Below are 71,904 nucleotides of genomic sequence, written 5' to 3'. Positions count from 1 at the left end.
ATTTTTCCCATACATATTTTGATAATCTCATTGCATAAACAAATGAACAAGGAAAAAAAAATTAACTAGATTGCATTTAGGTGCTTCTCGCATGACATGAATAGGATTAGATTAATTTTTGTTGCATTTAGAGTTTATTTCTCATAGCTTATATTAAGAGATTTTCTTTTATTAGATTAGTGCACCTTTGTTTGTTAACGTTGCTCACGGGGTTCCCCCATCCTAGGGTATTATAACAAGGTCTTGTTAAGATTTTGACCAATACGGCTGGGGTTGCTTTCATTTCATTTCTTTATCTTTATAATTGATTGTTTAATTTTAGGGTTAATATCACGAAAAACCCTAAACTGGTACTGTGACATTCCGAATTTCGGCCCATTTTTGGGATTTATAAAACGAGTATTTCGTCAGTGCGCTTATAATAAAATCTCGCCCGGAACCGATCACTCTTGGGTTATTATTTTTAAATTAGATATTTCGCTAGAATCGCACTCGATCGAATTTTACCGTCATTTAGAGCCCGAACTTTGGTGTCGAATTTCTCGGAGTTTCAGGAAGAATTTAATTGGATGGTGTCGATATTATTGTGGCCAACCTCGATATTGCCCGGGATATGTGAAAAGTGAAATTTTGATCGGATGCAGATTTGGACTAGTAGACCTCTCTTGTAGTGTGTTTTTATTAATATCTTCTAGCCCTTTTTCCTATTAATTAATTAGGGTTTTTTGTAGACCGTTAGATCGTTTTTGGATTCGAATCGTGGCCGTTAAATCGCACTCGAGGACAAAGATTGACTTTTCTCTCCCTCTCTCCCTCTCTCTCTCTCGCGTCCACTCCCCCTTCCCCCCGTGCAACGTCCCTTCCCCCTTCTCTCTCTTCCTTTTTCCTCTCCCCCTTTCTTCTTCTTCTTCCTCTCTTCTTCTTCTTCTTTGCTAGTTTTCCTTCCACCCCGATTGCTTCTGTTCCTGCTTCCTGCTTGCTGCTCGTCGCGCCCGATCGCCACCGCGCCGTCCGTCGCTATCGCCGCCACGAGCCCAGCTCGCTGCTCGAGCTCGTCGTGCCTCCTCCGGCCACCACGCGCCCATCTCCTCCCCCGATTTTTCTTCTTCCCCGGCCTCTCCTTTGTTCTGGCCGAACTAGCTCGCCGCCACGTCGCCGAAACCAACTCGCCGCCGCCGTCGTCCCTACTGCACGACGACGATGCTGCTGCCCCCCCTGTTTTGGCCGAGCCAGCTCGCCGTCGCGTCGCCGTCGCCGAGCTCGTCGCTGTCGCCGCCATCGCCATCGCAGCTCGCCGGCCGAGCGGCCTAAGCCGCTGCCCAGCCATGGCCAGACAGCTTGGCCGTGCCCGAGCATGCCCTTGCCCGTGCCCGAGCGCCGCGACGAGTCGCCGGGCCGTGTGCCGAGCCGTGGCCGAGCCCTGCGCCCTCACTCGCACCGAGCCTGTTACTGTTCACCCGAGCCATTTTGAACCCGTATGGATTTTTCCCGGGCCAAACTTAAGTAAGTGACTTCCTAAACCCTACTTAGTATAATGGGTATTTTTAGACTTGTTTAAGGTGTGATTAGTACCAGCTTAGTGGTTAAACTTGGGTTAGAACCAATTTATGAATGTGGTTAATTGGTAGATTAAATTGTGGTGATTATGTGGCATGTTTAGTGACTAATTTATATGGGTGCGATGATCGGATTGTCATGGCGTTTGGGGTTGAAATTGATGTTTGATTGGGCCGACTTGAGTGTAGAATTGGTGGGCTAGTGTGATGAGATTGTGATTGGAATTGAATTTGTACGACGTGTGGGAATGACGAATTGTGATGTGATGTATGTGCATGCGAAATATCCAGTGAGGACGGAGCCCGGATTGATCGGAGAGCTAACTTGAGGCATGTTGACGCGGGTCGTGTGAAAGTGTGAAATGTCCAGTGAAGGACGGAGCCCGGATTGATCGGAGGGTTGACCTGAGGCGTGTTTACGCGGGTCGTGTGAAAGTGTGAAATGTCTAGTGAGGGACGGAGCCGGGATTGATCGGAGGGCTGACCTAAGGCGTGTTGACGCGGGTCGTGTGAAAGTATGAAATGTCTAGTGAGGGACGGAGCCCAGATTGATCGGAGGGCTGCCCTGAGGCGTGTTTACGCAGGTCGTGAGAAAGTGTGAAAGGTCCAATGAGGGACGGAGCCCGGCTTGATTGGAGGGCTGACCTGTGGGGTGTTGACCCGGGTCGTGGAAAGTTGCTCGGCCACGAATGCGAAATGAGTGTGATTAAATTGAGTGAATGTACTTGTGTATGGCGCCCGACTGATGGCAATGTGTTCATGAGATATTATGATATTCATGTTATTTGACTAATATGTAGAGCTGGAATGTGAATCGGAGTGAGGTAAGTGTGTATTGGTGAGTTTGTTATATTGGTGGTTAGATCGCATGTTAGACTCGTCTGGGTACGCATTGGTCTAGGTGGAGTATAGGTTGTCTGCTTATTGAGATTTATTCTCATTGATGTAGTGCAAACAATTTCAGATCCGCAACCATGATTGATTTGGAGACACCGCCAAAGTACCTCAGGGATCGAGGATGGGTCAAGTTACCTCGTCTTTTAAGCGCCCCGTTTTGTAGAGGAGATAAGTTTGACAAACGCCGCCCCTTTTGATGAACATGGTTTGAAGTTAGTGGCCTGGATGGTTGTGGTGTAAATGAAGGTTGTAAGCTTGTGCCAAGTATATGATATGCGTTTATTGACTTTCTTCAAGTACTATCTTGTTGTCATTGTTTATTGTCTGGGTCGTTTCTATTTCGCTTCCGCTTGTCTTTATCGTTAGGTGTTTTGTTTGAGTCGGCGACGCGTCCTGGGACGTCGCATTCAATACGGCCATCGAAGGGGTGTCGCGAGCTCGTTGGGGTTCGGGGCGTGACAAGTACACTCGTGATAAATTTACTCCGAACTAATTTTTTTAGCACTAAAAATCTCAAACTGATATACCTTTGACACGTAGTAGTTGATGGAAGAACTAGTTTGAGGTTTTACCACTCCGTTTGTCACATGTTTATCAATTTGTGGTTTTTTTATGGTAATCCAATTTAACTGAGGGTAAATTTATCACAAGTGTACAAGTTTGGGATTTTTTATGATCAAAAAATTAGTTCGGGGTAAATTTGTCACAAGTGTATCAGTTTAGAGTTTTTTGTGGTATTAACCATTAATTTTATTGTTGGAACACTTATGCATGGTAATATAGATTTGGGTTAATACCACCAAAAATCACAAACTGATGTATATATGACAATTTTACCCCGAACTAAGGTACATTTATGATAATTTTACCCCAAACTGGTACACATGTGACAATTTTACCCCGCACTAATTTTTTAACCAAGAAAAATCCCAAACTGGTACACATGTGACAATTTTACCCCGAACTAATTTTTTGACCATCAAAAACCCCAAACTGGTACACTTGTAACAAATTTACCCTCTGTTAAGTTAGATTAATATCACGAAAAATCACAAATTCGTAAACTTATGACAAACTGAGGGGTAACACGCCAAACTGGTACACCCGTCAACTACCACGTGTCATCAAACTTAGCAATTTGACAACAAAATTTAACGGAAACTAACAAATGGTAAATTTGTCACAGGTGTACCAATTCGGGATTTTTTGTGATAAAAAAATTAGTTTTGGGTAAAATTATCACAGGTGTACCAGTTTAGGGTTTTTTGTGGTTAAAAAATTAGTTCGGGGTAAAATTGTCATAGGTGTACCAGTTTGGGGTTTTTCGTAATCAAAAAATTAGTTTGGGGTAAATTTGTCACAGATTTTATCAGTTTGGGGTTTCTGGTGGTATTAACCCTATAGATTTACATGTTCTAAAAATTGGAAAAGCTGGAAGAGATTGCACGAAACAATGTTTTATTAAAAGAGAATAGGTATCGATAACGGGCGTTAGGCAAAACTAGCATAATCAAGTTCCGGAATCTGAAATCTTTCATTCGCAAAAGTAATGTGGGCTCTCACGCCTTACCTGGCTCCTGACCACCCATGATAGATCCGTGGCGGCTCTAATTAAAATTCAACTGTATAATAGATGAGAAACCAAGATACAAACGGTAGTGCTTGAGAGAGCCTGTGCGAAGCGTGAGCGCCACCTCACATGAAGGTTATACGTGCCCCACCGAGCAATCTATTCACCTCAGCACGGTAACAATGTGTGTTAGTTTAATTGTTGAAAAATGTTAACAGAGAACCTCAATGCACTTCAAAAATTGAAAAGGTGTTTTGTACTTAACTTGATTTTCTTATGGCTTAAGAGATCATTAGGCAGCTTAATCGCAACTAACGTCTTGAGGCACCTGCACACTTGTGTATATGCATTTTAGAGACGGAAAATGTTTGGCCTTTTCGGCCAAACATTTGGAGTTCCTTGTGCACAAATTGAAAGTCACGCTCACGAAGCCACTCCAATTGTGTCCTAGACAGTACCAAAACCACGACTGTGCCCAAACAAAACCAACTCTCATTCCTCACATCAGCCACTCTTTTGGTCATCATAGTTTCTATTTCGGAAACGCTTTGTCGCCCTCTTGAAGAGGAACACTTGTTAAAGCAACACGATGAATGGATGGCGATCCACGGGCGCATCTACAAGGACGCGGCCGAAAAGGCCAAACGGTATGAGATATTTAAAGAGAACGTTAAGCGCATCAATGCATTTAACAATGGTAAGGACGTGGTAAGCGAAGTGTGATGAGCTGCCTCAAGACGTTAGTTGTGAGATCATTAGGCGAAGCTTAGGCGCGTTTGGTAACGTTTCTACTTCTCTATTTTTCTGTTCTTACGTTCCCTCGGAACAAAAAGAACAGAAATCTGTTTGGTAATGTATTTTATTTTTCTATTTCCTAAAATAAAAAAAATAGCCAAGAAATAGATTTGGAACAGAAATAATAAGTAGATTTTTTCTACTTTTTTGTTCCCAGAAACAAAAAAAGAAATAGAAAGGTCCGGTCCTCAAGCCACAGCCTCGGCTCCTCCTCCATCCTCCGTCATCTGTAGACCGTCTCAAAGTACCGGTCCGGTCCATTCCCGATGGGAATAATAAAAAAAATTTAAAAAAATTTAAAAAATCCCAAAATTCCAAAAATTCATAAAAATCAGAAAAATTCTCAGAAAATCCATAAAAATCAGGAAAACTCAGAAAAACCATAAAAAATTCGCAAAATTCTGAAATTTAAAAAATTTAAAAAAATTCATAAAAAAGTTTCTGGAAAGTAAAACGAGACAGATTTTGGGAAAGTAAAAAATTTAATAAATTTTTTCCCAAAAAAATCCAAAATAAAAAATTCACAAAATGGCTTGGAATAAATTAAAAAATTCAGAAAATTCATAAAAATTAGAAAAATTTCAGAAAAATCCCTAAAAAATTAAAAATTAAAAAATTCCAAAAATTCATAAAAATCAGAAAAATTCTCAGAAAATCCATAAAAATCAGAAAAACTCAGAAAACCCATAAAAATTTGCAAAATTCCGAAATTGAAAAAAATAAAAAAAATTCATAAAAAAGTTTCTGGAAAATTCCGAAATTGAAACAGATTTAGGGAAAGTAAAAAATTTTAATAAATTTTACCCCAAAAAAAATAAAAAAAATTTCACAAAATGGCGTAGAATACCTGTGGCCACCCACTTTGAGTGAAATTTAAATTTTTTGAGGTGCCTAAGTGGTATTTTTTAAAATTCTTTAGTTTAGGGATTAAAAGGGGTTTGAAACCCCTAAAAAGGATTAGACAAACCAATAAACCATGCTTATTGGTTTTTTTCACTTATAACTTGTAGTTATAGTTAAATAAAAGATATATATTTGAATGTAAAAAATTGGGAATAGAAATTTTTTTGGTTGTACCAAACGCATTTCTATTCTTTTTCTATTCTAGGAATAGAAATTTTGTGCAGTTACCAAACGCATTCTTTTGCTCAAAAACTCATCTAGAAAATAGAAATAGAAAAAACTATTTCCGAAAAGAAATTGTTCCCAGAAATAAAAACGTTACCAAACACGCCCTTAATCGCAACTAACATTCTGCCATAGCCTATTTTTGAGTCTCAAACTCTGAGCATGGTAAGCGAAGTTTGTTAAGTGTAGCGTAAACGTCTTTTATTTAATTGTGTATATGCATTTTAGAAAAGGAAAATGTTTAGATGAATTACTTATTTGACATGCGAAAGGCACACACATGTACGACCCGCACCCTCTTTCTCGAGAAATTATCATTCATTGTTATTTTTGGAATTCCAAAAATAACCATAATTACATAGGGCTAATTCCATAAAAAAAAAATACCAACTTTACCTTGAGTGACGATTCTGGGCCGAACCGTTTTTTTTGTCTCAATAAAAAGCATTAACTTTTACTCGAGTCCCAAATCTGGTTCCCGTGATGTAAAATTTTCAAATTATTTGGGCCAGATTTGGGATTTAAGTGAAAGTTGATGATTTTTTATGAAACAAAAAAAAAATTCGGGCCAGAATTGTCACTCAAGATAGAGTTAGTACTCTTTTTGGAATCAGGCCTAATTTTATAACTATCAAATTACATAACAAGCTCATTGGAATTCAGACAAATGACAAATTTCATTCACATTGCTACGAAAAGATTGATACGTGGATCTAGTTTAATGCATTTCGCTCTATGTGAATTGCTGAATTTGGTGAATTTACCTTGAACTCACAAGGTTCAATGCTCTAGCTTAATTAGGATGCGCAAATTGGAGCAAATAGTGAGATGACGATTCCCTTCCTTCTTGTTATTTCTAAAGCTTTTGACCGCCGCTATATAGTGCAAATGCGAAATGGCCCTGAACTCAAATGCTCTAGCTTTTGACGTGGCAGAATTTCGTCAGCAATTTCCGATGAAAATCGACTGGATGGGCTACATTAGAATTTCGCGTAGAGATTTAGGAATCAATCGGTAAAGTTAGAAAGTTTGCGACTGAATTGACATCCATACAAAATGTTTAAGACTAATTGGGTAATTTTCCCTTTGAACTCTTATCATATGTACCATTAAGGTCCTTACCATCTTTCAAATGTTTTTGGCCAATAAATGTGGCACTCCGTATAATCAGTTTTTGCCACATCGGTCGCGCCCTTCAATAAAAATAGGCAGAATCGATATGATAGATGAAGGAAGGACCTGATTGTATAAACAAATTAAGTTTAAGACCGATTAAAAAAATCAAGTAAATTGACGGATTTAATTGCATAAAGTTATTGAACTCAACCGCACATTTGATATTAGTTTGGGGACTAAAATGGACATGGCCCCCAAGATGAGCTTCTTGGACCCAGAACTGTAATGACCCTTTGAAATGGCCTGAGACATCGTAAATATTTTAATATAAATAGTTGCTGAAATGGCACATGTAATAAACTACTGCCATTTTCAGTCGTTGAATGTTGCTAAATATTTTAGAATAGTGACGTGGAAAGCCAAAAAATTACAGTTAATATGAGGAACAATTAAAAGAAATCTGATAAAAAGAATTTACATTATCATAAAATGATAGATGCAATGAAACTTAGGATTAATACCACAAAAAATTCTAAACTGGTACACCTGTGAAAGATTTACCTTAAACTAATTTTTTTTTATCATAAAAAACCCCAAACCAGTACACCTGTGATAAATTTATCCTAAACTAATTTTTTGACCATAAAAAACCCCAAACTAGTATATTTGTGATAAATTTACCCTCCGTTATATTGTATTAATATCACGAAAAAATCACAAAGTGGTATACCTGTGACAAACGGAGGGTAAAATCCCAAACTGATATACTTGTCAACTATCACGTGTCATTCAACTCAGAAATTTGACAGTAAAATTTAATGAAAACTAACGTAGGGTAAAATTATCACAGGTGTACCAGTTTGAGATTTTTCGTTATCAAAAAATTAGTTTGGAGTAAATTTGTCACAAGAGTATAAGTTTGGGATTTTTCATGGTATTAACTCTAAAACCTATTGAGAAAAGAAAGACCCGAAAATTAATCCACACTCACACAACTGGATGACTGTAATGGACCTCTTTTCCAGAGGGATTTTTTTTTTTTGGTCAGATTCCAAGGGACTTTAGAAGTCCAAAGGCTTTTGGGAAAACTGAACCAAGCGCTCCCTAATTCCATTGTAAACCAATATGTGAAACCCACTAAATGGATTATGGTGGTGGACCTGGCGCAATGGGCTCACATCTAGACTCTTGCAGTTTTGAATTTGGACTTGTATGCCCAATTCTTCGGGTGTCCAAGCCACCTTTAGCCGGACACCCAGAAGTCTCAAGGGTCGAACTTCTAGCCGTTGGAAGTGTCAGTAACGACTAGTTTAGTTCATTTATTAATAGGATAACTCATTGTCCTGGGTAAAAATGTACACTGCCAATACTTGTACAATCCCTCTTGTATACACTTTGCAATCAAATTCTTGAGAGATCAGTCTCGTCAGAGCATTTCTTTGTAAAAGAGTGCGTCCTATTTGTGAAGGAATGTTGGCTCCATTGTAAACCAACCTTTGTACGAGGCTTCAAGTGTAGCTGATTGGGCAAAACTGTCGAACAATCTTGGGAAATGGATAGGCACCAATTAGGGCCGAATCACTCTAAATCGGGCGAGCACTTCCCTATCCATACTTCTTTTATTTATATGCATATCTTGTTTAATAAATCGCTGAACTTATGCTATACTTTATATTGCAGTGCATATTCTATATTTAGGAAAAAAATTTGATCAATTCTCCCTTAATATTGCTTGGGTTTATTTGAATTTTTTGAGTCAAATATCATGGCATCACATGTTGTTAGGAGTTGCCTAGCCGAACGTCAATCTATTGTTAGGACACCTTTATTTTCCAGAACAAATTATAATTGTTGGGAGGCTCGAATGAGAATTTTCATTCAATCTTAAGATTATGAATTGTGGCAGGGCATGTTAATAGCCCTCATGTGCCTAGTAAGACTGAAGGTGGAATGATCATATATCCAAAAATGAAAATGATTTGGAGTTCTCATGATATTAAAGTAGTTCAATCGAATGCTAAGGCGATGACCATGTCATATTGTGCTTTGTATGCTAATGAATTTACTTGTGTCTCGAGATGTTCCATTGCTAAGCAGATATGGGAAAAACGTGAAGTGACTTTTGAAGGAATGAATAAAGTTAAAAAGTCTAAAATTAGTATGCTTACTCGGTTGTATGAACTTTTTAGGGATAAGTGCATTGGAAATTCTAAAACTTATCATAAAAGTGCAATCGAGTCCTAAAACTTTTTAAACGTGCAATCAAGTCTTAAAACTTGTTAAGAAAGTGTCATCGAGTCCTAAAACTTTCAAAAAGTGCAATGAAGTCCTAAAACTTGTCACCAAAGTGCAATCGAGTCCTAAAATTTTCAAAAAGTGCAACTAACAAAATGACTTGATTGTACCAATTTGACAAGTTTTAGGACTTGTATGCACTTTTTGTAAGTTTTAGGACGCAATTGTACTTTCATGACAAGTTTTAGGCTTCAATTGTATTTTTTGAAAGTTTTAGGATTAAATTGCACTTTCGTGACAAATTTTAGGACTTTCAATTGACTTATCCCAACTTTTTACTACGAAGGAGGGAGAATCGATTGTTGATATGTTTACTAGATTTACTGACATTATCAACATCTCGAAATTGCTTGGCAAGGTTTATCCTCAAGAAGAGCTAAACCAAAAGATTTGAAAAGCTTTGCCGGGAGTTTGGAAGCCTAAAGTGTCAGCCATTGATGAAGTTTAGAATCTTTCCACGATGTCTCTTGATGAGCTTCTCCGAAAAGCTTGTTAGTTATTACACATAGAATCAAGTCAAAGGCTCGATTGGAGGAGGATTCAAAGAAGAAAAGGTCAACTGCTCTTGGAGCCACCGCATCAAATGAAGCGGAGCCGAAAGAATATAGTGACGAGCATATGACTCTGATCACCCGGAAGTTGAGGAAATTTCTCAAGAACAAGAACTTAAAAAATGATGAGGAAAGGCGCCCTTAAGGAAATCTAAATTGGAGAAACAATGTCAAATTTCACGAGTGCAACAAGTAAGGCGGGAAAATTGTCAAAAAAATCTTAAACTTATTGTATTTGTGCCGATTCAATTCTAAATCTTTCAATTTGGCCAATTTAGTTCTAAACCTTTTGACAATTTACCAATAGTGTCTATCCGGCCAATTTTAGCCAAAAACTGATGATGTGAATGCCGGCCGTCCTATGTAGCACGGCCGACACTGACGTGAAATTTTTTTAAAATTTTTAATTATTTTTTGATTTTTTATTAATTATTTTCAAATCATTTTATTAATTTTCTTTTTTTAATTATTAAGGGCCTGTAGGGGCCGCCAGCCGCTGGCCACTAGGCGAGGGATGCGACCCTCGCCAGCCATTCGCGAGTGCAACAAGTAAGGCCATCTAGGGTAACAATGTCCGGGACTTGTCTCCAAGGACAAAGAAGGAGCTATTTGACAAGACGGATAGCAGCAACAAGTAGGGGTGTCAGAACCAAACCGAAAAATCGAACCGAACCGAACCGAAATTTCATGCATTTTCGGTTCGGATAATTGAAAAAATAACTTTTTTTTGCCGGTTTGGGTTTTATTGGTTTGGTTCGGTTCGGTTCAGTTTATAAGCCGAGCCGAACCGAAAATGCACAACATTTAGATTCGATCATAGGGGTATTTCTCTCTCTCTCTGCAGATCTTCCTGTCTCCCTCGGTGGGTAATACTTGACGTTGTTCGTTGAGACGCTGCCGCCGCGGCAGCTGATCACCGACTTGTAGGGAGGATCTGGTTCGTGCCGTACCACCGCCGTCGGAGAGCTCCGGTGGTCGAGCTCGACCCAGTTGCAGCAGCCGGCGAGGTTGTAGGGCGTGAAGCGGCAAGTTTTGGGGAAGCCATCGAGGTCGCCACTTGTCTGGAGGAGGGATCCGTCTGGGAGGAACTAACTAACCGGAGGAGCACCAGGTGTCGGTGAGGATGGTGAAGGGGGGGGGGGGGGGAGATTGGGTTGGTGGCGAGGTCGAGCATTGCAGAGCGGGCGTAGTAGTCTCGCTTGAGGGCGGCATTGTGGGGGACGAGCCGGCAGTGGCCATGGGGAGGCGGAGGTGGGTGGGGCCGATGTTGGTGCGGTTGAGGAGGACAACGTTGTTGAAGCGGGTGACGACGGTGTGCATGGAGCCGATGCTGGCGTCCGCCACCGGCAGATCCCATGTGCCCGGGGGGGGTGGCACGCGCGAAGGTGGCGAAATCGTTGAGGGTAGTGGTCGTGAAGAGGAGGAGAAACCGCCATTGTTGTGAAGGTGAAGCGAAAGGCCCCATGAGAGAGAGAGAGAGAGCAACAAAGAACAGAAGGAGGAGGTGGGAGGAGAGAGAGAGAGAGAGAAAAGGCATCCGTCCAAAAAAGTGAAAAAACCAATAAAATCAAATCAAATCAAATCAGATCAAATAAAATGAGTAAATAAATGGAAACCGAAAATCTGAACCGAACTGGACCAATCCGAACCAGATTTCAAGGCGCTACTCGGTTCGAATCATATCGGTTTGAGGCGCTGTTCAGTTCGGTTTGAATGCTTACCCCAATAGTTCGGTTCGGTTCGGATTTCAAGGAAATCCAAATTGAACCGAACCAAACCAAACCATTGACACCCCTGGCTACAAGAGTGTGAAATGAAAGTAGAAGGCATTGGCATCTACAAGAGTAAGAGCGAAAGCGAAAACGAGGTCAAGGATACCTCCAGTTGATAAAGAGGTTGCCATTCTATGTCTTATGGCTCTTGGCGATTGTGAAAATGTGATGAACGATCCTACTTTCACTTATACTTTTTAAGAGCTTCAAAGTGCATTTGATGACCTTGTGATAGATTTTGGAAAATTTCGTAAGAAAAATACTTTGTTAAAGAAATCAAACGATTCTCACGTCAATGAAAACAACATAGTGAAGGATGAATTGTAATTTTTGGAGAAAAAGAGTGATGGTCTTCAAAAGGTAAACATGGCGTTGAAGAATGGCATGCCTCTTTGCAAAAGTCTATTAAGGGTACCAAGACCTTGAACACAATACTTGAAGAATAAATACCAAAAAAGTCCTAAATTTATTGCACTTGTGTTAATTCAATCCTAAACTTTTCAATTGTGCCAATTAAGTCATAAACATTTTGACAATGTGCCAATTTGGTCCTTCTGGCCAATTTTGATCGAAAATTGCTATGTGGATGCCGGCTGTCCTACATGGCACAATCAATGCTGACGTGTACAATTTTTTGTTCTTTTTCCTTCTTCCTCCACCAGTCGCCGAGCCTTGGCGATGGCCGGCGACCGGCCTCAAGTGAGGGCCAACCTCACCGGCTTCGGGTGAGGCTCAACCTTGTCGGCCCTCTCTTGTGGCTAGTCGCCAACTGGTGGCGGTGGCGGCTGGCGAGGAAGAAAGAACAAAAAGAAAGAAAAGAAAAAAATAACAAAAGAAAAAATAATTCAAAATTTTCAATTTAAAAAAAATTTGTAAAAATTGTAAACATCAGTGTTGGTCGTGTCACGTATGACGGCTGTTGTCCATGTCAGCAATTTCTAGCTGAAATTGATCAGAATGACTAAATTGGCACAATCGAGGTTTAGGATTGAATTTGCACAAGTGCGATAAATTTAAGAATTTTTTGGTAATTTCCCCCAAAGATTTCCTCGTAATAGAGATGTTCTTGGATACCAACCCTTTCAAAATAGGAAAAGTGTTCATGAGTTTCTCATGTATCACTCTCTCGTAACTTCAGTGGTATATATGGACATTGCACAGTTATTACTTGAGAAACGGTGTGGTTAGAAGAATAAATGAGGTATGTGTGCTTAAAGGTACGTAAGTCTACTAACTCTCAAGGACCCAGTGTGGTTTGTGTACCAAGCAAAAATGATTAAATTTGCTCTCTGTAGGTATGTCTTGGGACCCAGTCTCTAATGCACAAATAGTTTTGACTATTGACTGATTTGAAGAGATTTGGTTAAGCCTTTCCATGCTTGGTTCAGCCATAAGAATATACCAACCGATGGAGTTCCTAACCCTATCAAGCCACCCATCCTCTTACTCACGGCGGCTTCGACGGACACATTGGTGGTCATTTTCATGACATCTTCTAAATCTTTTTTAGAACCGAATTATGTGAATCAAAAATACTTTGACTGAACTCTTCTGTCATCATCGTTTAAGTCAATACTCTTGGCTAGAAACAGGATTGTTTTTAATCTCATTTTGGCCATGGCTATCAGGTAGACCTGTCAAAATGGGTCTTAAACATAAATGGGTCATATATGGATCATTAAAATTTTGAAGAGCCTACCTTAAATGGGTTTTAAAATTTAAAACCTAAAATAAATTGTTCTAAATGGGTTGCATTTAGAGCCCATTTCCAACCTACTAGGCTCACATACACTCTCTCTCCCTCTTTAGCCTTATAATTTTTTTTTTAAATATTGAAATTATAAATTTTCTTTTTTATTTTCTTTTTTTCTTTTTCTTTTCTCTTTTTCTTTTCTCTTTTTCTTTTCATTCTTTTTATTCCCTTCTTCTTTGGCTGGTCGCTATAGGCGAGGGACGAGCTCAAGCTTCACCGACCTCTGGTGAGCTCATCCCTCACCAGTGGCCGGTTGCCAGTGACCGGATTAAGAAGAAGGGAATAAAAAGAAAGAAAAGAAAAGAAAAAAAAATTATATTTTGATTTTTTTAAAAAAATAAAAAAAATAAAAGAAAAAAGAAAAAATGTTAAAAAGAGTGCATTGAGGAAAATCAAATCAGATTTTCCATACCAAACAACAAAAAATATTTTTTAATTCATTTTCAGGTTTCAGCCAAACAACTGAAAATATTGTCATTTTCTTGGAAAATAACTTCTAGAAAACATTTTTTAGAAATGTCACATTTTCAACAAAATAAATGAAACGTCAATTTTTTAAAAAAATTTTAAAAAAATTATCGATTAGATTTGTATTGCATGAAAGTGTTTTAGCAATATAATTTTTTAAAAAAAATCATAAGAAATAAGTTTTCCTAAATTTGATTAAATATGAAAGTGTTTTAGCAATATGGGTTGGGTCGGGTATGGGTCAAGAAATTTACATTACGAATAAATGGATAAATTGGTCAATTTGGATCAGACCATTTATAACTCGACCCAAACCCGACCCGACCCGACCCAAACCCAACCATTTAACAGGTCTATTATCAGGATCGTCTCCCAATAGATTTCAAGTATGTGCAAAATTTTCTTGGATCATGGTCGTTGCGGATAAATCGTGCCCCTTAATGCCAGGGATTGATGGAAACACTGTCGCATTTTGCTTGAGATTGCCCAGTTAACAATTTGAAGTTCCATTTAGTAATTCACATTCCTGTAGGAATTTTCCAATGTCAAATAAGCTCAAATGAGTAACGAACAATGTTTTCATAGCAAAGTAAAAGTGGACCCACGTTAGCAAGTTACTTGATTTGACGATAATCTACTAACTTCGATTTTATCTATAATGGCAAATTCCTTACTGTATTGGTAACTAACTAGTTTGTAAGCGGACCGATAAATATTGGTAAATCGCTAATTTTACCGTGAAGTTTATGCTTTTTGAGTGGTAATTTTGGTACATAATAAGTAGATAATTTACATTCCACTTGAAGTTGGTAGATTCCTACTTTGGTGATCACTAGCTAGGAACTATGTGGGTAAGTTATTAATTTCGTTGATGAATTACTATTTGCCTCATTAAATTTTTGGTTTGAGTGGTAATCTATGGAAAAGTTGAGAAGCTCTATCTAACATCATCTGTGACAGTAATTCGTTCGATTTGACTGTTGAGAGATTGCTCACTTTCTTTCGTTAGATCCAAACCACCGTACAGACTGTGATCTGCAGTTCAGTTAAAAGTTCTTATTCCTCAAGACTATTACAAAGATACACTAACGCCACTGAAATCCGTACATGATTTTTTTTTTAATGAGATCATGATCCGATTGACAGAAAAATATGAAGAACAAACGCTTGCTATGATTATGCTCTGTGAGGACTACAGTAATAACTCATTGCAGTAAGAGTGTCCTGTGATTGAGATATCACGCATGCCTCCATCTAGCTCCTTTCTGGATTCTTCATTTACTTGAGAAGTTTGCCCTACCTCTGTTTACCTCCTCTATTTTGCTTTCTTCATTTTGCACCATGCTCTCCAATGTACTATTCTCACCACTTCCCTCTAGATCCATTCGTCTTTGTCCATGTTCCCAGGGGAGTGCAATATCCTCCAAACCTCTTGATCCAAGACTGCTTTCATGGACTAGAGCTGGTTCTAGTGGCTGAGTCTGTGGGATCACAACCCTCAAATTGTTGTCTCGTTGCTTGCATATTAGACAGAATCCACAATTCTTTACAATTCCATGAGATGATCTGAGGCTAACTTGGAACTGACTTGAATCTTTTCGCAAAACCTTGCTTACATCCTGCAGCATGCCATGCCAGAGATACTTGAACCAGATGTGAGGCGCCATTCTAACGAATTGAAGGGTCTTGTGTGCCAAGTTATCCTCTTATCCATTCAAATATATTTGAACCTCGCATGAGAGATTGAACTAAACTCCAGCAATAACACAGAATACTAATCGTAGGGATTCCCCATACATGTCCCGGGGAAGCATATACCACCCTTAATTTGTTTCGCTGGCTTAATGATTGCTTCCTGAAGAGCTGCAAGCCAACACTGCTACACTCTCCTCTTCCCATTTAATCTGTTTCACTGGCTTCCAGTTCTCTATATGCAATATTCATTTATAGTTTTTCTTGAAAATCATTGCCGCATTGGTGAAACATCTTCCCCTGAATCCATTGATTCATCAAAATCCTCACAGAGTGAAGCTGGATCAACTAATTGATTGTCTTCAAATCATCCTCTAGTTGCATGCATCTTAGCAAATATCCCAACTTTTTCACGGTTTCACCCGATACTTTAAGCCTAAGGCTAAATCCTAAATAATTCTCGTCGCATTGATCAAAAGCAGTTCGTCCTTCCAACACTCCCACAACACATTTAATTTGAGATATTGAATCCATATGTGATCCGAATCAAAAGAACCGAGATTTCTTGATAGAACATTCTGCTTTTGGCCGTTAACAATTAACATATGGCATGATGTCAAAAGATATTTCCTTTTTTCCATCTTCTACATCGAAAACAACAAAAGAGTGCCAATCCTAGAAATTGTCACACAAGTCTTGTGAAGCCATGATAGATATGGTACTGTCTTCAACAAGGACAAACTCCTCTGCCTTCTCTCCCACAGGAAGAACATTCCGGTAATAAGGAGAAATTCGGGAATAGTGATACTTATGTTATGTGGGTAAATTATTAGAAATACCCAAGTTTGTAGTTCAAGTAGAAGAGTTTGATCTGAGCATATTCCACGTAATTCAACCATACGCACGCACGCATGCACAAGCACGCGCAGAGAGAGAGAAAGAGAGAGATGTTCAATCATTTGTGCACACTGATTTACTTGAATATCTTCCACTGTGCTTGGTTGACTATCTAGTAAATCTTCTGTTTCATTTGAATTGTCTTTGGTAGAATAATTAAATATTAAACCACACATTCATTTAACAGTTTAAGCTTTTAGAACAGTTGACAGTATAACACCAAATCTCACATGATATCAGAGCTAGAGGTCCTGAGTTCAAATCTTTTCAGGCTCCATTTGCCTCCCCAATTAAATATATCAACGCCTAGTACTGGGCAAAATACCAGACAGCTTAAGGTTTTTAGAACAGTTGGCAGTGATCCCACCAAATCTCACAGTTTTCCTCAATGCTTGTTTGATTATCTTCATGCTCTAGTCGCACCTATCACATATAGGTGCATAATGACCTTATATAGTTTGTTTATATAGCAGTTTCAGCTTTTGTATCATACAAACACACAGTGCACCCAACATAGAATCTGTATCAATCCCAGACGCACAAACATGTAGAGACCTGAATTGAGAAGTCAGCCATGTTCTACCCTTTGTTGACTAAATTACTTGACCTATTTTCCTCTGTGCTAGTTTTACTATCTAGTTATTTTCTAGATCACTTGAACTTTCTTCTTCTGTGCCCGTTTGACTATCTTCATGCCAAACCTCATAGAGTAAAGCTGGATCCAACAACTGATCATCTTGAAGCAAAACCTCCAAATCATTTTCTAGTGGCTTGCATATCAGTCGGAATCCGTACTTTTTTACAATTTCCGTTCCGTTTTGCTCTAATTCTGAACTGGAAGTGACTTGAGTCATTTGGACCAAAAGGGTCTTCTCTCCACAGACGCTTTGGTTCGCAATATTCAAGCCACACATGATCCAAATCCATGGAAGTGAAATCGGTTGAGCTTTCTGTCCTCAGTTCGCCATTAACGTATGCTAGAAGCTCAAATATGGCGAGCTCCGTTCCTTCTCTTGCTTGAAATACAACACAGAAAGCTAATCCTACTAACTTCTTATACAAGTCTTTTGAAGCTATGAAAGATATAGAACCATCTTTATCAGGGAGCAACCACTCTGGCATGTGTCCTCCGGGTAGAAGAACCTGGCCACCCATTCTGGGAAGAATTTTCTGTCATAGATGTAGACTGTTAGATAGTTTTCAGAATTGACACCTAAAAAGAGGAGATTCAACGAGTTAAGTGGGTAGTCCTAGAGTTCAGCTATTGTTAACCATAGCATTACAAAGATCTTTTGTACTTAAATTGATGGAAACAGGATGCGTACTGTTGAAGATCTTTTAATTGGAATATTGAAGTTTTTTACCAGGTGATCCTCCTAATTCCACGTCAAACTAGAGTTGCATAAATAAAGAGTATTCTTTGTGTTGCCTTATGGCCACCTCCACTACATATAAATGCAGACTCACTTTCTCTATGCTTGCTTTTCTAAATTAGCTCACCGATTCAGGATTTTCAGCCTTTTGCAGTATACAAACACTAGGTGCAGCCAACATGTACACGACTCAGAGACAGAGAGAGAGTCTAACCTCAAGCTTGACCAAATCATTGGTAAACCCATTACGGACCAGTTCATGACATAAAGATAAGTCAATATCCCTGACGCGACATATGTCGGTTGGAATTTTACTCAGAGATTCGCAACAAACTGCTTCTAGAATACGCAATTGCCCTGGAATCTTGCGGATCTCTTGTAGTTGTCGGCAATATGAAACATCCAAACTGAGCAAATTATGTAGGTGCCCAAATGTAGGAAGGTCAGTAACATTGTTTCTGGACAACCACAAAGTCCTTAAGAAGGGAAAACAATAATGATTCTCCAGGAACTCAAATTCTAATAGATTGCATACTCTAAGGTCTAACCATTGTAACTTAGGAAATCCCATCTTCGTATGGGGATCACTCAAATCCTCCTCCTTCTTTGGAAACTTCTTTAGTTTTGAGCACCCGTCAAGCAACAGTATTTCAAGATTTTGCAACCTGTAAATGCTAGACGGAAGGATTGCCAATTTCTTGCAATCCTGTAAAGCTAAGACTTCCAAAGAGACAAGATTATATATGGATGTAGGAAGTTCCTCAATTGAAGTCCCTGTTAAAACAATTTCTCGCAAGCCTTTGACTTTATCCGGAATATCAGGGAATCTTTGCAATTTAGAGCACCCATATAAATGCAACAATTGTAACTTGCCGTGATGTGCGACCGATTCGTGGGCACGCTCCAAGTTTTTGCACCCGTGGAGATCCAATTCCTCAAGATTTGGAGTACAATCGAGGTTTGGCATACAAACCACCGACTGGCATTCACTGAAGTTAATGAACTTCAATTTTCCAAAGTCCTACAAGAATAATGAAACCAACTTTGATAGACATTCGAAACAAAAACAAAACTGAGATAAAATTCAATTTAAACAAGTGACATAGGGACGATTATGCCTTTCTGTAGTGCAAAAATCGGAACACCGTTCCGTGCTGGCAAAAGGTGAAAGACGCTGGTAATTTTCAAATTTCGTTGCTCACAAAATTTTGATTTTAGACTGTAAAACTTCTGACTGAAGAGAGAACAATGCGAGGTTCAGTCAAAAGCATCTAGCGTGGCACTCACTTCAATGATTGTGCAAATAAGCAAGAAAATTTCCTTTCTCTTTCCAAACGTAATTTCGAAAAGAATCTAGTCAGCAAATCTCTACTATACAGTATAGAATCTTTAATAAACATTTCCAGAATCAATCATTTCAAAGACATAAGAATTAAATCCTCGGTTCATGTTTATTAAAAGATAAAGTGCATTCATCATTCAATCATTAAATATCATCAATAAGTTTTTTTTTCAATTAGTAGTAAATTAAAGTTATCGATGCTTTAACTTCAACAGTACTTGTAATATTTTGGAAATGAGATTGAACTTGTTCTTGAATTTTTTTGTTCGAATGAACATTAAGATTCACATAAGAAAGTGTTTAATACTACCCTAAAACGCGAAGATTCCGCTTATGTTGGTTCTTGTAGTAGATTGACATCCTGTAATTAATGCTTTAATCAAATATAAACAATTTAATAGATGTAGATGTTTCTTAAGCACATTAACGAGCATCATCAGAGTTAGTAATTGTTGCATTCAAAGTTTTCAATAATACACATGCATATTCATATTCATATGCATATAGATATGGATATAAAACATAAGGAAATGAAGACTATTCATTTAAATGCGCACCTTAAATTGCTCCCTCACAATTTGGATGTTGCTTTTGTGCAGATCGAGTCCAACCAACTTCTTTGGACCAGAGGAAAATTCTGGAATCCAAGGAGGACATTCAGGCCATTCAAACCATCTTAGTTCATTAGGAAGACAGATAGGACCTTGGAAAGAATTATGCACATTAATCATGATGAGCACCCTCAACCTTCTCATATTTGTGAAAGCATCCGGACCTATGTATATCTCCTCTGGCTTGGTTAAATCCAAAACTATGGCTTTTACCGCATTTGTTCCTTACATTTATAGAATTTGCTTTGCTATTAATATCGAAAGTCAGATAATAAGAAATTAAATTCGTGTCTATATCGGCAAATCTTACCATATCTCCTGACAGAACATCTAGAACATCATCACAAAGCCATAATCTGCTGCGTCTTCTAGGATCATCACGACATTCTTGTTTAACAATATCCATGCCCATCAACTGAATCAAGTCATGCATCTGTAGGGTCTCTTTCTCTTCAATTATCAAGGACTTCTCAACAAGAACTTGTACTCCAATAGTTGTGTCAAAGTCGCAACTGCCAAGCACTTTCATAATGTACTTTGTAGATCGCCCCTTGAAGAAACAAGCAATATCAAGGAAGATCTCCTTTGTATAGTCCTCTAGTCCATCGTAACTTAACTTAAGAATGTCATTGATGGTTTTGTCTGGAATTTTGGCAAGTTTATTCAATGCACTTTCCCACTCACGTTCTCTTCTACAACATAGGAAAGAGCCCAATACCTCAAGTGCTAAAGGAAGACCATTAGCATAATGCAAAGCACTATCCACAAGATCCCTCCTTATTACTACGTTGTTGTTTCTCAAAAAAGCATGCTTATTGAAAAGTTCAAGAGCTTCACAATCCTTTAGAGTTTCAGCTTCATAGATGTGATCTTTACCTATCCCATGAGCAGTTAGCAAATGATTATCTCTCGTAGTAATGATGATCCTGCTTCCTTTACCAAACCACTCACACTCTCCAGCTAAAGCATTTAACTGTTTTGCGTCATTGACATCGTCGAGAACAAGGAGAACTTTTTTGCGGCAAAGTCTATCTTGCATTAAACTAATACCTCCATCAACACTAAACACTGTTAATCTTTTTCCCATTAATATCTGAGACAACAATTTCTTTTGCAATGGAACTAAATCCTTGGAATCTTTTGAAGCTTCTCGAACATTTGGCAAAAAACACGAACCCTCAAATTGTCTAAAAATAGCATTGTAAAGGGCTTTAGCCACAGTGGTCTTCCCTATACCTCCCTGTCCCCATAATCCTTGTAACAGTCTGAATTTTCGATCCTTTTCCCGGGATTTAGGAAATGAATTTGACCAATGCACTATAGTGAGATCTCACCCGGACCCGCGCATTCTCGGGATGCTAACCTTAGGGGTAAGGCTATTACGAGATTGAGTTCGCACGACCAAAGAACTCGACCTTGGTTCGATTTTCGACCATATGGATTGACGATGGAATGTTTTGAGTCAACCGAGACCGATCTATTTGATTGATCGTGTCCAAAGGGCACTAGTGACAGACCCTCGCAATTATATGACGATCGAGGTCGCCTTGGCTCGAGCAAACTTAAACGTGATTTAACTTAGTGTCGGTCATGGGTCGAGAGCGCGTAATCCTAATGAGCCACCCGTTAGCAAGAGATAAGCTAAAGTCGCGATTGTTCAATTTTAGTCATTTCTTAGAATTCGGGCCCGGGAATCGAGAATTTTGAAAGTGACAATTTTGAGCGGCCAATGACGTTTTTGGCTTGGCCAACCTTGGGGCCACCCATTTTTGCAAAAAAATGGATTTCGGTTCGGGGCCGGAAAAATTACGGTTTTGCCCCTGAAGTCACCGATGGCGATTCTGAAGTCGTTTGAGGTTATTTTTCGAGGCTAGTGTCATTTTGGGGTGGCCACATGCATTTAAAGTTGTTTCGGTCAAAAATTGGAATTTTCGCTCGAAAGTGAAAAATAATATTATTTTATTCTCAGGACTTTACAGTCGATTTTCAAGGGCTTAAGAAGCTATTTTCACGATTCCGACGCCATATTATGTTGGCCACGCATATTTGGGGTTGATTGGGATAAAAATTGAATTTCGCCCGGACCGGAAAAATGACGATTTTGCCCCGGGCCCGTTTCAGTTCTGAATTTTGGGAAATTATTTGGGATTATTATTATTGGTTTTTTCAGCTGCATTATTGGACCTTGGACGCTTTTACCCTTGCATTATTGGATTGGAACGAACTAGGGCCGTTGGATCAAGGGCAAAATGGGAAATCGCGTAGGATCGCGACACGTGTCACCCCACCAGCCCACTATTTCTGACCTCTCTCTCTCTCCTCCCCCTCATTCTGGCCAGAACCCTCACGATCAGCCTCCCCCCCCCCCCCTCTCTCTCTCTCCCTCTTTCTCATTCTCTTCATCCTTGTTCCTCCCATCACCATGCCACCCATTCAGCCCGTTCGTCTCGTCTTTCTTAGGTAAGTGACCTCCCCAAATGTCGCCTAGGACCTCGGGTATTGTTAGGCTTGTTTAGGGCTCGGTTTAGGGTGAGTTTAGTGGCTGGTTTGCTCGGTGGTGTGTGTTGGCTGATTTCCAGTTAGGTTGCTGCTGCGTCGCTGGTTTTTGTTATTTTTACTGTGACTTATGTAGCCCGAATTTGAGGAATATTTCTTCATAAAAGTTGTTCCCAACATCTTGACGTATAACATATTTTAATTTGGGAATTTTTGGAAATCATTTGATGCCATTCGGAAGTCCATCTTTGGACCGAAATAAAACTGCCCGATTTACTGTTCACCCGACCTTCGGGTCTGTTCGAATTTTTATAAATTTTTTCAGGCCTATTTTCAAAATACTTCCTTCACAAAAATTGTTGGGGACATTTGTGGCTATAACATATAAAAATTTCAAGGTTTTCCAAAATTATTTGGGTACCGAATGAGTTGTATTTTGATGGCCTGAGGGGCTGTCCGAGCGAATCGGATTTTGTCCGACTTTGAGTGTTAAAACGAGGTGTTTACGGTTAGAACTGGGTTTCGAGTTCTTCACGGAAAATGTTCATTGAGATGTTTTGTACAACATATTAAAATTTCATAATTTTTGGAGTTGGTTTACTATTTATTTCAAATGGATTTCTGTCACTGCGCAACTGCCCAGTTTGGACCCGATTTTATATATTCTCGGTTTTTCTCTCTCTCGAGAATTATTCGGTGTTATCGTGGCATTTTGACGGGTAGTTTGATGCTTGAATGGGCTTGTATGTGTGATTGTGTGGCTGCGAGGTGTGGTGGACCGACTAGGGGCTGAATTGTTTGATGATTGGTAGAATTACGTTTTGAATGGACTTGTACATATAGTTGTGTGATTAGTGATTGTTGGCTGGTTGTGAGTGTCCATTGGACTGAAAATGTGTGACCATGTGTGCCAGGTGTGTGGCCGTGAGGTGTGGTGATGTGATCGCGCATTGAGGTCGCGTGCTAAGTGTGTGTGGTTGTGTGGTGCGCTCGTGTGACGAGGATGTGCATTTGCGAAGTGGATGTGGAGTGTGAGATTGTGTGTGTGTGGCTGTTTGTATGTGTGGCGTGAAATTGGGTGTGGCCGTGTGTAAGTGTGGTATGTGTGGAATGAGTGGAATGAAGGTACGGGAATGTGGGATTGGTTGGAAAGGATCCGTCTGAGGCGTGTACGTTTACGCGGGACGATGCCGTCCACGACGAGGTGACGATGCCCGGCCCGACGAGGTGTCGATGCCTGACGTGGTCGAAGACCGTTGGCCTGATGTGTTTTACGCGGGCACGGTAGAACGAAAGTGCGTGTAGGATTCCGTCCTGAGGCGTGTTCGTTTACGCGGGACAATGCCGTCCCTGACGTAGGTGACAATGCCCGGCCCGACGGGTGACGATGCCCGACGAGGTCGAAGACCGTTGGCCTCGATACGTTTTACGCGGCGCGGTAGTGGTGGAAGGGTTGAGAATGAGTGGATTTGGCAAGACGAGTGAGAGGATTGTGAAAGGTGACGTGTGGTGTGAGTTCGTGTGCGAGTGTGGATGCATCGCGTATTGTAGTGCTCGATTATGGGGTAAAAACCGCTAGGCATGGTATGGGACGTGCCCAAGTGGGTTTTGCTCTATAATCGGGGCACGTGCGCGGCTGTGATGTATTTATGTGACATATTGGTGTGTGGTTGACTAACGTGCGGGGACGTGCATGAGGAATTTCAGGTAGGGTCGCGTGTGATTGTTAGTTTGGTTGATAGATTGTGTGTTATGCATGTTTTCGTCGCGGCGGTGCGTGAGTGCCTACGTGGGGTTTGGGGTTGTACACTTATTGAGATTCGACGGTTATATAACCGCCACTTTCGAGACCCCGTCTTAGACCCAAGAGGCCCGCCTCCTCTTTTTGGAGTTTTGAGGAGTTGCCCAGGGAGCCCAGTGGAATTGCAGGCAATGCCTAAGAGGTCTTCCGGAGGATCGAACCCAGCGAAGTGGGAATATGAAGGAAGGAGGCGACCCTTAGGTTTTTCCCTAGGCCATTTTAGGGGTTGTTTGACTTGGGTTATCCGATAGTGAAGTTAAGATAACCAAACCCCTGAACTTTTGTTAAAACGGTGGTGGAGGATGTTCGTCTGTATTTATATTTGTATATTCGGTGCTGTATGAATATGTTGTTTGATTGTTATGGTGGTCTACCCCGTCGTCGTCATCTTTTTGTCCGGGGTTTTGTTATTCGCTTCCGCATGTGGCTCTGATGTTTGGGTTGGGTCATCGACGTTCCTGGGACGTCGCATCATTTCGACTGCAGCAGGGGATGTCGCGAGCTCGTAGGGGTTCGGGGCGTGACAATCCTATCATGAGAACATCATCAAACTTAAGATCTAACATTGATTGTAGCTTTACCACTCGATGATGCATCCCAACCGGATGCTTAGCAACATATAAGGGTGTTCGATTTAGCTGCGTAGAGATCTCCTTCACAATTCTCTTTATAAGCTTCGCTTCATTTCTGACAAAATCCAAAAAATTACTTGACTTATTTATTTAGCAATGCAAAGATATGATTAAGTTTCTTCCAAATAAAAAACGATAGATGCAATTCAACGTATAAAAAACAACGACAAAGCAGTTCGTTACATCAATTACTACTTACCCATCTTTCAAGTCCCACCCAGAAAGGCTACCGGCATCAAAGAGAGCCTTCTTCCATCTCTTCACTGTCTCCGAATGCTTTCCGAACTTGGACTCATGCTTAGCCATAGCTCTCCCATAACTCTTTCTCCATCCTCTCACTTCTCTTGGTTCCACCTTGTAAAACACCGGCAACACAATAAGGTCCTTCTGTGTCTTGCAATCCATGATTTTCGTCACCTCTTCCAAACACCACGGTGAGGAAGCATAGTCCTCGGAGAAGACAATAATCGCGATTCGTGATTCCTCGATCGCTTTCATAAGCGCGGGTGATATCCCCAAAAGATTTATCAATTTGAGTTCGTTCTTTTTTCTCCTCATGTGCACATTGAAGTATACCGGCACTCATCACGCGCTTTTGCTTCGAAAGTCGGTGAATCATGTTTTTCAGTCTTTTTTTTTTCTCAAGGGGGCCACTATTTCCACCCCTCTTTTTGCTTATCCTCGCCCTTAACACTTAAAAAGACAAAACAACCCACCTGTGGGTCCCACAGACCTCAGTTCTTTGTTTCCCACTTTTCGCTAGCCTAATCTCCGCCTCTCTCTCCTCTCCTAGCCGCCGGTCCTCGAAGCGCTCATCAATCAACCTCGCCGACGCTTGCTTTCGCCCGTCCTCGCGATCTTCGTCCCGCTTCCTTGGTGTTAGCTTCTTCGGCAAGCACCAGGAGCAGCCGCCCTTCCTCAGGGACAACGGCGACGGTGGCTTCGGCTTCGGCTTCCTCCATGAATAGGAATAGGCCATCGGTGAAGAGACTGGATCGTACTTCGTGGTGGATTTCCGACACGATTTCTTGTTTGGATTCCGCTTCGGTGGCGAGAAAATTGCGTCCTCCCCGAACGAATCCACGAATCGGAAGCCGACAAATTGTGCCCATTTCCCCGCTGGCTTCGCTTCCGGGTTAGGCCGAGTCTCCCCGTCGACCGTCGACTCCGTCTTGCGATTGCTCGAGCTCTGGAGCGTGGTTTGGGGTTTGGAGAGAGCGTAGAATTTGAGTTTGTGGAAACGGGACTCGAGGTGGGAGGGCAAGAGGGAGTCGTCGGCGGCGAAGGAGGAGTAGTTGATGGCGGCGATTTGCTCGAGGACGCAGAGGTCCTTCGTCTGGAAAATGGAAAATGGAAAATGGAAAATGACACAAACAATCTCTCAATTTTGACTCAATAGGCAATGTGATCCCTGAACTTTTCATTTATTCAATCAGGTTCTTGAACTTTAACCTAATATATAATGTTGTCCTTAAACTTTTAATTTGTTCAATGTCACCCCTAAACTTTTGATACGTACTCAATTTACTCCATGAACTATATGAAAATGTTCAATGTAGTTCTTCCATTAATTCAAGTTCAGGGACTACATTAAGTATATACCAAAAGTCCATAGACCACACTGAATAAATTAAAAGTTGAGGGATCGCATTGAACATTAAGCTAAAATTCAGGGACTAGATTGAACAAATTAAAATTTCAAGGATCATATTTTATCTCTGGGTAATGAGGTCTTCCACCGAGGAGTAGTCGGTGTCGGAAAGGTAAGAGAGTTGATTCTTGTCTCACCAAAATATATGACTAACTCAGCAAATGAAATTACAATTTTTCATACCGCCTTTGGGTTGAAACTAGAGCATCAACGGAAAATGGGATGAAAAGCATCTAAGAAAATAAAATAGGATTAATTAAGGAAATGGAGTTATATTAATTTTCAAAGTGCAAAATTGCTGTTCTTCAATGATTGATTCATTTTCTGTAATGTAAAATCGTGAGCTTAAATAATAAATTTGTTAAATCTTACTCACGTTCACGTTAAACTGCTCTTAAACTGAAATTGGGGTAAAAATTGGAACCCGAATTTGCCCCCGAAAATTTACTTTGAAGTAATATTTATATGATAATCCATTTTTACTTGTATCCCCACACACTCAGTAATATTTGCTTAGATTTTATGACCTTGTAATTCACTTGCTTTTTAACTCAGTCCTCGTGATTTCTTTTTTTTTCTTTTTTCTTTTTTCTTTTTTTTTTGCTTAGTGACGAGTGCCAATTGAACATTTGCTAAACACTTCAAGAGAATTCCTGGGGAGCTCACACGTGAAGACAAGTTCGTGGGCTAACTTCGGACTACGCGACTTCGCTCTGCATTTTTCTTAAATAAAGCAAGGCAACCCGGTCCAGAAAGAAAAATGATCATGTTGACTTTGATGGGCAGCTGGTGCCCACCACCTTGTTCCTCTCCTTAGAACAAAACACGCTCATATCAAGAGCGAATCCGGGGCCAGAGCGAGTAAAAAGCAAAGAGAAAATGTCAAAAAAGTGGCCAAACCACACAAGCACACTTCGCTGGAGAACGTGAATGATGATGGGGCAAGACAGAAACATTGTCATTGTCATTGTCATATTCACAAACACCTTGCAAGCAACTTGATTTGAAGAGTAACCACTAACGAAGACAAGAAGCTGCCGAACCGGTTACAAAGCGACGAGCTTTGATTTTCTTATATATATATATATATATATATATATATATATATATATATATATATATATCCTGCAAATTGGGTTTCTTTTATAGAACCAATTTTTTGCCACAAGAATTGTTTGAAGTGCTGTTTCACCGAGTGCTTGGCAGTGGGCTGTCTTTGTGGGAATTTATATGTTGAAGCCAATTAAATCTTATGATAAAATTTGTATAATTCCTTTATGAGATTGATGGACTATTTCATGATGAATTGTGGGCCTAAACATTATGTGAGTTATTGAGTGTAATTGGGGCTAAGAAACACTGAAAGTGTTTAAGTGACTCGAACGTAATTGTAATCTCCATTATTTTCCTTAATCCATAGTGAAATTTTTTGCTGCTCTTCTCGTGGATGTAGGTTACACCGACAGAACCACGTAATTATGATGTTAGATTTATTTTCTTGTTCGGTTTATTTTGTTATTCAATTGCTTGTGTCCTCAACAACTTTTTTATATTGCCATCAATAGAATATATTTCCTCTAAATAGTATATTTTGTTTACAAACCCTGTTTCATCCTCTACACATTTTTTTGCACAAAATAGTTATAATAATCTTATAAAAGTCAATCCATCCCCTCTTGGTTGTTATATTCAGTCCTTCACTTCGCCCATCCTGTATGTCATAAAAAATAATGTTGGTGAAAATCGATTTGTGCTGCGGTGCTCTAGATTTCCTACGGTTAGAGAGCGATCGAGATCGATCCGCGGTTCCTCACTTGAGCAAAAAGTGCGCAAATGGGGCTTTGATGAAGTGATGAAACTATATGAATCTAAGTGCGAGCGTTGGCATCTAAATTTTCGCTCAAAGACTTATCATTCATCTCATAAAAAAAACTGAGGATTGAGCTTGTCGATATCAACAGAATTCGACCCCTAAACACAAACATCAATTTGCATAGTTCTACATTCGCATTTCTTGCTGCATTTCTCTGTTTTTAGATATTATAGACAATTAGGTTTACAAATAGCATTTCGCATCAAATGAGATAGGGGGCTCGGCTACGAACTTCATTCGAATCAGCCCGATAGATGGCCCGGCATGCGAGATGAGCTAGAATATAAAGGTGAGGGAGCTTTAAACTCATTAGAATTTTCAAGATCGATCTCACAGGAGTCAGGCCTCTACATGAATTTCCACTGTCCTTTCCCTTTCCCTTACGTTGCTCAAAAAATGCAAGTCATGTAAATATAATTTCTGCTACAACTCCAAGAGTATGGGAGTTCTTTACAGCTCCATGATCGTGGGAGTTAGCTTCAACTTCAAGATTGTAGGAGTAGGCCAATATTTGGATAGGAAGGAGATCAAAATTTTTCGGCCAACCTTAAAGAGATCAAAGGTTCAGCTTGAGGATTGTTCCATTACACGTCCCAGCATGTGTATTATGTTGGGAGCGCCTCTGCCCGCTGATGGGGGAAACCCCACCTGGTGCTCTCCCAGTGCTTCCTCCTGAGCAGATCGAAATTCGGGTGGGTGCCGATGGCGGATTACGTCTACTTCCAGTTCGCGTTCCCAGCGATCACGGTGATCTTGTTCAAAGTTTCAAGAGCTTGCGCATCTTGGGTCGGCATGCCACAAATGTCAAGAAGGTGCTAGAGGATGAACTTCTACGGCTGGATGATGTTCCTGCTGGTGTGGCGGATGTGTAGATACACGATTGGCGCCTTAAGTATATGGTGTGGCTGGCTTCAATGCTGCTTATTGGGTAATAAACACAATATTAACCATCCGTTCGTTTCACGAAAAGCAACTTTCAGGAAAATATTTTTCAGATTTTTCGGCGTTCGTTTCACGGAAAATAAATTAGTCAAGGAAAACATTTTTCGCCAATGAAAAAAAAACACATTCAAAAGTGGAAAAACAGTTTTCCGCGGAAAACATTTTCCATCTTCTTTCTTTCACCTCTAGGCCAAGCACTTTCTTCCACCAAACACTTTTTCCTTTTATTTTTTATTTTTAAAAAAATTCGAGTTTTTAATTATTTTAATTTTAAAATTATTCTTTTCTTTTCCTTTTTTTTCTTTTTCTTTTTGTTTCTTCCTTGGACGGTTGTCGGCCACGGTAGCGGTCGGCGACCGGCCATAGGCAAGCTCAATCCTCGCCATAGGCTGGCGAGGTCGAGCTCACCCGAGGCCGGTGAGCTCGAGCCTCGCCAGAGCCTTGCCGACCTTGGGCAAGCTCGACCTCGCCCTCGATCTTGTAAAAATCTGGCGAGCTCGAGCATCACCGGCCTGTGGCAAGGCTCGAGCTCACCTGTGGCCGGTCGCCATGGCTGGCGATTGGCCTAGGAAGAAGCAAAAATAAAAAGAAATAGAAGGAAAATAAAATAAAATAATTTTAAAAAATCGAAATTTTGGGTAATTTTCCTTGGAAAATCAAATTAGATACCAAATGACGAAAAATAGTTTCTAGTTCATTTTCAGATTTCAGCATAACAACAAAAAATATTATCATTTTCCTGGAAAAATGGCTTTATGGAAAACATTTTCAAAAAACGTCACATCTTCCGCGAAATGAACGGAGCCTATAACAACAATAATCACAATAACGACTAATATTCCATCACACATGCTTTGGGCTAAGCAAGTTCAACCTAGCAAAGTTTAGGGACAGTAATGCCATCGTGAGAATTAGCCCTCAAGATTAAAACTTAAGATAGTTAAATCATCATTAGTGATTCTTAAATAGACTTGATTGTATTATCATTTATGTGCGAACTGTTAGATCATGCACAATAAGCTCTAAGTGATCACAAAGAGCAAATTCCATCACTCAAAAAACTATGTTTTATCGGCCCTTGTTTGCCAGATGCTCTAATGAGCAACGCCGTCTAGGTACAAATAGTAACATTCTCTAGCAAAATGTGTATAATACATAGTTCCTGGATTGAACCATCACCAAGTTACTACGACATGTTTCCTTTGATTCTGTATTATTTTGTTATTTAAGACAATTTTAGAGAGACAAAGACTGATTCATCAAATTAGTGTAGGAAGTTTATCTGAATATGCATTTTCTTTGTGGCCAAGATAGAATGTATTTCATTCCAATTATCTTGGAATAACAACGGAGGGTAAAGTTTCGATATCTGTCTCTAACAGAGGTAGATTTTTGTGGGCGATTTTCGTATGTGTAGGTTGGACCGAGTCATTGAACCGACAAAAAGGATTTGGTGGGGACTTTAAACGAAGAACAACCGAGCGGATTAAAAAAAGGGATAAGTGAGATGGACATCCTAAAATTTGTCACGAAAGTGTAATTGAGTCCTAAAACTTTCAAAAAGTGCAATCAAATCCTAAAACTTATAATGAAAGTACAATTGAATCTTAAAACTTTTAAAAAATGCAATCAAGTTTTAAAACTTGTCATGAAAATGCAATCGAGTTCTAAAATTTTCAAAAAATACAATCAACGGAAAGATTTGATTGGATCAAATTGATAAATTTTAGAGCTTGATTACACATTTTAAAAGTCTTAGGACTCAATTGCACTTCGTGATAAGTTTTAGGATTTAATTACACTTTTAAAAAGTTTTAGAATTTAATTGTACTTTCATAATAAGTTTTAGAATTTTCAATGCACTTATCTTAAAGAAAAACAAAAAGAAAAGAAGGGAAGATGTGCACATTCGGGAAAGTGAAAAATAGAGAACTAACTGATTGTACGAAGTCTTCCGGCGCGACAGATAGGGACAAAAGGAAAAATCTGATCGTGGAAGTCTCCATAAAAAATCTTGGGCTTACCCGTCGTTCACTCGGCCATAATAAAATGCAAGGAGAACTCAAGTTCATTCGAGAGCGCACACACGGCAGCACCTTCGGCACACACACATACACTCACGGTAATAAATTGAAAGAACAATGTTATAAAGTCAAATCCCAAAAGCTTAAACTATTAGGTGAAAGAAGGTCATATGTATATATTGAGCGTGTAAGACCCGTTGTTAAGCCATGTAAGACGATATTTCAACAAACAAAAAGGAGAGGACATTTGGTGCGCACAAAACCGAATGTGCGCCATTCGGCTCAGAGGGATGGAGAGCCAAACCCTAGAGGAAAAAGCCGTGAAGAAACAAGGGATATTAAAGAGGGAAAAAGTGAGAAATTAGTGTAATCTCGGCCAGACCCAAAGGGAATACATGGTCGAAGTGTGCTCAACCAAAACTGACCGGGATTCGTCGCTTGCAAGGCGAAAACGGCCTTCCCTTTCGCTCTAAGTCGAAAGTTCATTATTTTTTGGCCTATGTTGTACACTTGTTGCAATCCTCCCGAGGTGAGGTCGGGGGAGTTAAAAGGATTACTAAGCAAACGCAAGTGATCCCTCTTGCGAGATAATACTCATGCCTAGCACGGGCTCTCCCAGAATCTACCGTCGCAACTTGATTTTCTTATTCAATTATTTAGTTGACATTAAACTTAAGAGTCACTACTAACCTATTATGGGTCAGCTAGTGGCCAAGCAGTACACGAGAGTCTGTCTTATATGTGCGAACATTCTTATTAGATAAGTCTAAGGTCCATTATCGGTACGTTTTCTCCTTTACTAAAAAGGTTTTGCTTGCAATCTTTCTTTCCCTTTTCTTTTATGAAAATAAATAATGTAGATATCTAAGTTTATCATGCATAGCCTTTCAAACAACTAATAACACTACAAAAAAAGCCGCGTTTTGCCACGAAAAATTTCGACAAAATTCGTGGCAAAATGCATTTGCGACGAAATTGGCGACGGAAAAAAATTCGTCACTAATAGGCCGTCGCAAAATTTTGCCACGGAAAATTCCAATTTTCGTGGCTAATTTGCGACGAAAAAATTCGTCGCAAAATTCGTCGCTAATTATCCGTGGCAAAATTCGTGGCTAATTTTGCAACGAAAAATAATTCGTGACAAAATTCGTCGCTAATTATTCGTGGCAAAATTCGTGGCTAATTTGCCACGAATAATATTCGTGGCAAATATCCGTCGCTAATTTGCCACGAATAATATTCGTGGCCAATATCCGTCGCTAATTTGCCACGAATATTTTTCGTGGCAAATATCCGTGGCTAATTTGCCACGAATATTATTCGTGACAAGAATCCGTCGGTAATTTGCCACGAGATCTATTCGTGGCAAAAGTCGTCGCTATTATTTTGATTTATTTTTTGGTCGCCAAAGTGCGACGAAAAATTTTCATGGCAAAAAGTCGTTGCTAATTATCACGTGGCTAATAAATTTTTTTTTTTTTCGACTAGTTTATTCGTGGCTAATTTGCCACAAAAAAATTCGTGGCTAAATTCGTGGCTAATTTGCCACTGGAATTATTCGTGGCAAAATTCGTGGCTAATTTGCCACTGGAATTATTCGTGGCAAAATTCGTGGCAAAATTCGTGGTTAAATTCGTGACAAAATTCGTGGCTAATTTGCCACTGGAATTATTCGTGGCAAAATTCGTGGCTAATTTGCCAGGAAATTTTTTTTTTTATCAGTATTTTGCCACGAAAAATTTTGACTATTGCGGCCGACGTTATTCGAAAACAAATTTGGCGACGAATTTTAATGAATACTTTAGCGACGAATGTTGTTTAGGAACGATTTCGATTTGAAATCTGATTAACATTGATAGAAAATCACAGTCAAGACAAGAACAAACCCCAAAAAGAAAGAAATGAAACAATGTTCTAAATTAGCGAGTTCGCAAACTGTTGTGGCAAACTATTGATCTTGCCAAGAAGTTCTTTCACGTTGTGGCAAACTGTTGCGGCAAACTGTTACGGCAAACTATTGATTTCCAAGAATCGAAGTCCTGTCCATCTGCAGCGCAAACATCACAATATCAAACTCCTAACCCCTGTTAATTTTTTCACATCTATTCAACAGCAGAAGCACAAAGATATAAGTACCTCTTGGAAATTTAAACTATCAAGGATCATCATCATCATCGGCGCATCGCATCGCATCATCATCATCATCATCATCATCATCATCGGGAATCTCACTATCATCATCATTGTGGCCATCACCTACTGGATTAGTAGGAGGTACAGGAGGACCGCCGTCATTAGCTTCGAGGTTGAGGTGTTGCATGATCAATTGCAAACGTTGGTTCACTCCTTTCATTTCTTCGTCCTTCTGTACAAGTAATTGTTTCATTTCTTCGTCTTTCTGTACAAGTAACTGTTTCATTTCTTCATCCTTCTGTACCAGTAATTGTTTCAAGCGGTTCAATTCTTGGTCCGTTCGCTCCTCGTGTTGTGCCCTTAAAAAAGCCGCACTTGAGGATGAAGTTGCAGCAGCCGGCATTCTGTACATCCTTGACAAGGATCCCATCCCAAATATTTGACCTCTTCTCATTCCACCCGATGCCTCCATCCATAATGCCATACTGTCAACCGATGGCTCGGACGCAGCAGCACTATCACCATCACCATCACCATCACCACTAGCAGCAGCCGTGCTCATTACAAGTTCATCATATTTGTCCTACATTAACAATATTAATAAAAATAAAAAAAAACTTCATATATATAAATACAAAATATAACCTTACATACCTTAATAACTTTTGCTCGATTGCCGGTCCATGTCTTATCTTTTTTCTGAAAGGTGCGTTCAAATGTAGCCATAAATGTTGGTTCCGTCCCCAATTCATCTGCCTACAAAATATAAACATAAATGAAATGAGTAATTATTGATTTAACTTTACAACATGTTTAAAAGACTTACCATTCTTTTTCTATGCTCCCCGATATTAATAGAGCCCCCAGCATATGTGGCAGACCCTTCACTAGAACTAGAAGCTCGATTCTTCTTATTAATTTCACTGATTTGCTGATGCTTTTCGGTGTCCCAAATTCTTTTGATTTCCGCCCAATTGTCAGCTGTAATAAAATCCGGCTTTTCTTGTCTTCTCTTTGCTCTATTCATCACATTTCGCATGTGATCACCGGCTTTCTTCTTAAAAATTCTTTTAACTTCTTTCTCTTCCGCTTCATCCCACCTGAACTTCCGCTGCAAGCAATCAATAGAAAAATAATTGTACGCTCAGTATGTTAAATCGAACTTAGTTTGTGAGGAAATAAAAGGACAAAACTTACCTTGAACTCATTCCACCACAATTCCTTTACTTCTTTTGGAGCAGTGGTCCAACTACTAAACTGCCCCATCCAATAGTTATCGATTATTTTATTAAGTCTCCTCACAACACGCGTAGAATCCGTGAATCTGCAAACAGGTTATAACTTATTTCAACATACGTAGCATCCGTAAAGCATACAGACAATTCAGTTGACATCCATAATAATTCACATATATTTAAAAAAATGAAATACTTACGAATCTCCAAATGGGGCTATCATGAAGCGGGTATCTTCTTCATAATTCGAGTGTTGTGTTGAAGAAGAAGGTGGAACCGAAGGCGATGGAACTGAAGTAAATTCAGTTCGCATTTGAGGGTCGGAGGAAGGGCCAATGTATCCATGTACTAGTTGAGGGTTAGATAAAAGGGCAGGGGCAGGGGAAGCGGAAAGGGATGGGGATGAGGACGAGGAAGAGGAAAGGCCTGATCTTCTTTGTGAAGCATCATCACGACGCATGTGACCTCCACGTTTATACTAAAAGGTGCAAGGTTAGACAAAAATAAAGAAAATTAAGGACACATAATGACGTACGTCGTGAAGCTTACCATTTTGTTATTGAGAGCAAGAGAGATGGCCCCTGAAAAAAAGGAAGCTGTCCGGAAATGTCTACGAGCTAAATTTCGGGTCCTACAACGGTAAAAAAGGAAGAACTCATCTAGCTGGTCAGGGTCATCAAATTTTTAGTTAATTTCTGTAATTCGACTTGTTTTAAAATTTAATTGCATGTTTTGAAAGCCTTAGAACTTAATAAGTTACACTTTCACAACAAATTTTATGATGCAAGTAAATCACTAAGTTCTGTTCAAAATGAATATATCAATAAATTTTTACCTCGAAGGGAGCCACTCCAGAAAACGCAAATGTCACGGAAATAGTTTTACCCCGATGGCCAAAGCTTCAACCTAGGCCAAAAAAGGTTTAAAAATAGTTTTCAAACCTAGATAATGATAAAATGACTCCGAAACGAAAAAAAAAAAGCCCAAATGTCGCGGAAAACACTATTCACCAGAATCAATTTTTGGCAAAAAACCCATCTAAACGACCCCAAAAAGCCAAAAAATGGCTTGCATCACGGCCGTAGGCGGTGAATTTCGATCAGCGGGCCGTTTCCACTTGACCGACCAAATTTCAGCTCATTCCGACAACATTTCACCTTATTTCGACCAAATTTCAAACGAATTTCAACTAAAGTTCAACTAAATTTCAACCTAAATCCGACCAAATTGATTATGTTTCGTTCTGTTTCGTGGGCGAACGAAACAGATTAGGTCCTGTTTCGCCCACGAACGTAATCAAATTCGTGGGCGAAACAAATGTAACCATTACTGTTTCGCCCACGAACAGAATCAAATTCGTGGGCGAAACAGAATGGTTCTCGTTTCTGTTTTGCCCACGAATTTGATTCTGTTCGTGGGCGAAACAGACCCAACAATAATTACACACAGAAGCCAACACAACACCCAACACAGAAGCGCCCACGAAAGCCAACACAGAAGCAGAAGCCGAAGCACAGAAGCGCCCACGAAAGCCAACACAGAAGCAGAAGCCGAAGCACAGAAGCGCCCACGAAACTGGTTTGTTTCGCACACGAATAGAACCAAATTCGTGGGCGAAACAGACCTAACTGTTTCGTCCACGAACGTAACGGCGCAACGAAGCGGACCCAACACGTATGTGCGGACCCAACACGTGGCCGGCCCAACACAGTACACACGCACGCGCACCCAACTCGAAGCCGCCCACACGTAGGCTAAGCACGTAAGCTTAGCGTAGGCGAAGCACGAATGCGAAGCACGTGCGTAAGCATAGAAGCGAAGCACGTGGCGTGACGGCACCCAAACGTAGACCCAACACATACATTGAACAGAAGCATAAGCAGACGCAAACGCCTAGAAATAACGGCGAAAAGCAGACCCAACAGAAGCATACCGAATAGAAGCAGACCGAACCGAATAGAAGCAGACCGAAGCAGACCGAACACTCTTGGACGCCACCGAAGAACCCAACAGAAGCAGACCGCGCGCTGGGTGTCCTCGCTTCCCAGCGTCCGCCGCCGAAGAACGCCAAGAATCGCGCCGAAGAACGCCGAAGAACTGCAACAGAGACAGAGAAAGAGGGAGAAGACAGAGACAGACAAGAGACAGAGACAGAGATAGGTTCGATCGTGAGAACAGAAAAGAAGAACCCTAATTTGTACCCGCTCATGAAGACGACGCCGTTTGGTGAATTTTCGCTGAAATTAGCCACGGATTTAAAATCGTGGCAAATTTGCCACGATTTTAGGATTCGTGGCTAAACTCGTGGCAAATTAGCCACGAATATTATTTCGTGGCTAATTTGCCACGGATTTAGCCACGATTTCCAATCCGTGGCAAATTTGCCACGATTTTAGCCACGAATTGTTATTATATCGCGGCAAATTCGAACCGAAATATAAAATTGTCGCGGTAATTTTGGGGTCTTTTTCAAATTCGTGGCTAAATCCGTGGCAAATTTGCCACGGATTTTAGCCACGAATTTCCTAAAAAAGAATACAATCGAATTTTTTTTTAAAAAAATTCCGTGGCTAAAATCCGTGACAAATTTGCCACGGATTTTAGCCACGAATTTCCTAAAAAAGAATAAATTAGAATTTTTTTAAAAAAATCCGTGGAAAATTTGCCACGGATTTTAGCCACGGATTTCCTAAAAAAGAATAAATTAGAAAATTTTTTTAAAACAAATCCGTGGCAAAAATCCGTGGCAAATTTGCCACGGATTTTTGCCACGGATTTCCTAAAAAAGAATAAATTAGAAATTTTTTTTTAAAAAAATCCGTGGCTAAAATCCGTGGCAAATTTGCCACGGATTTCCTAAAAAAGAATACAATAGAAATTTTTTTAAAAAAAAATCCGTGGCAAATTTGCCACGGATTTTAGCCACGGATTTCCTAAAAAAGAATAAATTAGAAATTTTTTTTAAAAAAAATCCGTGGCTAAAATCCGTGGCAAATTTGCCACGGATTTTTGCCACGGATTTCCTAAAAAAAAGCCTAAATCATGCGTACGGCCTTTATTTACGAAATCCGTGGTAAATTGCCACGAATTTTTGCCACGAATTTCCTAAAATTAATTTTTGGCTTTTCATGAAAAATTACTTGGCCTTGTGAGTGGGATTTTTTCATGAAATTCGTGGCTAAATTTCGTGGCAAATTTTCCACTGATTTTAGCCACGAATTTCATTTCTACTATCCCACACTCGCGTAATTTTTTTTTTTCCGGACAATGACGTTTCATTAACAATAATAGCAATAATAATATTCAACAACAATTACAATAATAATAATAATAATAATAACTACCACAACAACAACAACAACAACAATACTAATAATTACGGCAACAACAACAATAATAAATATGACAACAACAATAAACTTTGTCATAATAATAATAATAATAATAATAATTACGACATAATTAGTAAAAAGTCTCAAAAATCTAAATCTTCGCCTTCACCTTCGTCTTCATCTTGATCTTAATCTTCTTGTTCAGCATCATCGTCATCATCGTCATCATCGTCGTCGTCATCATCGTCATCATCGTCGTCGTCGTCGTCGTCATCATCATCATCATCATCATCATCATCATCATCATCCTCTGTCTGAAAATCAGCTTCTGCAACACCTTCTAGATCTACATCTATCATTGCTCCACATGGATCTCGTAGAGTAGGAATGTTATATTCCTCAGTTTGAACCGCATTATAAACTTCCTCTTGTTGATATGCTGTATCCTTCCAGTGTTCCTCGATTTTTCTTCGTGCTTTGGTTTTACATACAGCCCACCAATCAGCTTTGTCACGTTTCAAACTAGGATATGATGCATAATATACTTGAATTGCTTGTTGTGCCAACACAAATGGTTCATATTTCTTATACCTTTTCTTGTGATTTATTTCAACCAAATTAAACTTCGTATGTACCTTCGTTCCTTTGACGGGGTCGAACCACATGCACTTAAATAACACAACCCGCATTGATGGTCCGGGGTACTCTATCTCGATGATTTCATCCAACAAGCCATAAAAATCATCTTTTGAACTACCACAATTGGATGACCGAACACACACACCACTATTCATTGTGGCTTTTTCCATTCCATATTCTCGAGTGTGAAAATTGTACCCGTTTATGAAATATGCTGGCCAACTTCGTATGCTTGACTGTGGACCCCATGGCAGATAATATAGTAATCCTTGCTCTTCAACTTGATCATGATTACTGTGAACCTAAGATTACACACGCAAAGTCAATAATATATATTTAAATGATGTATAAAATATTAATAACTTGGTTTTGATCTATAGGCAACTTACATATGTTTTGAACCATGCTGCAAATTATTCATCGCACAAACGGTCGAACTCATTTGGTGGTAGTCCATACATTGAATTTTGAAAAATCCTATTAACAATTTACATTTAAATATTAGTAAATATTTGACACGCAATACATATATTTGCAAAAGTATACACTTACTGGAAGTATGGCTCCACTTCTGGACAGTTCAGTAAAATATAGGTATGGGCGGCCTGCCGTTCTTCGCCTGTTAAGCAACGAAACTGACATGCGCCGCTTGGTCGACCGAGATAATTGAAAATAGAGAATGATTTGCAATTGGGATCGATGGGACCCTCATCATTTCTTCCTGCTCTCCGCCTCTTGCACTGCACGTGCGGCTCAAAATAGTATGATGCAAATGTTGTCACTTCTTCCACAATATATGCATTACAAATTGAAGCTTCAACACATGCCTTATTCTTCACTTTTTTCTTCAAATGATATAAGAACCTTGTTGCAATAGAAAGAAGTTTATCAGAACATAATATATAATAAAGTATTTTGAATTTTATTTTGAAAAAAATTTTACCTCTCAAATGGATACATCCATCGAAATTGGACGGGACCTGCAACTTTAGCCTCATAAGGCAAGTGAACTAGGAGATGCTCCATTGAATCAAAAAACGCTGGAGGAAATATCCTTTCTAAATTGCAAAGAATAATTGGAATGTCTCTCTCCAGTTTCTCCATGTGTGATACTTTTAACACTGTTGAGCAAATATCATGGAGGAAATTACTTAACTCTGTAATGGCGCCCCATACAAAATTTGGTAGAAGTTCCTTCAAAGCTATTGGAATTAGTCTTTCCATAAATATGTGACAATCATGACTCTTTAATCCTGTCAACTTGCATTCGTTCAAATCAACACATCTCCCGATGTTCGAAGCATATCCATCAGGAAACCGCACAGATTTCAACCATTGACAAACGACTCGTCTCTGCTCCTTATCCAATGTATAAACTGCTTTTGGTTTTGGTCCCCTGCTGCTTGCATCCACATCTAATGTTGGCCGATCACAAATATCTCTCATATCTTTTCTTGCATTCAAGTTGTCTTTTGTTTTTCCCGTGACATCCATCACAGTATTTATGACATTGTCGAAAACATTCTTTTCAATGTGCATAACGTCAAGATTATGATGAATAAGATGAGCTTTCCAATATGGTAGATCCCAAAATATACTGCGTTTAGTCCACTTATGTGCACTTCCGTACGCAATAGTTGTGCCATGAGGGTTTTCAACAACAGTTGAAAAGTCCCGCACTCGCTCCCATATTTGATCACCAGTCAACCTCAATGGTGGAGGAGTTCTTTCAATCCTATTCTTCATGAACTCTTTTTATTCCTTCGAATGTATGATTCATCGGCAAAAATTGTCAGTGACAGTCAAAATAGCAAGGCTTCTTACCATGTCTTAATCTGAATGACTTCGACATCTCCAAACATATCGGACATCCTAAGATCCCAGCTGTACTCCATCCAGATAACATTCCATAAGCTGGAAAGTCATTTATCGTCCAAAGAAGAGAGCGACCTTCATTACAAATGTTTGATTAGTAGAAACATCATACGTAACGACACCTTCATTCCATAGCCGTTGTAACTCTTCAATCAATGGTTGCATATAAACATCTATCAACTTTTTCGGATTTTGCGGCCCGGTCACGATCAATGTCAAAAACATATAAGGTGTCTTCATGCACATACCGGGTGGAAGATTGTACGGAGTTAAGATAACTGGCCAACATGAATAACTTTTCCCTGATTTTCCAAATGGGGCAAATCCATCAGCACAGAGACCTAACCTAATATTTCGAGGCTCTATCGCAAATTCAGGGTATGTTCTATCAAAATGTTTCCATGCCTCTGCATCTGAAGATGACACATTAGACCCTCTTCTGTTTCATGATTTGCATGCCAAGTCATGTGTTCAGCAGTGGCTTGAGACGCATAAAGCCTTTGTAATCTGGGGATTAAGGGCAGATAAAACATTTGCTTGCATGGTCTACGCTTCTGATTACGACCTTGCCTCCTGTTCCTGTTAATCTTGTACCTAGGTTGGCTACAGAATTTGCAAGATTCTGCATTTTCATCATCTTTCCAATATAACATATAACCCCTACTACATACATCAATCCTTTCAACTGGAAGACCTAAGTTATCCACTAACTTCTTCATATCGTAAAAATCACTTGGCATTATGTTATCAGGAGGCATTGCTTCTCGCATTACTTCAACAAAAGAGTTAAAGCAATTCTCAGACACATTATGCTCTGCCTTGATATTTAACAATCTTGCTGTCGCTGATAACTGAATATGATTGTCACAACCTGCCCATAAAGGTTCATCTGCTGCTTTCAACACTTCCCAGAACTGATTAGATAGAAACGTTTCATTACACACATTCTCATCAAAAACCTATCACTCCTATCTCTTCAAATTGTTCAAGTCTTGGAGTAAAACTAGTACTTGCATGGTTTGGATCTGAATTATGACCAGCCGCATCAATCACCATCCTCTGGTATGGGTTCATTTGGTCATAATAGCTACATTCTTCCCTAACTGAAAATTGGTTACTTATTCGATATCCTTCATCAGATATAAATGGTTCACCATGACAAGTCCAATTATAGTAGTTCGGAGTAAACCCAAATCTACAAAGATGTTCTCTAACTGTATCACATACATGAAATTTACCATTACTGCACTTTCTACACGGACACCTTAACTTATTTCCATCCATCAACTCATATTTACTACTAGCAAAGTCCAAAAATAGTTCCAACCCAGTCTGAAACTCATCGGTCAATCCTCGACGTCCGGGTAAGTTCTTATTATACATCCAAGCCCTGTCTCTTTGCATTGTCTATATAAAAAAAACAAAATCTCGTAAAATATTAATGCCAAAAAAATTTCGATATTAAAACCATAAAATTCTAAAAATTAAAATTTTATTTTTGCCTAAACAATTATTTTGAAATTGAAAAAATTAAAACAATTGACTTACCCAAGTATTTGACTGAAATCTTTGTAGTACAAAGTGCTCAATTTGATGAGAATTGCAACGTTCACTTCATCCGCGAGACTTTCAAACGAATACGTACCTACAAAAAAAAATTGACTTCAGATTTTATTTTTTTATAATAATTTTTTTCCCCAATTTTTTTTTAATAATTTTTTTTTCGAATTTTTTTCCCAAATTTTTTTTCCTTCATTTTTTTCTCCGGTCCGGTGACCGGCCGGCGAGTTGGACCTCGCCGGCCATGGCCAGATCTGGACCTCGCCGGCCAGATCTGGACCTCGCGGCGAGGTCCAGCGGCCGCCGCTCGACCTCGCCACGAGGTCCAGCGGCGGCCATGGCCGCTCGACCTCGCCGCGAGGTCCAGCGCCGGGCCCCATGGCGAGGCCGCTCGGCCTCGCCCAGATCTGGGCGAGGTCCAGCGGCCCGCCCATGGCCGCGAGCCTCGCCGGTCGCCGGTCGCCGGTTGCTTGGACCGGCGGCGCGCGACAAGTCGAAAAAAAAAAAAAAAAAAAAAAAAACTCAATAAAATAACAAAAATTTAAAAATAGTTTTGCCCAAATTAATCACACCACTTACCAGTAGAAAAGGTTCACCGAGATAGATTTTTGCGCGTGCGGAGAGATTTATCGAGAGGAAGGGATAACAGCGAATAGAGAGAGGAAGGGAGAACAGCTAATAGGGATAAGAGGAATTAGCAGAGAGAGAGAAATTGGGTCTACAAGTAGAGGAAAATTAGCGACGAATAACAATTCGTCGCTAATTCCGTCATAAAAATAACCACGAATTTTTTTCGTGGTAAATTTCGTCGCAAATTAGCGACGACATTTATTTTTCGTCGCAAATAAGAAACGGAAAAACATTCGTCGGCAATTTCATCGCAAATTAGCCACTAATTTTTTTTCGTGGCAAATTCCGTCGCAAATTAGCGACGAATATTTTTTCGTGGCAAATTCCGTCGCAAATTAGCCACGAATTATTTTTCGTGGGAAAATCCGTCGCAAATTTTCCACGAATTTTTTTTCGCGGTAAATTTCGTCGCAAATTTGCGACGATTTTTAATCCGTGGCAGATTCCGTCGCAAATTAGCCACGAATTTTTTTCGTCGCAAAATTCGTCGGAAATTTGCGACGAATTATTTTTCGTGGCTAATTTGCGACGGAAAATATATTCGTCGCAAATTGCGTCGCAATTAGCCACGAAAAATAATTCGTCGCAAATTTCCGTGGCTAAACCCTTGTTTTTTTGTAGTGTAATCAAACCAGACAATAAAAAGAAAAATAGAGTGCACGATTCAAAAACAATCCCGTGAACTATCCACAAAAGAAATAATTCGAACTCGAGCTAATTCGCATTCACACCTGCACGACTTTAGGATTCGCAAGCAAATCAAAGAGGGAAACGGGCAATTAGGCCAAAATCAAACTAGAACACGAGTGTAAAGGATAGGAACTGACGAGCCTAACCGTCGCCTCAGCTTTGGCTGATTTCCCACAGTTTCGGTCGAGCTTCAGCCGCTGTTTCTCCTGTCTTCCGCAACTTTCCTCACAAGTTGGTCCGTTGTGTGCGCAAATTTTGGTGGGCCGTGAGTGTCTGAAAATTTGGTGTTTGTTTCGCGAAAATTGAATTATTTGGAAAATATAATGATTGCTTATATTACTTATAAAAATAAATCAACGAAAAATATTTTCATCGTTCACAAAAATGTTTAGACATAAATTATTGTCAATCATGAACTTCATTGACTAAATATTTCAAGCAATACAAGCGATCACTTTCAAGAAAATATTTTCCAAATCATTCATTTTCTGCGAAACAACTAGAGCCAAACGCTTCATTTTTTTTCTTTTTTGATTTGCCGTGAGCCCACTCAACTCTTTTCTCACCACTCGGTTTCTCCTTTTTATCTTACTGATCCGATTTCTTCTTTGTTTTAAAAACTCCATCTTCACCAATTGGGGAAATCGTCCAACCAATCCTTAACCTATTGTACCATGCTAATTTAATCTAAGCTTTTCAATTTTTACAAAGGTACCTCGCTAACCTCTGGCAAGCCTCGCCGGCCCTCGCCTATGGCCGGTCGCCAAGGTTTGGCGACAAGCTGGAGGAAGAAGGAAGGGAAGGAAAAAAAAAAGAAAAATAAAAGGAAAAATAAAAGAAAAATAAAAAAATAAAAAAATTTGAAAAAATACTAAAAATATTATTAAAAATTATCAACGTCAGCATCTGCTGCCGGCCTATGTGGCACAGCCAGCATCCATGTCAGCAATATCCAGCCAAAATTAGTCGGAAGGATTGAATTGGCTCTAGATCAAAAGGTTTAGGAATAAATTGACAATATTAAAATGTTTAAGACTAAACTGGCACTAATACAATCGGTTTAAGATTTTTATGACACTTTCCCATCCAACAATTGTCCAGGCCATTTTTGGGTGGACACCTGGAAGTTTTAATAGTCAAATTTCTAGCCACTTGATATGTCAGTCACTGCTAGTTGAGTTTGTTCCTTGTTTTTTTTACCAAATAGGATAGCCCATTGTCTTGGGTAATTATGTAACCAATACTTGCAAAATCCCTCTTAATATACACTTCGCAATCAAATTCCTAACTGATGAATTTTGTGAGTTTCTTCGTAAGAGAGTGCACCCTATTGTAAAGGAGTATTGGCTCCATTCTAGGCTAACCTTTTTACAAGGCTACAAGTGTAGTGGATCGGGCAAAACTGCCCATTATTCTCGGAGAGTGGACTAGGCACCAATTGGGGTCAAACCACTATAAATTGGTAGTGCATTCCACTATCCATAATCTTTTTATTTACATTGCCGAAAAAATATGTATATGTAAATAATTGATACTGTGGTGGATATTCTATATATTTGGGCATAAATTTGATACATCTCAAGAATTAAATTCTCATTTTCAACAACTTTTTGATTTTCTGAATCATTGGCCACCTCAGAAAAATCATCAATGGAATCCCCGAATGATCCATTTTCAAGGCATTCCGCAAGCAAGTGGATATACATTTTCATATACACTTTCACATACTCGATCATAATATGCTCACCACCGGGATCAGGGCAAAAAAATTATGTTGGGGAAAAATAGATTTGCAAGCGTGCCAAAAAGATGTTGAAGAAAACTGATGTGCGTCAAGACAATCGAACATCAAACAATTAGAGATAATCAAGATTGCTCTGCAATTCCACGCTCAAGCACAAAAGGGTGTAAATGGGGCTTTAGATGGAGTGATGACACTACACGAATCTAAGAATGAGAAAAGCAAAGTGTATTGGAATTGAAATTAAATCGAAATGGAAATTTTATCGAAATGAAATTGCAAGGAAATGAAAGTACATGGAAAAGGAAAGATAACTCTTGGAGATGAAGTGTGTGTTGGTCGATCTACCGCTTCAGCCTCTTTAAGGTTCTTCAAAGAAGTTGCAAAGTCATAACATGATTAAAGGGAAAAAAGATACTAAAAGAGTCAAAAGTTGTGTACGACGCTCAGTTTAGTGTCAAAAGTTACAGGAGCTTTGCAATACTTCTTGCCATAAAAGAACTGTGAAAGATTGAGTTTCTATTTTGCGTGGATCATATAATTCGCAAAGAATGAGAACTACTCAATTATTTTGTCACTTGACTTTTGAGTATGTTTGATTCGTGTGTCCTCTCTTGAATTGAATTACTGAATTCAACTAGTGCTATCGTAGTATTTTGGTGCTCCATAGAGGGCCTCGTTTGGTGGTTGCCACCTCACTACCCTCCCTTCAATATTTTGTTTATTCCTTTTCCTCTTCATTTCCAAGAAATAACGAATTAACAATAAAAACTACTTTATCTTTTATGTGGATACCCCTCCATCTTTCACATTAATTTGACTTTTGCGTCTCCTTTTCTTCTCTAAATTTATTATAAAAAGGTTATTTATTCTCAATTAAAGTACCTTGATTATAATAAAACAATAAAAAAATGTAGATATAAGTTCCTTGCGACTTGTCATGTTAAATTCATTTTGCTTTCTTTATTTAATTTGTCTATCTCCAAAATGATTTTAATTTGATTGAGCTGAATCGCGTGATATCATGACATGTTATGAGTTACAATCTCAAAATTTGTTTTTCTATTGTGCAAGCCATAAGTATAGTTTTCTTTTGATTTCAAGGATGCACTGGTCGAGGGTGGGCACATCTGATCCGGGCCTTTTCTTTCTTTCTTTAATAAATCTTTTTCTTGAAATTAATTTCTCAAAAAAATTTCAAAAAACAAAAATGATTATTTCAATTCCTTTCATTATTGCTCGCAACACGATTGAGATCTTTATTTTTTATTTTTGGTCGAATATTGAGATCTTTATTAGCTAACCTAGAGATATTACATCTGAGGACTTCATTGACTAACGGTATAGAGACAGTACAGGAACATGATACATCAAACGAAGTAATATACTAATAATTAGAGGTGCACCATTGAACTTGACCAAATCTCACTCAAACCGAGTTCGGTTGGGTTGGTTCGGATCGATTTTCGGTTTTTTAATTTAATAAAACCAAGATAAAAGGAAGTTCTTGCCAAAACAATTCATAGATATGATTACATTAATTCTACTATCAGAAATTAATAAGACTCGGCTCTGCAAAAAGCTTTTGCTTTGTGATGTCTCCTCTCAGTCCTCCAGATACAAGGTTAGCTGATGAGAACCTTTCTTCATTTTTTGGTGAACACTACAAGATATACAATAGTAATTAACGTAAGAACTCACACTTATAAGATGAATACTGAGGCCTAATGTCAATCAAATAGAAGTTTAACTAAAATACAATTTAGATTTTTCCCAGCAGAACACAATCAAAACTGGCTAACCTAAAGGAAACAAAATGCAGAATATCCATAAACATATATAACCCAGCTCTCTTCAGTATGCATACCAAAGCCATCATCATATAAAGTCCCCACATCTAAGGAAATAGAAATTTGCCAACTCCACTTACACAGATTCCGCAGTAATATATATTTAATAAATGGACAAAGCAAAACTGAGCTTCTAGCACTATAACACCACAAATCTCATCTATGTAGAAATTCCCATTGCAATTCCATCATGTAATATAAGTTGAAAACTGACATTTAAACAGGCAGACACCAATAGGAGCGAGACAATCCAACAACAAAGATCTAAAACAAAGCTGCAGTCGTGTTCAGCTGAAAATAGCTCATTTTGGAACATGCCCTCTTCCTCCTAGTTGCAACTAAAACTCGCTAGCACTATAACACCACAAATCCTCAAAATCCCCATAAAAGCTTCGAATGCAAAATCCCTTGGCTCTTCCGGAACTCATCCACTAAAGGCGAAGCACTGGAGTTGCGAAGAGCACCACAATGACATCGCCACAAGGCCATAGCGATGGAAACAACAACACGACAGTTCCGATTAGTAGCAGATCAAGCGTCAAGACACGAAGGCAAGAACCCACCAAATCGCACAGAGCAAGCACAATGGAGGACGAGAGCGAAGGAAGAAGAGCGTACACGTAAAAGGTTGCCGGAGATTGATTCGAAACTTCGACCCGCGAAGTCGGCCGAGGATTCAAGAGAGCTAGAGAGAGAGAGAGCACCACCGACGTTGCCCTCTTTCTGTCGTTCTGTCGTTTTGCTTCAGTGCGTCTGGTTTTGAAAAAAAAATTGGTTAATTTTGATTATCCGAACTGAAAACCGAACCGAACCTAACCGAAATGCACAAAATTTTCAATTCGCTTCAATTTGGTTCGTATCTTGATTCGATTTTTCGGTTCGGTTCCGACACTCCTACTAATAATAGTTAAAATTTGATATTTGATGGCTACGTTGCGCGGGCATATGCACACCCTTTCTTTTGAGGGCAACTGTGCCATTTATGCAGCCACAAATTTCTGTTCCACTTTTTGCAACGTTGTAGGCAAAACTTTTCCAATGATTGTTTGCAAAAACTATGCGACGGTTTTCATTCGGTAATTCTTTAATCTCAAAGAATTCCCACAAGTCGGAATTTCTTCTTCTCGGTTGATTACCCAAGTCGAGTGCATTATCATTTACACCGGCAATATCTTACTGAAATTGAGTGCGGAGTGTGGAGAGTCTAAGGCTCACATGGCATGGCAGCATTACATGCCTCTAAATAAATTCCGCTCGAAATGATTATTTTTTATTCCGTGCCTGGAAACAATTTTTAAGCATTTGAAAGCGTTTGGTAATTGTCCAAAATTTCTATTTTTAGAATAGAAAAAGAATAGAAATGTGTTTGGTAACTACACAAAATTTCATTTTATTAATAATATTTTCATAATTTTTTGATTTTTTTAATATTTCTTTCTTTTTATATTTTTTTTCCTTTTTTTTTCTTTTTTTTTTCTTTCTTTCCCTTCCCTTCCTTGGCCATGGCCGGTCGTCGGTGCCAGTGACCAGCCATAGGCCAGAGCCTGCGAGGGCGTCGCGGCCCTCACTGCCGTCCTCGCCGGTAGCAACGGCGAGGTCGGGCCTTGCCAGATATGGGCGAGGTCGAGCCTCACCTAGCCAAGGCGAGGCTGGCCTCACCGTCGCCACCCAGGCGACGGACATGGGTGGCGACGGCAAGGTTGGCCTCGCCATCGCGGCCGCAAGCCGCCCTCGTCGGCCCTGGCCTGTGGCCGATGGTCGGCGGGTGGCAGGTAGCTGGCTGAAGAACAACAACAAACCAAAAAAAAAAAGAAAATCAAGAAAAATCAGAAATGGAAAAATTGTTTCAAAATCAAGAAGCTAATTTTTTTTGCTTCTTGATTCTGTTCCAAAACTGATTCTAAGTACAATTTTTTGCAAAATTGTGCCCGGGCACAAAAAATTTAACAAACGAATTTTTGTTCCCAAACTGATTCCGGAAACAAAAGAATATAATTTTTTATTATTTGGCAAGTTGCCAAACGGGCCCTAAGAGAGTTTGCAATTTCCATCTTCTAAGACATTTTTCTATTTAAATAAGATTCTTTGTTGAATTTTTCTAAAATGTTCAGAAAAAATAAAGTGGCTGACGGCCAATAACTAGCCGTTTTGTCGACAGCTTTAACTGGAAAAAAATTTATACCAAAAAAAAATAATAAAACTTCCAAAAATTATCATGGATAATACATCGTTCACCATTGTAGAGTCGAAAGGAAGTACAAGTACAATCCAAAATACCATGAATTGGAAGAAATACAAATGCAAGCGCAATATAAGTTGGCTGTTGGCTTAGTCTCCTTTGGATCAGAAAAGTATAATGAGTGAATTTGGAGGGTTTCGACCAAAAAAAACAATTAAGAGGTCCAAAATGTTTTTTTCCCCTTGAAATGGCTGACATGGCATTTGCCTCTGCGTCTCTTTTTCTGAGAAATAATAAAAACATAATGCCACATAGGCATTTTCCATCACTCAAATCGGACGGAACTAATGGAGATATTCGATTGTAACGATCTAATAAATTTTAAGATTTAATTACACTATTTAAAAAAGTTAAAACACGACTATATTTTTGCAACAAGTTTCATGACTTCCGATGCATTTTATCCCTAAAAGAAAAGCTGCAAAAGGTGATAACAACTAGACTTGATCAGCATGCTTGGTAAAAACTTCAACGGCCAATCAGTGGGCGAGCCGAGCCTAAGCAAGGGCCTTGAGGTCCGCCACACCCGCACATTTATTAAAATAATTAATTAATAACGTTTCATTAATGATTTTGCTTTGGCATTTAAATATCATAACATACTAACAATATAAAATAAGCCCAAATTTCTAAAGTAGCGTAAAACAAATAGTATATAACTCGTAAATAAAGTAATAAAATAAAACAAGACAAATCCCCAAAAAGTCGTTTTTCATACTTATTTAATTTTTAAGCTGAAATTTGAAAGAATAGAAAGTAAAAAAGTGGCCCGATAGACAAGGTTTGAGCACTTGCTCCTATCCGCCAGTTTGGGCCTAGCCGCCAGTTTGGGCCTAGACGAGTCTGGGCCAAATGTATGAAGAATCGGGCCCAAGCAGACCTGGTCCGAGCTCGCCTGTTAAAAAAAAGGTTAATACCACGAAAAACCCCAAACTGATACATATACGACAAATTTACTCTAAACTAATTTTTTCACCATAAAAAATCCAAAACTAGTATACTTGTGACAAATTTACCCTCCGTTAGTTTCCATCAAATTTTACCGTTAAATTATTGAGTTAGATGACACGTAACAATTGAGGGATGTACCAGTTTGAGTTTTACCCCTCCCTCCATTTGTCACATTTTTACTAACTTGTGGTTTTTCGTTGTATTAATTTAATTTAATGGAGGGTAAATTTGTCACAAGAATATCATTTTTGGGTTTTTGGTGATAAAAAAATTAGTTTAAGATAAATTTGTCACAAGTATACCAGCTTATGATTTTTTATGGCCAAAAAAATTAGTTTTAGGTAAATTTATCTCATATGTATCAGTTTGAGGTTTTTTGTAGTATTAATTCTTAAAAAAAAAAGGTAATGATCCAAATGACCCTTGAACTTTGACCCAATCTTCAATGTGGTACTTGAACTTTTAATTTGTTCTATGTAGACTTTTGGTACATATTCAATATAGTATTTAAACTATTTGAAAATATTCAATATTATCCTTTTATTAATTTAATATCGAAGGATAATATTTATTATTTTCATATTGTCCATGGACTAATTGATTTTGTATCGAAAGTCCAGAGCTTATATTGAATAAATTAAAAATTCAGAGATGACCATGTGATTAAAATTTAGAAATTATATTGAATAAATTAAAAATTTATAAAGCAAGTTGCAAATTGAGTAAAAGTTCATGGGTAACTCATTTTCCCACGAAAAAAAATTCTCAGAACCATCGTCATCGTCATCTTCTACTTGCTTCAGTGACTGGAGCGCAAACCATAAGCCACCACCACAACGCCAACATGGGGCCGTTATTGCTTCTCTGCAACCCCTCCGCCGCCCTCTCGCCGCCGCCCCCTCCGGCTCAGCCTCTCCCCCCTCGCGCCGCCGCCGCCGCCGCGGCTCCTCCCGTCCTCCGCGCCTCGTCCGCTCGGAGGAAGCTCTTGTCCGCCGCGCTGTCCGGAGCTCTCTCGCTCGGCCTCCTGCTCTCGCCTCCGTCGATCGCGGCGGAGTCTCCCCTGGCGCGGACGACGAAGTCCTTACCGTCGGTGGAGTACTGCCGCGAGGAGGAGGCGAAAGAGGATGATGGGGCTGGCGCCGTGCCCGAGCGAGGGACGAATGAGAGAATCGTGGAGGAAGCCTGGGATATCGTCAATGAAAGCTTCCTCGGTACCGGTCGCCGTCGCTGGTCGCCTGAAGCGTGGCAGGCAAACACACTCTCTCTCTCGCTGAATGCTAATTTCCATTGGTCTTTTGGTTTTCTTTTTTCCCTCTCGATTCTTTGGTGGAATATTGAGCCGTTGTGTTTGCTTTATATGCAGCGGAAGAAGGAAGACATACTGAGTACTTCAATCCCGACAAGGTCAAAGGCTCACGAATTGATAAGACGAATGTTGGCGGGTTTGGGCGATCCTTACACCCGATTTCTTTCTCCTGATGAGGTGATTAGATCCCTCTTTGCCCTTGTAAATTTTGTGGTAAATTTATGTTTGTGGACACGGCGGTTGCTCTTGGGATGGAGTAGTCTGACCCTGCTAGTCAGTTTGCATTTTTGCATTGCCTGTGCTCAAGTTATGAACATCGGCAAACGTGCATTACTTTTTCTTTTCGGCCAACAAACTTACATTGCATTTGCGTACTTAAGTTTGCACCTTTCCATAGAATGTCCAGATCAATGACAATTTATGTATATCAGAGGAATTCTTTTAAGAAGTAACTCAGAACTAATCTTTCTAGAATTATTTAATAACTATTGCTGGGTCTATTAGTGTCCTCCATATAGTGACTACCCTAATCGGCAATAGTACAGGAATGAACGTCAGTAGAGCTTTTTCCCCTGAGTTGTTAGTCTAATCCTATCCACTACAATAAAGGAGATTTGTTAAAGATTATGGCAAAGCTTCAGCGGTCAATTGGTATGCCTATTGGCATGAAAATTTACTTGGTCATCATCTTTTGCTTCACAAACTTTAGGGACGTCCTTTCAGAGCCACAGCATAATTCTGCCTCAGGAGGATGTCTTGTATTTACCTTTTCATGTCTGGTGGAAATGGTTTAGACATCATCAATATGTAGAACTAGTTTGACAAGCTTTTCTACCATTAGAGCTTTGGTGCTGATATTGTGGGGTAAACTTAGTTCCTAGGAACTTGTACTGTTGTGTTTGTTCAGTGGGGCTTTCGAATGGTCCCTCAAGGGACACCAATTCCCTAGCGTACTAGTCTTAATCTAAGTTCTTTTTTATCATAACTCCTATTCGAATTGTCATAACACAGTTAAATGTTTTGTGTTATAAGACGTTGTTTAGGAGTTACAACAAAAGTAAACATGTATTGTGATGGGTATTGGGGATTGGCTCAGAAGTACTTTTTTCCTATATTTAGTACCACTGAGCTCTGATAATAGGATGTCTTGGATTATTTCTTATAATAAACAAGCTTGATATATTTGAATATGTTTAAAATTACAATGTATAACACTTCCCAGTTCTAGTGCTTCTTCTTAATTAAGCTGAGCCCAAGATAGGTCTTTTTGCTTGAGCTAAGATTAAAAATATAAATTAATGTAAATCAGGTTGACACTGATCACTTACATCATAGTAACATAATTGAGAGCTGACCGTAACAAGCACCTTCCCCTTATATATGGTCAGCCACACGGATCCTCTTACACTAGTCTCCTCTTGTTGGTATCAAGTGTTAGGTAAGATTAAAGTTTACAAGATCTTTCTTTAAACTTACTGTTGACATCTTCATATGTCTACCACTCCCTATTTCAACCTCATTCCAGTTATAAGGTCTAAACTCACATATCATCTCTGGACTTCTGATGCATAATCTTTCTTGATAATGAAAGGTTTAGCAGGGTGAATCTTAGGGCCTGATAAAGGGAGACAGTAGGGGACACTTGTTTTCACGTTCTAGGCTCAAGGCTTGACACGTTACATGTTCAAGCATGTTTTATTAAGCAATAATCCTTTTCCCATTTGTTAGATGAATCTGTATGAGAAATTTGTCAATCCTAATTTTAACTCTTGGGTATGTTATCTCAATCATTTGAATGGAGTTCTGCATAATTGACTATTAAAAAGCAAGAGCTATATCTGCCATGTTTTAAGGAGAATAATTAATGTCATTTAAAGATCCATGTCGGCAACTCTACTTAGCGGGAAGAGGCCTGGTAGTTGTAACTTATAACTAGAGGTTTCGGGAGAATGTTAATGGTATATACATAGGTAAACATTCTTGTGGTTGGGTCGAGTTACCGTTGTTTGCACTTTTGCTTGTTCTTATTTTATGCCAACTACTTGTTCTCTGGGAGATTGTTCCTCCAAATATGAAGTTACCTAATCTGAACATCCAACCCACCTCAAACCTCCCAAAAGGGGCGGAATATCCACTGCCATAAATAGAAGAACAAGGGAGGGGGGATATACCATTTGGATATTGACTTCATGTGTAAGTCATGATGAGCATCTGTTTGCCCCCAAATTTGGCATATTAGTAAATTCTAGTGATTGTCTTTTTTATTTGGGCAGAAAAGATGCTCCAAATTTTCAGCATATACTAACAATCTGTTCAGTTTCTATATGCCGTTATGACGAAAGTTCTCCAGGATGGCTAGGTATGACATGACAGGTATTGGGATAAATCTAAGGGAAGTCCAGGATGATGATGGAAAGGTCAGACTGAAGGTTTTGGGACTTCTACTGGATGGACCAGCCCATGCTGCCGGTGTGAGGCAGGTAATTTATATGTAAACATAGATGTACAATGTAGTAATAAGTGCACATGTTCATACTTCTATAGATACGTAAACTTAGTCCTATTAATTTGCTGTTACAAACTTCAATTTTATTATCTCTTTGATGTGTGCACGTGCATGCTTGTTGCAGATTAGCCTGACTCTCCAGTCTTCACTGGTTGATTTCTCATTGGAAGTGGTCAAACTGACCAACGTCTACATGTGAATGCTTATTTTTCCATCACTATGTGATGATTGAGTATGCCTTTCACACTCATTGCTAGGGGTTAGTTATCTTTATTTGAGTACACTCATAGCTAGGGGTTAGTTAACTTTATTTTAAAGTTCAACTAAGCATTTAGGATTGTGAATAGCATTTAGGATTGATATACGATTGTGAGCTGCCCTTGTATTTAAAGCTTGAGCTCGACTTGATTAAGTCCTCAAGCTTGAATTGGACCAAACTCCAAAAAAAATTGAGCTGACTTGAGCTATTTATAAGTCGAGTTTGCAAGTTTCTGACTGTTTTGAACCCCTAATCAAACCTGTTAAAGTTCGCAGTTTGTTCACCGGCTTCGCATGATTCACAATAGTTGGCTTCATAGAATTGTCTGCGGATGTGAAAAAGTGAACCCTCTTGCATTAGCCTCATGGCATTGACAGTCTTACAGGATCAAAATACTGAGATTACAACTGTTGGATGTGCACACTGCATGCAGTCCATATGGGTACTTTAACAGCGAAGAAATTCATTTAGTTTAAGCAGGAAGAAGAAAATTTATTATTGCTGCCCCACTTGCCAAGCCGGTGAAGAAGAATTAAACAGAGTTCTTGTGTCATTTTTCATCGAGGAACAGAATTCTCCTTCGTCCTGTCATGATTACCTTAAATTTATCGTGGAAATCTGTGCATCTCCATGTCTGGGGTTTGTTTTTTACACATTTAAAGAACTGCTCTGTCCTTGACTGCTATGTAGTTTGTCGTGCATTGTTTGACAACGTATTGTACAATTTATCCTATCCTATTAGTAGTATTTCCTTGAAGGATCCTATTTAGTTTAAGAAAGCCTCTTAATAACTTACTGAAAGCCATTCTGATAGCTTTAGTGTTTTGATGTAAGAGACTGAATGGAACTCCTCAAGAAAGAATTTCATGTCCTTTTATTGTACTAGAGGCAGAAGGCCGAGGACGATTTCTCTATGAGAAGGTTCTTATACGTTACAGCACTTGTTATGAGCTCCTACTCTACCTGTTTTAGTTTCAACTAGAAGATATTTAAGCATGCATATGATTGGTATGTTTAGATTTGCTTTGATTGATTCTGTAGCAATGGCTGTTTCAAGAGTTATCATATTTTGAAGTATCATAAAAAAAATATGCCTCATGTTTGTCAATTTTGCCTAACTTGATCTCTTGATATTATCTTGCAATAGTATTATTTCTAATGATCATCTTGCATATTTATATAATTACAAGCATGTCGTGAGTCTTTCTCTGGCATTCTCTGCATGGCAGGGAGATGAAATCTTGGCAGTTAATGGAGACGATATCAGAGGGAAATCAGCAGTTGAAGTATCATCTTTGTTGCAAGGACCAAATGGAACTTCAGTAAAACTTGAGGTTAATATTCTAAAGCAATTTTATTGGGAGTAATGTTGCTTTCAGTTTGTTCTCTTCTTTCAAGTGCAATACACATTGAGAAAGATTATCTTTCTTTTGAATTCTCATATTTAGAAAAATTATTACAGGTCAAACATGGGAATTGCGGACCTGTTCAATCTTTCAAAGTCCAAAGGCAACTTGTTGCACGAACCCCAGTTTTCTATCGGTTGGAAGATGCAGAAAATGGCACGTCTATTGGTTACATACGTTTGAAGGAGTTCAATGCATTGGCCATAAAAGATATAGTTGCAGGTGAACATTCATTATTTAACTTGTTAAATATAATTTTTCTGCACCTTCATTGTTTGTATACTGTGTTTTTTCTTGTTAATTTGTTCACACGCACACAAATTATCGACTTTCTATTTTTCTAGACTTTGCTTCTTCTACTTCTGAAATAAACACCTTACATCCTTGGTTACAAAAAAACCTACACTTTGCACTTTGAAATCTAAGAAACTATAGAAAATAAAGGGGGAGTGTGAGATTTTGAAACCAAGGGGTGCAAAGCATTGGTTTTAAATTAAAGTATGAGTAAGGGAAAAGATGAGGATGGATTTTGTAACTTTTCTTATCTTTTCTCTTGCATACTTCTCACGTCTAGTTATTCGTAAAAGTCAACCCAGACAACCCCTTATCTTTTGTGAGTGAGGTTGCCATATAGTAGAAGGGCAGTAAGGTCAACTATGCTTGATGAAGATAATATTATTTAAAATTCTTCAGAAATTGAAAATGCTTGAGGTGCTTTTACAAGTTTGGGATACAAGGAATCTTTCATAATAGTAGTTTGAGTGATCAGCCTTTTCCTATTTTGCTAAAAATGGGCGATAAGGTGTCTGTCTTGCAAATTTGTAAAAAGTTTACTTTGGATAGAAATGCATGCTGGATGTAAAATTTGTTGTTGTCTTGCAAAACTATAACAAGCTTTCTACATTTTTGTTATGATCTCTGTTTTGTGTGTTTAACTGAAGTTTATGTAGCAACTGCATGTTGCCTCATTGGTCACGGGGTATGGTAATTTGCGATCAAAAAATGAAGTGGATCATGTAAATTGCTCACTGCTGATTTGTCACCGTGCATGGTAGTAATAGTGATCAACCTTTCCCTTTTTTGTAAAAAATGGGTGATTAGATGTCTGTCTTGCAAATTTATAGGTGAAATTGATCTACCAGGAAGATGGTGATCCACTTATGTCATGTTATCTTTTCCAATACTTGATGTAATAAACAATTATGTCTTTTTTACACACCGTCAATACTACTAGAGTACTTTCAATATCTCTAGTTTGTAAACGTGGACTTTTATGTCCTTCTGAAGATTCTATGTATTGTCATTGTTATGAATCTGAAGGATGTGAGAATTTTTGTAGCAATGAAGCGCCTTCAAGAGATGGGTTCCTCATATTTTATTTTGGATCTCAGAGATAATCTTGGGGGGCTTGTGCAGGTATGCGTTTGATGTCGACAGATATATCATTTTGCTTTAAGTACTCTTATGTTGTGTTATCTCAGATTTACAAGGCTCTATTCTCTCAGATTTATAAAAAAAAAAAATTTCACTGTAAATGTTTCCTGTGGTGAGTCTTCCAAACGGAAAAATTTGCTTGTTGGCATGGATGATTTTTTGCAAGAAAAATGTTTCTTTGTCTATCTAATTTTCTCGATGTTATTGATGCTACAAGAACTTTTGGCGTATGTTTTCTCAATTCATAGAAACACTCTAATGTAGCAAAATAGATTGAATGAGCATAAATGGCGATATGTCTTTTGTGATACTGGCAATATTGATTCAGAAGTGACCTGTGTACCTGCATTCTTTGCTGTACCTTAATTTTTTAGGTTATTCTGATAGCTATGCAAGATAAGCTACTGGCAATGGTTATTCGGTAGTGGGCCATCCCTGCTAGCATAGAGAAGAGGAAGGTGTTTCTTTTGATCCCTCTGGTAACTTTTTAGCTGATTTTGAGGGAGAGAAAAAGGAGACTTTTGAATATTCTAAGAGCCATTTAGTTAAAGCTAGGGGTTCTTGCCTTTTTACTTTGAAGTTTTGGAATACACAGCACGAGTCTTGATGTAAATGTTATCCTTGACGGATTGGACTCCTTATTTTGTAAATGGGTTGGCATCCCCTTGGTTCCTCACCTCACCTTTTTTTTTTTTTTAATATTTATTTTTTATATGGAATCATAAATTGGCTTACCATACCACAAAAAGGCAATATTCTGCCTTATCTCATTATCAACAACCTCATCTTTGTCATCTCCAATTTTTATTGGACTAATCCTTTAAAAATTTTTTTTTTTTTTTTTTTTTTTTTTTTTTTTTTTTTTTTTATTTTCCCCATTTTTAATTCCTAACATACCATATAAACATTTTTTTTTTATCAATTTCCCCTTTTCTTAAACAATATTTTAATATTTTGAAACTACACTTCTATGAAATGAATGTAATAGCGGAAACTTTATAAGATAAAGCTAGTTACTTTAAAAGGTGTTTATTCTACCCCATTTTTTGAGGTATGCACACTTTCAAAAACCAAATTTTTACTGAAATATTCTTCCCATTTCACTTCTAAAATTGCTTTGACCATTTATTTTAAACCACTGGTTCTCTTAACAAGTATACCCAACTCACCTTGTATACACAAAGTACAAACCATCTTCCGAAAAACAAGGGCCCCAAACATCACTAAATAGGAAAGTTCACAGTAGGAAAAGGTGGATTGGCAATCACAGAATTCACACTAAATGAAGATGGACTTTTATTCAAAAATAACTTTGGAAAAAAAAAAAAAAAGGTTTCTTGCCTGAGTACGGCCATTTGCAACATTCCAATAGGGTTAGAATTGACATCAACCAAGCAAATATGTTCCACTGTCTGGCCCACCATGTCCTCTAAAAAGATGAACTATATTTCAGCATTAGGTTTCTCTAGAGCATGAGCTTATTTGATCATAGACTTGTTCATAAGTCCACTGATGCTTTACGTTATTTGGAGTTATTGAAACCAAGAATCTTATGTTGTTTTGTAATTCTGTCCATGTTTGTTATTGTTCTGGCAGGAGTGTTATTTCTTTACATCTGAAGCTTATGAGCCAATACTTAGGTCCACTCTGTAGACCGTATTGCTTGATGAAGGATTTCCTATACTCTCTTAAATGCGAATGAAAGAAATACTTCTGTCTCCTCCTTGTTTTGTATCTCTGTGTGTGAACTGTGAGGTTAGTGAGTCCTATACAGTGGTGTAAAACAGCTCCAGTTTTTATGAAAAGGTCATCATGTAGTTTTTTAGAGATAAGATATTTGTTTTAACTGGATGATATAGCATTAGATTCTTCTTATATAGGCAGGCTGAGTGTCATTGCGATGATCATTGCCAAGCTGTTTGCGATCTAAGCTGAAATATATAGGAGCAGCAGATTAGGAGGAACTCAAAATCCATATGTAATAGATAGATGGTTAAACAATACCACATGAATTTAAGACGTGCATAGTTGCATATTTTGGAAGTAAATGTAGTATGGTTTAAAGAGTTTTGTTGGTAATGCTGCTTTTACCGCTTCTGATCTTTCAGGCTGGAATTGAAATTGCTAAGCTCTTCTTGAACCAGGGAGAAACGGTACGTTAAATCATGTGGACTTTCCAGAGTTTAGTAACTCTTGTGCCATGATGCTTATAAGTATTTAAAGTACTGTTTTCTCTTCTACATGGTTGCCAAGAGTATTGTGCACACAAACTTGTATGGTCTGTTATCGATATTGCTGCAATTGATTAAAATGGATAGCTGCAAACAGCAAACTTTTCTTCTACAATAATTTGTCATTAAAACCACTTCTCATAAATGCGTGCATTTGCATGTCTTAATCAATTATTTAAAATTGACATATTTGACGTAAGGGTTAATGGCACACGCTACATTATGCGCATTTTTGGGTGGTTATGCATAGAAAGAAAGTGGGTGGTTTTTTTTATTAAGTAGGTGATTATGAAAGATATATTGTATTTCTGTTATGTAATGGAAGGTAGTTTAGGAAATTTAACGAAAGTGAGTTTCGCTTAATAACGTGGAGAGATGTTCTGGCAAGTTTACTACCCTGAACATTCACCTTTTGGTGGTGATTTTGTTTCTTTGATTTTCAGAATCCTTTTCCTTTGATGATTGGAAAGTTCATCTAGTGATGATGTACCATTATAGCACACGGGTAGTGTACCTCTCAGTACCAGTTTCACATAAACTTAACTCCACCAGTTTCGCGTCATACTCTTAAATTAATTCTTTACTTCTGGTTCCATCTCATTATCTCGTCCTGTTCAACTTTTTCAAGTTTTTTCCAAAAATTCTTTAAATTGTTTTGTTAATTAGTGTCCTAGCTCTCTCCATAAGTATACTGATAAGAAGTGTTCCGATTTTCAAAGCATTTGATCACACATAATACAAGAAAGTCGATGCATTGAAAGCTTCCAACATTTTTTATTTGGGTAACCAAGAAATGCCTTGAGGGCATTTGATAATAATATCCTTCGTTAAGCAATTAAAGTGGTTCTATAAATGTGATCAAAACTGTTCACAAGCGGCTGAATATTTATTCCATAAGGGCTTATTCGCTCCAATCATACCATGTAATCCTTGTAAGGTTGTTCTGAGTGACTTATTAAGCCTCACACTTTTTCCCTTTGATTAAAAATGGCTTATTAAGTGGAGTGGAGCCTTAGGTTAACTTATTTTATTTAGTTACATTTTTGTATTTGTAGCGACAATTACGTAGTGTATGATAATCAAAGTCAAAATCCCAACGAAGAATCTGGGAGAAAGAGAGTAATGCCACTTTATTCCTGTAAATATAGTAAAAAGAATTCCTGAAGCGTTGTTATATTGATGATTCTGCCATGCAATGTTGTTAATGCTCTGTTTTGTGACAATGGAGAGCGTCATCTACTGGTTCTGCGTCTTATCCATTTTTACCGCTAATTTCACAGGGAGTTAGCACCATTCAGTTTTTATTTTGGCCAAAAGAACCATTTAGGTGACTGCTCCTTTTTCTTAAGTTTATTTTAATGATAAACAGAACCTAATTAAGAATACACTAAGGGGATGTTGCTCCCATGCAAACCATCTTTGGAAGGGAAGCCATCCATATACAGAATAATGCACAAAAGATTGCTTGAAACATTACCAATAAACTGGTAGTATGAAACTGATCTTTCCAATGATACTAAAAGTGAAGGGTGTATAACCAATTAGGAATCTTAGGAGATTCAACTCCTATAGATGCATACCCTCTTGTTTCTTTCTTTCTTTCCAAATGAGCCAAAGACAAGGAGAGGAATCATCCTAGTTGCCTACTCTTTATTGTTCAAAGATGCGAACTGTTGGATAATAGGGAGGTTGAAGAGGGTAGTAAAATGGAAGGCCAAAGAAATCAAGGTAGAAGAAAGGACCATAGGTATTTTAACCCTCAAAACGTATTGTAATATGGAAAATATTGACCGGATGGCACTTTTTTAGATGTCATTAGAGTTCATTGCAAATAGCTGATTTTTTGGCATGCTGAATTTTCTGACAATGTATCAATTAATGTACCACTCATTTCCTTCAGAGATACTAATTTTACATAGTGTCATGTTAACAAGTGTCTCAGCATACTTAATAGGAAGAACTCATTTTTCAAAACACTAATTGCTCATCACAAGAAAAATCAATGCCTAAAGATCTTGAAGTTCTTTTTTATTCTAAAAACTAACAAGTATCTTATAGCGCCATCCTTTTATATACATAATGAGTACTTTGAAGTTAACCATTAAGCAAAACCTGTACAATTTGTAGGACACAGACACATAGTATGTACTACTTGTTAATGAAAATGGCTCGTCGTTTTTTCTCAGCTCGAGCTTTTATCCTCCTGTGAATGTTAACCTTTGGATTCTATTACCTAGCTAGTTTTTATTTTTTATTATATGGTAGCTTTCAAAAGAGTTGGTGATAGTAACCCCTGTGAACCATGTACATTGATGACATAATATGTTTATATTGAATCCTATGGAGACTGTGTTAACCATTTTTTGTCCTGTTGATGCAATTAAACAGGTGACTTATACCGTTGGAAGGGATTCCCAGTACCAGACAACAATTACTGCTGGTGCTGCTCCTTTGGTTAAAGATCCAGTTATTGTATGTAATAAGAGTTTGCATTAACTTGTTAGTAAGAGGCTTAGGGAGGTTTCTCTGATTACGAAGGATTTCTTTTCATTTCTGTTCCTTAGAAGAAGACAATATGATGACAATATGGATAGTGGAGAAAAGAAGTCCCTTCTCATGGTATAGTCAATTGGGTTTGATAGGAGTCTTCTCTAGACCGGCACCCTACTTCTGGTTCCAAAAGTTTCTCTCAATTATTAGGCAAATTCATTAAAAGAAAACCTTTATTTCAAATCCTTGAACATAACAATGATTTTTGTTATAAACTACTCTAGAGGCACTTGTTAAGCAACTAGTTGATGAAACTTTGCAGAAACGCACCGACTGTTCTTGTGTTCTGTGCATGACAAGTTTTTGTTAAAAACTACCCTAGAGGCACTTGTTAAGCAACTAATCGATGAAACTTTGCAGAAACAAATGCACCGACTGTTCTCCTGTTTTGTGTAATCCCGCTTAACAAGTTTCTTGGGCCACTCGTTAACGTGACTTGCATAATAAAAAGAGGCATAAAGAGAGGTGGTTTTCTTCTTGATTGCGTGTACTACTGACTTCCACTGACTTCCACTGAGTAGCTTGTTATAACTAGAACTCTACAACTTTTTTTGTGCCAATTCTGCGGACTTTTATTTCATGGTTACACTTAAATCGTCATTTCAGCGGAAATGTAGTTTACTCTGCTAAAACTAGCTTATAAGTTAAGCCTCTCATGCAGGTTTTGGTAAACAACAAAACAGCTAGCGCTAGTGAAATTGTAAGTTCCTTAACCTGAAATAGGAGCAACTTCTTCTGAGTTGTGTCATCTCAATTTGAGATGAATTATAATGACCGTTCGACTTTTATTTTAGGTTGCCTCTGCTCTTCATGACAACTGTAGGGCTGTTCTTGTGGGAGAAAGGACTTTTGGCAAGGTACCAATGTTGATCTATCTTTGGTAAAGTCCGTTGGTGCATAAATTTTCATTGAGGATCTAGAATCAGGTCATCTAACAGACAATGTTTCACTGATCTTTATGATGAGTTTCATTAGGTTTATTAGCTACTGTGGTATTATGATTATAGCTTCTCAGATGAGACAGAGTGTGTTGCATATTATTTGAGGACTGAAATAAAATGAACTTTTTCTTTAGGGGGATGAATTAGACCTAGGTGGCGTTTATTTTTGCTTAAGAAAAAGAAAGAAAGCAACTTTTTACTTTCCCGCCAAATATTAATTATTATCTAAATTTCAGAATATTATGAGAAAATAATATGTTAACTTACGCATCAATCTTTGTATTTTGTGAAGTTTCAGGTGTATCGGGTCAAAAAAAATGTGAAAGTGCATGAGCTGCAAGAGTTAGATTAAACAAAAAGTAGAAAGTAAAAGTCAATTAAGGCACGCCTTTAGCTATATTATTATCATCTGATTAAGTCATCTTGGGAATCTTTTTGAAGTCATCTTCCCTTTATTCAATCTTTTTTGTACTCCTTACGTGAGAAAATCATGTAGAGAAATATTTCTGTATAGAGTTTAGTTGCTTGACCACGATTATTTTTCAACAACTGGCTTAAAATAAATTTTCAGATTGCTGACAGTGAATAATTACAAGTCTAAGCTTAGAGTGAAATAAAGATGATTGAATACCTATTCTTCACAGGGTCTGATCCAATCTGTTTTTGAACTTGACGACGGTTCTGGTGTTGTCGTCACTATTGGGAAGTATGTGACCCCAAATCACATGGACATTAATGGCAATGGAATAGAGCCAGATTATCGAAGTCTCCCTGGTACAAATGCTTTCTTCCTTTTTTTTCTAATGCTCCACCCCTTCTCCTATGTAGGGGCAATATCTTGCTTAGGCTGGTCTATTAGGATAAGCTATATTGGATCGTTGCAGGCATGGGCTCCATGCCGCCTGATTAGATGGCTAGACCAAGTGAAAGCAAGAATTGCTCCTAACTAGGGATAAGGTGCTAGATAATTGGTAGGGCACACCTAATATAATAGATCCGTCATGCAGCTTGGAATGAAGTCAACAAGCATATTTCTAAGTGTAAAATGCTTAGACAAGGATAAGCACGTGTTCTGGCCGCCCTTCAACTTCCTTTTTCGGCCTTCACCTGTAAGTATTTGCTTCGTGTATTGCTTAACTTATATTTCCATTTGGGGGCATCTATTTGTGATCGTGAATTTTTCAGCATGTCATAGGCGTTTCACCTGTTATAGGAATACAACATGCGACTCTTCCATTAAGGATATCACAGTGTTCATCTTTTATCAGCTGCAACAGGTGGATCATGGCTACGATGGAGTATGCGAGGGAAATTATTCATTAACCTGATCACGCTGGACCGTGGAAGGGCAAGTTTGCATCAGAGGAGGATGAATTTTTCTCTTCTGGATCCAAATTTTCTAGCCGAGGGGGAGTTTACGAGCTTATAACTGAACCCCACCGAGGATTGGAGTTACAGGTCCGGATTCTGAAAGTTCATAGCACATGTTTGGGTATGTCTGGCGCTTTGCGATGTTCTTTCTGTAGATCATTTCCAAAGTGTAAATACAATATCTTGATAAAGTATACGTGTTCTTGTCATCTTTGAACTAGAGGATGTAACAACAATTAGAAAACGTCGAAAAGATTGGTGCGTGCAGTCGAGAACAGGGTTGTTTTACGCTTCTTTCTTTCCTCAGGATGAAGACGGATGCTAGCTATCGGCTCGACCGGCATTCTCGCTCTAGACAAACGCGTTTGCCCCGAAAAACATCCCGAAGTCTCTTCACTCCCCTAATTCCCAATCTGCCCATTAGTTCCGAATCTCCTTTCACCTCGACCCAATGCGAAGTTGCTTTCGTCGCGACGACAATTAGACTCGGGATGCGCCCCATATTTTTTTCCCTTGCCAATGTGGAATGGAATGTAATCGAATCAGGCTCAAAGTGAACGGCGTAAACCAGCCCGGTTCGAAAAGTGGCGAATTCAACAAGTATAAAGACGGGAGTAATCAAGTACTTAGTGCTACCTTGTCCAGCTAAAGCACGACAAATGTGGTTTAAGGCACAAGTTAGGGACCTGATTTAGCGTACTACGTTGTCGCTTTTCATTATTTAATCGGTCTCTCGGAATCGTTTCCCCCCTTCCCCTTTTGTTTACTTTCAAAGCAATACTACAAAACTTAACTCCTTAAAAGTTTTTTCGTAGTTCTGGTTTCTTGCTTTATCAAATTGTTAACTGACGACCGGCTGCGGATGCTACAATCGGTTGGGATTTCACGTTCGTCCATGCCAAAAGCACTTGGGCTTAGGTTTAATTAATCGAAATTTGGGGACTTTTCTTGAGCTTGTGTCTCTATGTTTCGTCGCGAATGATCGTGTGTCGATACGGTGAGTATCTTTTCAGAAGTGAGTTCATGTTGTCTGACATTTCCAACTCAAACAAGTACTCTCTTTATTCTAGTCAGAGAGAGAGAGATCTAAAGTTTGAAAATTATAAAAATAATAAGAAAACGAAAGGGAGGAGTGTGAATTGCTTGACCATAGCTATTGGATCACCGAGGTGGCGGTGGTCCATCCTAATCGCCGGTGACCGCCACCATCATGGTCACTTATTCGCCGTGACTATTGCGGTGGTCGATGCGTCTGTCACGGTGATCACACAGTGACATAGAGAAAGATCTCGTTGCACAGGCCACCGTTACTTTGGTGGTTGCCCCTATCAACTAGGGACCAGCTCACGATCTCGTCTGTCAACAATGACGACCACGACGATGATCTCAAGGAGCGACAAGGGGAAGAATAAAAAGCAGAGAGAGGGGAGTTGCGTTAATTGAAGGGTGGAGATCTCAGGGCGACCACCAGGACCATTGTAGCGAGGTCAACAAGGGTGTGATCACCGTGCGGTGGTTGCCGGCAACGCCTATGGCAGGGCTGCTACCGGCATCACTAGGATTCTACTTCTACGATCTCCGGGCTTATCCTAATTTGAAGGTGTTATCCTACATCGAATGAATTTAGTTTTTATCCTATCCGGCGTTTATATCTATGCTACCAATCACACCCTTTTGTCTTTACAAGATTATATTAGTAGGTTCGGGGAAATTCAGGAACTGGCAAATTTGGTGACCATTAACGTCAATCAGGCTCAGTACACCATTGTTTGCAACGAAAAATGGTGTCGATTAAGAATTGCACCGGAGGCCAAACCGGATTGGTGGCTGTACACAGTTCAACTGCTCATCCCTAGCAGTTTGAAAAGGTGGACCATCACGAGATGCACATAGATGTATATATTACGAAAACGCCATATGTGACGCAAAAGTCTAAGCTGATCCATGGCGGGCGCACATGCGAATCTCATCAACTTGGTTCTTCCTTTACAATTTTCAAAGGATGTAAAGAATAAGGAATGGAAACTATTATTACCAAAGCAAGTCCAGGATCGCTCGTGGCTTAGTTGGTTGAGCGTCGGCAGATATTCCTAGGGAGCCTAGGGATCGAGTCCCTCCACGAGACGTTACTTTCGATGAATCAACAATTTGCTGACGAGGGCGGTTGGAAGTAAAAACAGACATTTATACAAGGTGAGCTAGAGAAGCAATGCTCAGCACGGCGATCCAAAGGGATGAGTCTGGAGGGATTCTTCACCTATCACAGGGTGATCACATTTGTATTGTGCTGAGATAATTTAGCATGCACAATGCTGAATCCATGATTACTTGCTAGCTGCGCAGTTTAAGCTTTTAGCTAATCTTGTACCACAGTCAAATGACGAGAGAGGATGTGTGTCCCGTGTTCCATATGCTAGTGTTATCACTAAGAGGGACAACTGGCGTGGACTTGACCTTTGGGAAGAGACGGGCTACAAGAGGTGTAACATATTTTATGGATTAAGATTTTGTTGGTGACTTGGATGGGTGAACGTCTTTGACAGGTTCCGTGTTCAGTTTTGGGGTTGTACCATTAATCGGAAAGTGCGATCACAGTCAATAGTTGCTTTGTCGATGATTGAAGCAGAGTACACAATGTCAACCAAAGCAATCAAGGAAGCTATTTGGCTCAAAGGTTTGCTTATTGATCTGTGATTGCAGCAAAAGAAGATTGATTTTTAGTGCGACAATTAGAGTGCAATAATTTGACTAGAAATCATATGTATTGCGAGCAAACTAAACACGTTGATGTCACATACCATTTTATACATAATAATGTGTCGTAGGGAACCGCATCCACTGAGAAAGTTGCACACAAAAAATTACGCAGCAGATATGTTATCGAAGCCTATGCCATTACCCAAATTTCAATGCTGTTCGGGACTTGGTTAGCATTTTGCAGTGAATGAAGAGCCTAGAGGCCCTCAGGAGAGACCACAACCTGTGGGGGTGAAGTTGGACTTCTCACCAAGGCGGAAATTTGTTGATTGTGACTCAAAATTTTCCCATTTGAGTTAGAATCCACACAAGTTTGTGATTATCGGGATGTGAAGATTGTTTGCGGGGGCTTGGATACGGAGACCGCCCCGAGACGTGGTGGCCCCCATTCTGCACTCGTTAAAACCTTATTTTGATGTTCTATTTTGTAAGATACTTGCGAGAACCCTAAAAACCTTTTCAGATGCCTCATCCAAAAGAGTTGAGAGTGTGAGAGAACTCCTTTCTTGTGAGTGATTCTCGTGGGTTTGGGTGTATCTACCATTGTTAAACACCTGAATACGAGCGTTTCGAGCAATTGTAATATTCTCTTTTTCCTATTTCAGTAGAACCATCTCATCAATCTCGCCCCGCGAAGTAGCCACACCACCGTACCATGTAAATCGCCCACGTCAGGTTTAGCGTCTACAATTTGTTCATTGCTCAAATCTTTTCGTTTGTTCAAGCTTCCGCGATAGTCCAGCCTACAGTGGTGAGCGAAGAAGCTTGGAAGAGCGGCCCCTACGTGCCAGCCCATGTTGTCTCGCTTCTCTCACAATACATGACCATAAAGTAAAGTAACCACAGGAATAGCCAAAATTCTCTTCGCCCTTTTCCATTTAGTCCCATGATGCAGTCACGTAGAAAGGAATCATCCTTGCCCCTAACATGAGCAGTGCCTTAAATGGTAAATTTAGAATCCGAAAACACCCAGATTGAAATCCCAAGCAGATCACTCTTTAGCCTTCTTGCCTTTTTGCCCCTCACCTTTTGCCCCTTCCTTAGGCACCTTACACTTGCTTGCAAAATCCACCAATTCCCAATGCCTGCTTTCTCAAGTTTCCTAAATTCCCCACCTTTCCTGTTTGGGGTCTCTCTTCACCCCAAGAAAGCTCTGATTCCTCCCAACCCCTCTCATCTACAATTCTCCCCTCACTATTCTGAACCAATGCCTGAAGCCTTCTGTGCAATAAAAAACCCTTGTTGGTTCTCTTATTTAATAAACTCTGGCTTCTCTATCATTGTTTCACAGACAGATACATAGAAGAAATTCCAAGTCCTCATCACAGAAGCAATGCATCCTTTGGTTCTCCATTGCCATTTACTCTTCCTCTTGTTTCTATGCCTCAATTCAGGTACTCGTGCTGTTTTTCGGCAATCTCAACTTGAGATTTCTCTTTTCGATACGAAAATTTATACCAGTTCGATTTTCCAATGTCCCGAATATGAATGTTGAAGTTTTGAAGTCCGACCATTTGCTGATGATTTTTATTCTTGTAATGTGCCTCAGGTTCAAGGGCTGCCCAGCCATTGAAAGAGCATAACAAAGGACTGCACTATCAACAGAACAAAGCACTACTATCAACTTCCACATTTGCTGCTCAGCGAGACACTACTGCTGCAACTATTCCTATTGTCAACCCGACGACTCCGGGTACTTCAACTCCTATTGTGAACCCAGCATCACCTCCACCGCCAATCACCACGATGCCAATCCCAAGTCAAGTCGCACCTCCGACGACTACCACGCCGACGACATCAAGCGGACAATGGTGCGTCGCAAACCCGGGCGCCTCTCAAACAGCTCTGCAGGTGGCTCTCGACTATGCTTGCGGGTACGGTGGTGCAGACTGCGCGTCGCTACAGCCGGGCGCGACTTGCTATGATCCTAGCACCCTGCAAGATCATGCCTCCTACGCCTTCAATGATTACTACCAGAAGAATCCGGTTCCCACTAGCTGTGTTTTTGGAGGAACGGCACAACTCACCTCAACTGACCCAAGTAAGATACTTCCCAGACACACTTTCATTTTCTGGAAAACTGGGATCCATCGTATATTTCTTAAATCTGTTCCTTTTAAAAAAATTGTCAAAACCACTTTAAAATTCTGAGTAATTAGCACAGGAAGTAACTTGATTAAAGCTCTCAAATGAGCAGACTTCACTGGTACTAATCTAAGTATCAGGAAAATTTCTTGACCTTTGAAATCCTGGTACGCACAAAAAATCAATTTTGGGCAGCTTCAATGCATGTGGCTAATTTGTATCGATCTTTCGTTTTGCTTTATTTATGGCAGGCCATGGAAGCTGTCACTTTGCATCTTCTGGGTAATCTTCAAAACCTATTCTTTTTTATCACTCATTGCGAAATACTAAGTGACCGAAAATGACAAGGTTGAACTTTCCAATGCAGCGCTACTCTAACTCCGACTCCTCCTACTCTTACTCCTCCTATTACTACTACTTCACCACCTCCACCGATGACGTATACCACACCAGTTTACCAAACCCCACCCTCAACTGTACCAGGGTCACCACTCTTTGGGGTCGCAGAGCCAACGGGACTTCCCAGCTCAGCCACCTCCATCGCGTGCAGCTTAGCGGTTCTACTCATCGCAGCTTGTCTGTCGTGGTCACTTCTCGCCCGTGGTCCCTAAGCCACTGCATGGAAAGTTGCATCTGCGCTGCTATGAGAAGGCAATTCAATCGCTTCCTTGCATATCTCATGGCGTTCGCACTTGAAGGAGACAACCGGGATACGCAAGGAGGCATTTTGATTTATCAGAGCGTGATTGACCTTCAAGGTGGTTCTCTCTTCTTACAGATGCCACCCTGGAAGTAATCAAGATGCGATCTCTTGTATTCTTGTCTTTGTCATCAACATCAGAATAGATTGAGACCCGGAAGAATAAGTTACAAGATAGGAATCAGAATAGTCATGTAGTGTCATCTCTATACACAATTAGCCAACACAGATAATAATACATTTAGTTTACTGGATGAGCAAGATGTCTACTTGTGCTTCATGGACATCAAATAGCTTGATTGTTCAGATGTTGATATTGCTATAAGGGAAAACATAGCAAGCTGAGTAAGTAGGATAAGGTATCTACAATTTCTGCAGGAACCACATGAAACTTCAAGAACACGTTCCTTTAAGACGTGGAAGAATCGGAATCATTCTCCTCCTCCAATGCAAGCGAACCATCTGTTATTCCCTTAAACACCAAGAGATAAGTAAGGAAGAATGAAGGGATTTCACTTGATTTGCTTGGTAAAAACGATGGGACTTAGAAAGACAAAATCAACGTTATGTTTACGCATTTAATTGACGAAATAATTTGGTTCGTAGACAATCAAACCTCACATGACTATTATGTAAATGATATAAATCTATGGAAATATTCGAATTTTCCACATGCAAATATGATTTTCCTTTCCATTTTATGGGTATGAACACCTTAGCCATATACATTAATACAAAATATATATATATATATATTTTTTTTTTTGGTAACCGAGGTGTCCGGGCCAGCTTGCGCGCACCTCGACTATTCCTTGGGGGAGACTAGCACATCAACCCACCGCCATGGCCCCCCACTTAAATCACAAGTGCTCAGCTGGAGAATCGAACCTGGGACCAGTGCGCCTAACCACACAATCCCAAGTACGCCCTAACCAACTGAGCTACCCGTGGGTGGGTATATATTTTTATTTGTTGATGTCGGTAATCAGTGAAGTTTGGCAATTTTAACTCCATCTTGTAATATTCAATGATAGATTGAAGTTATGTTGGTCCATTGACGTTGTATGCCTCGAATTTCTTGTTTAGAAACGATGCCTTCATCCGAGCAACTAGTATTCAAATTCCAACAAAAATCATAACTTTGAGTGATTCTGACTGTATGAGATTTTAAGTTTAGCTTTAAAATTTAATTGTAGGGTATAATTTTGAGCTTTGATGGAATCACCAGTTTTGATATTATCAATCTGTCAACTTTTTATTGCAGTCGCACTTTTGATTAATATGCTCCTTATACTTAGCTGTAAATCATTTAATCAAAAGATTTTATATGAAATACAATCTTCTATAATGCACTAACAAAAATTTCAAGTTTCATATTTCTTTTTGAATAAAAATTTTCATTTACTTAATTTAGATTTTTTTTAAATTATTTTCATTTTATGTTTTGAGATTAAGTACTTTCTTATGTTTTTTTCTTACACCGTACTTACTAAATGCAACTTGTGCAAATCTTTTACACTTGGGGCTGGCCAAAACGAAAAGTCTTTTACACACCGGGAAAATATTTTTACACTTAGGCTCCGTTCGTTTGGCGGAAAATATTCTCCCGGAAAATATTTTCCGGGTTTTCCGGTGTTCGGGGGGCGGAAAACGTTTTCCGTGGAAAAATATTTTCCTTCCCCCCCTCACAAAATAGCCTAAGTCTATGGAAAATGACTTCCGCTTCTTCAAAAGCGGAAATCATTTAGCGGAAATCATTTTCCGGAGCTTCTTCTTCTTTACTAAGGCCGCCGCCGCCGCCGCCGCCGCCGGTCGCCGCCGCGCTCGCGGCCGCCCCCCCCGCCGCCGCCGGTCGCCGGCCGCCGCCCGCGGTCGCCCGACCGCCGCCGAACGCCGGTCGCCCGCCGCGGTCGCCCGCCGCGGTCGCCGCCCGCCGCCGGCAAAAAATATTTTCCGAAACTTTTTCATATTGATCACCGAACATCGGAAAATTATGTTCCGGGAAAACATTTTCCAGGAAAATAACTTCCGGAAAAATATTTTCCAAAAGGAGAATATTTCCCGCCAAACGAACGGAGTCTTAAGGTCTTTTAATCCCTTGAAGGATTGGTTCCCGTTGGATCACAAATAAATGGAATAATTACACAAATGATCAGTAAATTTTGCCTCAATGTACAATGTCATTCCTGAACTTTGAATTTGTTTAATACAATCCCTAAATTTTTGGTAAATTTAAAAGTTCAAGGAC

General features: G+C 39.2%; 3 protein-coding genes and 2 pseudogenes across 8 annotated transcripts; 2 read left to right on the top strand and 3 right to left on the bottom strand.

Moving 5' to 3' along the window:
- Positions 1–17,125: 17,125 nt before the first annotated feature.
- On the bottom strand, positions 17,126–25,226 carry LOC115693873 (disease resistance protein RPV1-like; annotated as a pseudogene).
- Positions 25,227–25,439: 213 nt separating this feature from the next.
- LOC115693008 (uncharacterized) lies at positions 25,440–34,711 on the bottom strand (annotated as a pseudogene).
- A 4,120-nt stretch (positions 34,712–38,831) lies between these two features.
- Positions 38,832–40,247, bottom strand: LOC130134869 (uncharacterized). Its single transcript, XM_056302644.1, has 4 exons — positions 39,518–40,247; positions 39,127–39,438; positions 38,964–39,051; positions 38,832–38,876 (listed from the first exon to the last, which is right to left on the bottom strand). The coding sequence occupies exons 1-3, from the start codon at positions 40,111–40,113 to the stop codon at positions 38,988–38,990; spliced, it is 972 nt and encodes a 323-aa protein (XP_056158619.1). The 5' UTR covers positions 40,114–40,247; the 3' UTR covers positions 38,832–38,876; positions 38,964–38,987.
- Positions 40,248–50,858: 10,611 nt separating this feature from the next.
- Positions 50,859–64,389, top strand: LOC115693013 (carboxyl-terminal-processing peptidase 1, chloroplastic). 6 transcript variants are annotated; one of them, XM_056302600.1, is made up of 13 exons: positions 50,860–51,359; positions 51,474–51,593; positions 53,759–53,896; positions 55,411–55,515; positions 55,644–55,809; positions 56,927–57,003; positions 59,130–59,174; positions 61,641–61,724; positions 62,464–62,502; positions 62,597–62,659; positions 63,388–63,517; positions 63,751–63,852; positions 64,021–64,389. In XM_056302600.1, the coding sequence occupies exons 1-12, from the start codon at positions 50,955–50,957 to the stop codon at positions 63,804–63,806; spliced, it is 1,428 nt and encodes a 475-aa protein (XP_056158575.1). In that variant the 5' UTR covers positions 50,860–50,954; the 3' UTR covers positions 63,807–63,852; positions 64,021–64,389. The 6 variants fall into 6 exon arrangements, with proteins under 6 accessions (XP_056158577.1, XP_056158575.1, XP_030475853.2 ...); XM_030619993.2 differs by having other exon boundaries at positions 63,957–64,389; XM_056302599.1 differs by having other exon boundaries at positions 63,929–64,389.
- Positions 64,390–68,066: 3,677 nt separating this feature from the next.
- On the top strand, positions 68,067–69,910 carry LOC115693007 (PLASMODESMATA CALLOSE-BINDING PROTEIN 1-like). Its single transcript, XM_030619990.2, has 4 exons — positions 68,067–68,265; positions 68,421–68,912; positions 69,208–69,238; positions 69,324–69,910. Exons 1-4 carry the CDS (start codon positions 68,205–68,207, stop codon positions 69,565–69,567), a joined length of 828 nt encoding a protein of 275 aa, XP_030475850.1. The 5' UTR covers positions 68,067–68,204; the 3' UTR covers positions 69,568–69,910.
- Positions 69,911–71,904: the final 1,994 nt, after the last annotated feature.

Source organism: Syzygium oleosum, unplaced genomic scaffold (genome assembly GCF_021117445.2).
Source record: "Syzygium oleosum isolate NSW1041296 unplaced genomic scaffold, Sole_v2.1 Sole_v2.24, whole genome shotgun sequence".
Classification (NCBI taxonomy): Eukaryota; Viridiplantae; Streptophyta; class Magnoliopsida; order Myrtales; family Myrtaceae; genus Syzygium; species Syzygium oleosum.
Note: the sequence above shows the minus strand (reverse complement) of the source record. Positions and strands in the feature narration are given on the sequence as shown.

Coding starts and splice junctions, on each gene's coding strand:
- LOC115693013 (XM_056302600.1), top strand. CDS start 50,955: ATGGGGCCGTTATTGCTTCTCTGCAACCCCTCCGCCGCCCTCTCGCCG. Junction 51,594..53,758: donor GATTTCTTTCTCCTGATGAG/GTGATTAGATCC, acceptor TTATGACGAAAG/TTCTCCAGGATGGCTAGGTA. Junction 57,004..59,129: donor ATCTTGGGGGGCTTGTGCAG/GTATGCGTTTGA, acceptor CTGATCTTTCAG/GCTGGAATTGAAATTGCTAA.
- LOC115693007 (XM_030619990.2), top strand. CDS start 68,205: ATGCATCCTTTGGTTCTCCATTGCCATTTACTCTTCCTCTTGTTTCTA. Junction 68,266..68,420: donor GTTTCTATGCCTCAATTCAG/GTACTCGTGCTG, acceptor AATGTGCCTCAG/GTTCAAGGGCTGCCCAGCCA. Junction 68,913..69,207: donor ACTCACCTCAACTGACCCAA/GTAAGATACTTC, acceptor TATTTATGGCAG/GCCATGGAAGCTGTCACTTT.
- LOC130134869 (XM_056302644.1), bottom strand. CDS start 40,113: ATGCACATTGAAAAGAATGTTTTCGACAATGTCATAAATACTGTGATG. Junction 39,439..39,517: donor TGGATGTATCCATTTGAGAG/GTAAAATTTTTT, acceptor TATTGCAACAAG/GTTCTTATATCATTTGAAGA. Junction 39,052..39,126: donor GAAGTGGAGCCATACTTCCA/GTAAGTGTATAC, acceptor AATTGTTAATAG/GATTTTTCAAAATTCAATGT.